General features: G+C 45.7%; 4 protein-coding genes across 4 annotated transcripts in view; 1 reads left to right on the top strand and 3 right to left on the bottom strand.

Annotated features, from left to right (window-relative positions):
* Nucleotides 1–2515, bottom strand: part of LOC127303536 (uncharacterized) — a 3574-nt gene extending 1059 nt beyond the window's left edge. Inside the window, exons 1-4 of the mRNA XM_051334257.1 lie at nt 1612–2515; nt 1509–1524; nt 172–295; nt 11–67 (exon numbers count right to left, since the gene is read on the bottom strand). Of these exons, the coding sequence (XP_051190217.1) occupies nt 11–67; nt 172–295; nt 1509–1524; nt 1612–2515 (1101 nt within the window). The remainder of the gene's footprint in view (nt 1–10; nt 68–171; nt 296–1508; nt 1525–1611) is intronic.
* A 17776-nt stretch (nt 2516–20291) lies between these two features.
* On the bottom strand, nt 20292–24977 carry LOC127299766 (uncharacterized). The gene is made up of 3 exons (XM_051329812.2): nt 23667–24977; nt 20992–21070; nt 20292–20591 (listed from the first exon to the last, which is right to left on the bottom strand). Exons 1-2 carry the CDS (start codon nt 24874–24876, stop codon nt 21021–21023), a joined length of 1260 nt encoding a protein of 419 aa, XP_051185772.1. The 5' UTR covers nt 24877–24977; the 3' UTR covers nt 20292–20591; nt 20992–21020.
* A 31195-nt stretch (nt 24978–56172) lies between these two features.
* Nucleotides 56173–59629, top strand: LOC127299764 (uncharacterized). Its single transcript, XM_051329810.2, has 3 exons — nt 56173–57492; nt 58859–58957; nt 59343–59629. The coding sequence occupies exons 1-2, from the start codon at nt 56271–56273 to the stop codon at nt 58921–58923; spliced, it is 1287 nt and encodes a 428-aa protein (XP_051185770.1). The 5' UTR covers nt 56173–56270; the 3' UTR covers nt 58924–58957; nt 59343–59629.
* Nucleotides 59630–61926: 2297 nt separating this feature from the next.
* Nucleotides 61927–64620, bottom strand: LOC127299765 (uncharacterized). The gene is made up of 3 exons (XM_051329811.1): nt 63292–64620; nt 62547–62623; nt 61927–62184 (listed from the first exon to the last, which is right to left on the bottom strand). Exons 1-2 carry the CDS (start codon nt 64511–64513, stop codon nt 62574–62576), a joined length of 1272 nt encoding a protein of 423 aa, XP_051185771.1. The 5' UTR covers nt 64514–64620; the 3' UTR covers nt 61927–62184; nt 62547–62573.
* Between the last annotated feature and the right edge of the window lie 7121 nt (nt 64621–71741).

Here is a 71741-nt window from a genome sequence, read left to right as displayed (position 1 = left end):
TTCCCCAAACCTTGATGGCGAACATGGCGAGCGTGGATCCATTAGCGAGGGCGTGGCACGAGATGTACTGCAAGCGCATCAGCAAGGGGGTGATGGCGGCGCAAGATGCGGCAGCGCCATGGCAGCATTGACACCATCGAGCCACATGCCTGAGTCGGCGTACATGCTGACATCGGCATCGACGATCATGGCTGCGCCGGCTCCCATGCCTCCACCGACGTCCACTGACGAGGTGCCATAGGTGATCTCCGACGAGGAGGACGTCGTCGAGGTGCAGCCGCCATTGACGCCCTTCCTGTGATCATTTGGCCTTGAAGCCCAAAATGTTTTTGGGCAGCCGGACTAGGATGACTAACGGCGATTTAGTGGCCGAATGTTGGAATAGACTTGTATTCGAAAACCTTAAATTATAATTTCTATCCATGTATGTGAGTTTTATTTATTTTTTGTTCAAAAATTTCTATTGGGGCTGCTGGTGTGGGGAACGCTTCCCCAAATGGTAGAAGGCGTGCCGGCATCCCCCATACGCGAGTGTCGGTGTAGCTACCGGCACCTATTTCGGGACCGCCGATGGAGATGTTCTTAGAGCAAGTACAATAAATCCTAATCAACTGGCTATAAGAATTAAAATGATATATTATTGCTTAATTGGAGGAGAGAAGAGGAGTGGTCTCTAATGCAGGAGTCAGCTCTAGCATGTGATCCTAATCATTTTGTGAGAGTGAAAGGTGGACCATGCATTGATAAAGTAGGACAATTTTATAGCTCACTATTATATATGTTGGATCTAGGTTGACTATAGATGACATGGCCCTTGGCTTATAGCCAATAGTCGGCTCTACTATTGAACTTGCTCTTAGAGAAACTCTAGCAGACCCTCATCCTGCCATACCGCAAAACGCGGATGGAGTTAACCGCATTGGCTTTTTTCGCCGAGAAATCTTCCGCGACAGAACATACCTCGCATAATTGTACCGCATATATATTCTGCGGTACAGTTACCGATCACAATTAAGCCGTGTTCATCCAAGATATGCGAAATTAAGTTACAAATAGTTCGAAATAATAGTAATATTGACATTAAGACCATAGTCACAAATAGGTAGTGTTGTGGGTATACTATTAAGTGAAAACAACATCCTTAAGTATGTTGTGGACCAAACTAAAGAGATGCGGAAATAACATTTAGAACATGTTCTGTAAATTTCAAATTCACGGAAACCGAATATCTGTGTAGTACTTGTTTTAGATATTGCCATGAACTGCAACAGGTCGCCAAAGAATAAGAATACTGATGCTACCTACTTAAGAGATACTACATTACGTCCCACGCAAGATTTAAGTAACATATACATAGAGTTTTATGAACATACAGTACTTGTGCGAGTAAACATTGGAATGTACCATTGTAATCACCTTATCGGAGATGATTTCGCAAATAATTAATGGTAGCAGCATGCTGACAATAGTTTATCTATCACGAGTTTCATCCATTTGCATGTTTTCACATTCCAACAAACAATTCTGTCCAAGGTTCCAAAAACAAGGTAATGCGCCAGCACAACAGAAAGCAAGGAGATTTAGTAGCGGTTAAAGCAAGAAGGTGATTACCTGTTGTAGGGATCCGGCTTGCTCCAAGCCATGGTGGAAGCACACATGGTACCAGAGAAAAGTAGTCGTCTTGAAGCGGAGAGGCCCCAATCACCTTCCCATTGTGCATGTCCACGACGACGACGTGCTCGGCGACCTTGAGATGGACGGCGCCGGCGTTGAGCGGGTCGAGGACGGCGATCTGTGGCGCCGGCGAGTTGTGCTGCAGCTGGTAGCCTCCATCCGCCAAGACCTGCCTGAGCTCCACCTGCTGCTCCAGCTTCCAGGCGCTGGCCTCGTCATCGAGCGCGAACGAGCTGAGCAGAAATGGGCCGCCCGGAGTGATCTCATCATACCGCAGCCTCCCCTGACTGACCCCAACGCGGTGGTACTTGGCCACCTCCAGCATGAACTTGACATTTTCCTCGGCCTTGCTGAAATCTCCACTCTCCGCATGCGCGCGTGCAGGCAGCACGCTTCCGCTGGGCAGCTGGATGCCGCAGATCTCCGGCGGGTCGCCGAACGGGTCGACGGAGACGACGCCCAAGGTCAAGTCGACCCACCACAGGCGGCCGCCGAAGGCAACCGTCTCCTGGTTCACCTGCATCCTGCGCGGGAGAAGCGACCGGCTTGGTACGCTGTTCAACACCGTCTTCCACTCCCCTTCATCCGAGAGAAAGCGCTCGAGAGCGCGGCCATCGAAGACGAGCTCGGCCACGGCGAACCTGCCAGGCGGGCCGTGCCCGCGCCCGCCATCGGCCTGGGTGAGGAGGCCCATGTGGTTCTGCAGAAGGATACTCCTCGAGCCAGCGATGTCCGGCAGGCGGAGCATCTGGCCGCTGACAGGGTTGCAGACGAAGCGGTGGATTTCCATGTCCTCCGATAGATCCCAGGAGGTGCACGGTGCCTCCGCCTGGCCATCCATCGTCTTCGATGGCCGCGCCTTCGAGCGCTTTATCTCGGATGAAGGGGAGTGGAAGACGGTGTTCTTTGTCACGTCGTTTCGATGATGCTGCGCTACAAATTAATAAAGCCCGCCCGCCTCCGTGTAATTACTCGCGCGCCGCGCCCAACCAGGAACACACAACATTTAAATCGCGAGCTCGCTGTTTCGACTGCTCCATACGCACTCATTCATTTCTCTCTCGCTTCGATCGCATCACCACGCCTGAATGGTGCACGCGCGCGCAAATGCAATTAATCAACTCACACCTTTTTTTCCCCACTTTCACCAATTCGCCTACACATTTACCTGATCCTGCCAGCGTCAACACGAATATGGATCATTCATTTTTCGCGTCACCACGAATTCCATACTCAAGTACTAGTACATGCGTCTTCCGTACGCGGTAATCAACCCCCCTTTTTTTTCGCTCTCTTTCTCACAAGTACTTGAGGGTTCAACATACCGTCAAAGAAATGTCATTCCCCCCAGGTTAACAAAACAGATTGATCAGGTCAATTTACGAAATTAATATACACCATTACTATGCATGCATGGATTCGGCGGCAAAGGTGCATGCGCATGCATGCACGTGACTACTAAACCACCCATCACCTTGCACTTATATGCATACGATCGTGTATTTAGATTTTTGTACTCGAATGTGTTTCCATGTCAACATAACAATACAGCTGATACATGAAAAAAAAATTAATTTTAGCAACCCGAAATCATGTACCCCATGCTTAGGGCACGAATATCGAACGGCCAAAAGTGGCCGCGCGTCCGTTTGTGTCACCCCGCGGACATATTTTTACCGCGCATCCGTTTGCGTCTTGGTGTGCTTCCAAGCGAGGTAGCCCATTTTTATTTTTCAATAATATTTTTCATTCACCAAGTAAAGAGCTAATAAAACTAAAGGAGATACAAGCCCTAGGCTACTTGCTTCCTGACGGCCCGGCCCCATCGTTGCGTCCCTCCCTCGTCTGCTTCTCCGTTGCCTGCAGTGTGGCCGCTAGAGCTCGGTGCGCCGACGCGTCCTCTACAGGCTTCCGCAGGATCGTATGCCGCACCTAGAGGGGGGGGGTGAATAGGTGCTAACCAATTTTTAGTTCTTTTTCAATTTAGGCTTAACACAAAAGGTAAATTCTCTAGATATGCAACTAAGTGAATTTACCTATATGACAAGGCTAACAACTAAGCAAGATATAGCTAAGCAATATAAGAGATAGAATAGGATAGAGGTAACCGAGAGTGGAGCACGCGATGACACGGAGATGATTCCCGTAGTTCCATTCCTTTGCAAGAAGGTACGTCTACGTTTGGAGGAGTGTGGTTGCTACGAAAGCCAAACCAACAGCCATGAAGGCTTCACTCAGATCTCCGGTGAGCAACGCCACGAAGGCCTAGCCCACTTCCACTAAGGGATTTCCTCGAGGCGGAAACCGGGCCTTTACAAGGTTCTTGGGGCACACATCCACAACCGAATTGGAGGCTCCCAAATCTGTTACAACACAACAATCAACAACAATACATCAACACAAATCAACTAGGGAACCAAATAGGAACACTAGCAAGGGGGCCCTCAACAAAATGAGGGGGAAATGCAAATTGCTTCGGTGAAGATGTAGATCGGGGTCTTCTCCTTCGATTCTCCAAAGCACAAGGGATTTGGGTGGTTGAGGGAGGAGATCCAATGGATTTGGTGTTCTTGGTGGCTCAACAATGGTGTATGTCTTTTTGGGGAGAAAGTGAGCAACCCTAGCACATTGGAGAAGAAGACTATAAATAGTCGCTGCCGATCCAGTCGTTGGAGCCGTTGGAGAGGGGTGGCCGGTAGTACCGGCCAGGTTGGGCCGGTACTACCGCTCCTAGGCGAGGGGCGCGCCCAACGGGAGGAGGCCACGTGGCCAGGGGAGCTCGGGCCGGGTGGGGAGGACGGAGCCTCCTGCCGGGGTACCGGCCGAGGTACCGCCGGGGCTCCAACCTCCCTGGCTGGTGTACTGAGCCGCCCCGCCCCATCCGGTACCTTGGGCGGTACCAAGGCCGGAGCCTCCGGCCGTGGCCAGGCCGGCGGTACCGCCCGAGCCTCCGGCCCCTCTCTTCTTTTCTTCTTTTCTTTTTCTCTTCTTCTTCTCATTTCTTCCTTTCTTCTTTTCTTTCTTTTCTCTTCCGATATCTTGCATACTCTTCACGCTTTGAGCATCTAGAGAATGTAATAACCTACAAATCTTATAAACCGAAATGTTCATATATTATCATTGTCATCAACACCAAAACTACATATAAAATGAGATATGATCTTTCAATCTCCCCCTTTTTGGTTTCTTGATGACAATCTAAGATTTGCAAAAGATGAGAGTATTTGAGCAGAGAAAATATAAGATTTGCATAAAAAGCTCCCCCTAGACATGTGCATCTAATAGAATTAACATTTGAATAAGAGGCACATAATCTAGGATCAAACTACTCAAGTAAATACGAATCACCAACAAGTGCAAAGATGCTTAGTAAGCAAATAAATTCATCACTTGTATAGAGAAGAGACAACCATATGTGAGTAAAGACAAGTGTTGAGTTTAGAGATCATACCACATGAAGTTCACTTAGTCTTTACCATAGATAGATAGATAGATAATGTCTCATACATAAATAGATAGCCCCTATGACTCACACACATAGATAAGGTTCATAAAGCATAATAAGTAGTTCTCAACAATAGATAACCATAAGTCACAAGCATAAAGAGTCAAAGAAAACGCAAGCTTGTGACTTCCCATGCAAATCCCGAACCTAATAGAACTCTTCTCCCCCTTTGACATCAAGATGCCAAAAAGGTTGAAGAGCGATGCTATCGTCCCTAGCCATCAAGGAAGTCCCCGGCAATATCGGAGTCGACATCATAGGAGGGTCCATCCTCGCCATCGCACCACCGGCTATGAGCGTAAATCCACTGAGGCTTCGGAAGGATATTCTCTTCAGATCCTGGAGGAGACACTTCCACACCAAGCTTTGCCATGATGCTCTTCTGACGGCGTCGAGATTTCTTCTCTGCCACATAGGCGTCATACATACGCTCCTGAATATCCAGCTGGAGGCAGAAGGTCTTCTTTACCTTGATCTTGAGTTTGGTGTACCAAGAGGGCTCGAGCATGGGATCATATGCGGAGTGAGCCGGAGGCCCCCCAAGGGCCATATGAGGAGTAAAGCCATCAATGAGTCTGAGGCCAGCAAACCGGCGATCAGTGGAAGGATCTGCAGGACTGCTTTGAAGGAGCCGCCGAGGCGAAGGAGCCGCCGAGGCGAATGAGCCGCCGAGGCGTGGCGAGCTGCAGAGGCTGAGGTAGGAGCTGGGAGCCCATGATCTTTGATAGGAATGTTCTTGCGACGATGCTCAATGAGGGGTGAGTATGGTTCCAGAATAGCGCCCTCAAATTTCTGACGCCACACCTCAGAAATAAGCTTCATGATGAAAGGAGCAAAGGAAGGAGACCTCTTCTCCACCATACGCCCGAACATCTGGTTCCAGAGGCAATCCATGACATCCATTTTCTTACCTTTGCCCTTCCGGAGATGAGTTTGAAGCATCAAGTCAATGACAAAAGAATGGATCTCATCAACATTACCAACTCTGACGGCAACGGTCTCACGGTAGATGCGAAGCATAATATCATATACGGGTTGGAGACCGGAAGTGAATCCAAGCTTGCATCGACCGGGCATATAGAGCGGCGCAAGAACATCCTTGGTGCTTGCATTAGACTCCTCGTGAAACCTCCAACCACTAGAACGGTCATCTTCACAATTTTCCGGAATAGGATAACCAAGAATCCGTCCAAAGTTGCTCCAAGTGGTAGTGAGTACCTCATCTCGAGTCATCCAAGTAATGGAGCGAGCTTTATCCTCATGAAAATAGACTGTGGCAAAGAACTGAGTCACAAGGTACGGATCATAGTTGCATTGGAAAGTCATGATGGGAAGCAAACCAAACTCCTCGCAAATCCCAAGAGCTTCATGAAAGTAGGCATTCTTCTTCAAATGGTCAATGTTGATATACCGTTGATCAACAACCTTCATCTTGGGAGGATAGACTTCATTGAATATGCGCTCTTGAACCTCGGTGTAGAAGTGGCGGTTGCGAGTGCGAGAAGACCGAGGCCCCAAATATGGGTTAGCAGTGCGAATAGCCATGTATGCATGAAGGCGGACGCTGCCATAGGACTCAATAGCCTTTTTCCCTTTCTTTTTATTTGCCAAAGAAGCACCACGCGCAGTAGTTGCACGGGGTAACACTTCATCTTGTTCAACAAAATCATCCTCAAGGGTCGGATCCCCTCGCCTCTTCCGACTAGCACCTGTGAAATAGACAAACAGAGCCGAGGGAAATATGGGATAAGGGCACAAGCTCATCTCAATTAAACAAAATTTTGACCCAAAATACACATGCATGATAAAAAAAATGGCCACACACAATGGGTAAAAAAAATGCTACATCGTAGAGGTTAAGGGTGCTACATACTAGAGGACATAGATCAGCAATAGATACAACCTCTTAGTGTAAGATTTAGCCAAAAATCTAAGCATGTAGAACCGACAACCAACAAACATGTAAGCCAAAAATATGAGCAAAATACACGGAGGGAGAGGCTAATACCGGGAGCCATGGAGGAGGAGGGGTGGGGGAAGGCTCCCACGGAGCCGATCCGGCCGGAGGGGGCCGGAGAGTGGCCGGGGGAGCGGGGGAGGCGGCAGGGCGGCAGAGGCGGCTGGGCAGCAGGGGCGGTTTGGAGAGGAGGGGCGTTTGGGGAAGAGGAGATGGGGAGCCAGGGGCTCGACCCGACCTCACTTGGAGGTACCGGCCCGAGGCCGGCGGTAGTACCGGCCAGGCCCCAGGCGGTACTACCGGCCTGGTCAGGCCCGGGTCGGCCAGCCTCCTCCCCTTTTTTTTTTAAACACAATTTGGTCAATGATAAATATGAGTTTTGGTATGCAAATTTTTTTTTGTTTGAAACGAGCTTGTGCAAGATATAGAAAGTTTTTAGAGATGAGAGAATGGCATAGGATGGACACAAAGAGGGGTATGGTACTATGAACTCAAGTTTGCAAGGATCAACACAAGAGAAAGCCAAACATTGAGCCAATTCCCATAAGAACAAGGAGATGTCAATAAAATCCAATAAAATCCAAATTACTCCAACTCTTCACAAAGAAGAGTGTGGTGGCCTAGGCCACCATATATGAGTGTTAAGGTATGGCACCGCGAAGATATATCTTGGGTCCAAACCAATACTCATCATTTAAGCTCACATATCAACATATGATATAACGAGAATGAAATCTTTAATGTTGGCATTATGGGGGGAGGGATAGCTCAATAATTTAAACCGCACTCCCCCTATTTCCATGCCCACATCTAAACCAAATAAAGTTTTGAGACGAAGGTGTGTTTGCAAGATGGTCAAGCTATACTCCTTGAATCAATGATATTTAGCTCATTCCTCAAATAAGTGAACCTTGCTTCATCAAGAGGCTTCGTGAATATATCGGCAAGTTGATCTTTGGTAGGAACATATATAAGCTCAATATCACCATGGGGAACATGATCCCTAATGAAATGATTCCGGATCTCAATATGCTTCGTTCTTGAATGTTGCACCGGATTATAGGCAATCTTGATAGCACTTTCATTGTCACATAATAGAGGCACTTTGTCACAAATGACACCGTATTCCTTTAAAGTTTGCCTCATCCATAACAATTGAGTGCATCCACTTGCGGCGGCAACATATTCGGCTTCGGCGGTGGAGAGAGATTTACAATTTTGCTTCTTAGATGACCAACACACCAAGGACCTACCAAGAAATTGGCAAGCCCCGGAGGTTGATTTCCTATCATCCTTGTCTCCCGCCCAATCCGCATCGGTGTATCCATTGAAAATAAAACTTGAGCCTTTGGGGTACCAAATACCATATCTTGGGGTATCAACCAAATATCGAAAGATTCTCCTGAGAGCTATCATGTGGCTCTCCTTAGGAGAAGCTTGATACCTTGCACACACACCAACACTCAACACTATGTCCGGTCTAGATGCACAAAGGTAAAGCAAGGATCCAATCATGGAGCGATATACCTTTTGATCCACCTCTTTACCATTGGGATCAAGTGCAAGATGACATTTGGTAACCATAGGAGTGGCAACACCTTTCATCTCGGTCATCTTGAACCTCTTGAGCATGTCTTGGAGATATTTTGCTTGGTTGATGAAGGTTCCTCCTCTCAATTGCTTGATCTCAAAACCAAGGAAGAACTTCATCTCTCCCATCATAGACATCTCAAACCTATCGGTCATAAGTTTTGAGAATTCATCATTGAAAGCTTTGTTAGTAGAGCCAAAGATAATATCATCAACATATAATTGGCAAACGAAAAGCTCCCCATTGACCCTCTTAGTAAAAAGAGTGGGATCGATTAGCCCAATATCAAACCCACGGTCTACCAATAATTCCTTAAGGTGCTCATACCAAGCTCTAGGAGCTTGTTTGAGACCATAAAGAGCTTTATCGAGCTTGTAGACATGGTTAGGGAAGTTGAGATCCTCGAACCCCGGGGGTTGCTTAACATAAACCTCTTCATGCAAAGGACCATTAAGAAATGCACTTTTCACATCCATTTGTTGTAACTTAAAGTTATGATGCGATGCATAAGCAAGAAGGATACGGATGGACTCAAGGCGAGCCACGGGAGCATAGGTTTCTCCAAAGTCAATTCCCTCAACTTGAGAGAACCCTTGAGCCACCAATCTTGCCTTGTTCCTCACAACATTTCCAAACTCATCTTGCTTGTTCTTGAATATCCATTTAGTGCCAATAACATTGCGGCACCCCTTTGGCTTCTCTACTAAGGTCCACACTTTGTTGCGCTTGAAGTTGTTGAGTTCTTCGTGCATAGCTTCCAACCAATCCGAATCTTCAAGGGCTTCAAATACTTTCTTGGGTTCCACTAAGGAGATATAAGCATGATGATTGCTAAAGTTAGCCAATTGCCTTCTTGTGGAAACTTTTGCCCTTATATCACCAAGGACCTTGTCATGTGTGTGTTCACGAATTTCAAGGTTCATTTCTCTTCTTGCTAGACGACGGGCCTCGATCTCCTCCTTGGTTCTTCTTGGCCTTGGAGGTGTCACTTGATCAACTTGATCATTTGGGTCCCCGTCTTGACCTTCAACTTGAGAAACTACAATTTCTTGTGGGTGCTCAACATCATGTGCTTGATCTTGGACATCATTTGGTGCGGAGCAAATATCAAATGGATACTCGTCGAAACCATCATGAATTCTTGGTTGATCTTGACCTTGATCTTGTCCTTGATCTTGTCCTTGATCTTGCCCTTGATCTTGTCCTTGATCTTGCACACTAGAGGGAGGGTTTTGTTCTTGTTCTTGGGTTGGTGCATCATTTGCTTCAATTGATGGGGTTTGTTGATGTTGAGAAGATGAGGGCTTCACCGTGGTAGAGCATAGTCCTTCCCGAGACGCCACACCGTGTCCCTCAACGGCGCGGAAAAATCCCACACCCATTCTTACTATGGCATCTTGAGGTATTTCATCACCTGCACATACATCAACTTGCCCCACTTGGGAGCCATCATTTTCTTCGAACCTCACACTACAAGATTCAATGATAATCCCGGAGGCTATATCAAAGATTCTATAAGTGTGAGACTCGGCACCGTAACCAACAAATATACCCTCCAAAGCTTTAGGAGTGAATTTAGATAAATGAACCCCTTTGATTTTGTACAAACACTTACACCCGAACACCTTGAAGTATGAGATATTAGGCTTGTTCCCGGTGAGTATTTCATATGGAGTCTTGTTCAAGCCCTTGCGGAGATAGAGCCGGTTGGAGGAGTGACAAGCGGTGGAGATGGCTTCGGCCCAAAAGTTATAGCGGGATTTATACTCCGCCATCATAGACCTTGCCATATCCATAAGAGTCCGGTTCTTCCTCTCCGCAACACCATTTTGTTGAGGGGTGTAAGCAGCGGAATATTGATGACGAATCCCCTCATCACTAAGAAAATCATTGAGTGTGTAGTTCTTGAACTCGGAGCCGTTGTCACTTCTTATTGCCATAATGAGGAGGTTGTGTTGGCGTTGCACCTCGGCAGCAAAGTCAATGAATATTTGTTGAGTCTCATCTTTCGTCTTGAGAAAGTAGACCCAAGTGTATCTTGAGTAGTCATCGACAATCACCAAGCAATGTTTCTTCGCACCAAGACTTGCATGAGTAACGGGACCAAAGAGATCCACATGAAGGAGCTCCAAGATCCTCTTGGAAGAGATGATGGTCTTGCTTGGGTGCGGAGAGTCATGCATTTTGCCTTCAACACAAGCCCTACAAACACGATCTTTGGCAAAAGACACATTTTCCATTAGTCCCACAATATGGTTCCCCTTGTGAATACTTTGCAAAGTTCTCATGTTGACATGGGCTAGGCGGCGATGCCACAACCAACCCACGTCCGCCTTTCCGAATAGGCACATCGCACTTGTCGTGGTGGTCCCCGAAAAGTCCACCACATACAAGTTGTGTTCACGATACCCAACGAATGCGACTTTTAGAGTCTTGCTCCACAAGAGGACCACAATATCATTATCAATAAAGACGGCGAAACCCATCTTGCCAAGGGCGGAAACGGAAAGCAAATTGTAACCAAGGGTTTTGACAAGCATGACATCCACAAGAGTAATGTTGTGTGCAACCACAACCTTGCCAAAACCCAATACCTCGGATGTAGAATTATCGCCAAAGGAGACGGTGATATGATTTATGTTGGGCCTCAACTCCTTGACGAGGTTCTTGCCGCCGGACATATGACTTGTACATCCACTATCAAGTACCCATTTTGAACCTCCGGCGGTATAGTCCTACATGAGATCAATTCTTGGATTTAGGTACCCATTTTTCAATGGGTCCTCTTTTGTTAGCAACAAGGGTCTTTGGAACCCAAATAGACCAAGCAACATAACAATCATATGGACCAACATATTTAGCATAAACATCACCATAATAATCTTTAAAGAGAACATAGTGAGGGTTATCTATTCCCGCACCATCATCATTAATGGTTTTGTCCTTTCGGGTTTCACCATTAGCTTTCTCATGTGCGGGCTTGGTCTTTTTCTTGTTTGCCTTTTTAGCCTTGGTATTATAACCAAGTCCCACCTTCCCATTGTTTGACCGTTGCTTACTCAAAAGATCATCCAAGGAAAGTTTACTTTGGGGAGAGGAGGCCTTAGCAAGTTCATCCTTTAACCTAGCATTTTCCTCAATAATATTTGCATGATCACATGAAGGAGTAGAGGTACTAGGTATGTCATATGAAGCAAGCCTAATTTGAAGTTGCTCATAAGACTCGGAGAGGAGAGAGTATTCACTCTTCAAGGCTTTGTGAGCCTTATCTAGTTCATCTAGATCCTTCACAAGTTTCTCATGATCAACACCAAATTTGGCCTTTTCTTTTATAAGCACTTTAGTCTTAGCTCTAGCAAGATCTCTAGCTTTAGTGAGCTTGTTAAGTTTATCTTGAGGTTCTTCAAGATTTTCTAGCTTCTCTTCAAGAGATGCCATAGTTTCTTGACATTCCTCAAGAGCATTTTTAAGAGCATGTATTTCTAGAGAGTCTTCTCTCTCTATTTGGCACTTTTTCTCAAGAGTATCATTTAGTTGAGCCATGTGTACCATGAGACTTGAAACATGCTTCTTAGTGTTACCTTGTAGGTTATTAATGAAATCATCAAACTCTAGCATTTCTTGTTTCACTTTTAGACTAGCGGGGTCAACCCCTAGATCATTAGAAATGTTAGGCATAGAGGGGTTAGGAGATGATACCTCGGAAGACTTAGCCATGAGGCAACTTTCTTCCTCCACATGAATGACCTCATTGGAAGATTCACTTGTTGATGAAGAGTTAGTAGAGAGGGAGGCAAGGGCAACCAATCCATTTGAGGTTGCATCTTCTTCATCATCAACATGTTCATCTCCGGAGGTATACTCTTCTTGAGTTGATAGCACAATAGATGTGTCCAAGGTGGACCTTGCCATGAAGCAATGTGCATTCTTGCGTTGAGGGTTCTCATTGGGTGAATCAAAGAGAGAGGAAGAGGGAATGTTGGTGGTGACAATGGCCGCCACTTCTCTTGAGCTTTCCTCTTCATCATCACTAGCACTTGCAATCTCATCGGAAGAGTATTCTTCATTAGCCACTAGCACAATCCTTGAGGGCCTCTTGCCCTTCTTGTTCTTGTTATAGAATTTCTTGTTGGGGGGCTTTGAATATTTGCCCTTTGAGTCTTTCTTTGCTCTTGTCCTTGGGGATGAGCCTTCCACCATGAGTCTCCCTATTCTCATAGGGACACTCGGCAATGAAATGGCACTTGTCATTGCAATTGTAGCAAGATCTTGTTCTTGGGCCCGAGCTTGAGGGACCCCTTGAGTTGTTTCTCTTGATGTTGTCCTCCTTGGCCTTGGAAGGATCAATCCAAAAGGTGTTTGCATGGAATGCCATGTGGTCATGGTAGTGGTGTTCCAAGTCTTCCGGATAGGTCATGCTCCAAGATGCCCTATAAGATTCTTGAGGAATCACTTCTTGCACGGGGTTGACCACCAAGGCAAGGTTGGACCCTTTTTTCATCCCAATGGCACGATTGCGGGAATCATGAGAGTTTTGCTCAAGCACCTTGAGAGCTTGCATCTCGTGCACGGCTTGTTGAGAGGTGAGAGAGGCATAGCATTCTCTTCCGACAAGAGTCTTGACATCAATAGGCTCGAACGGCATCATGCACTCAATGTACTTCTCCTTGATCCAAGAGTCATTAATGTGAGTGGCTCCAACAATCCGGAAGGCGTCGGCAACGGTGAGAAGTCTTCCATACATGTCTTCATGATCTTCATCCGGAAGCCTCATGAATCCTTCGGCTTTATTCCGAAGAGCATTATACTTGTTCCTTCTTGTGCTCTCACTTCCAATGCAACCCGCGGCCAAAGCATCCCAAGCATCCTTGGCGGTGGTGAAATGCCGAACACGAGACAACTCCTTTGTCCCCACGGCTGTTTGAATCATGTGCAAGGCGGTGTTGTTGAGTTGACTATCAACCGCTTCTCTTCTAGTCAACTTCTTGGGGTTGTAAGGATTGAAGCCTTCCTCGATGATTCTCCAAAGTTCATTGGAGGCACTGCGAACATGAGAGCTAAACTCAAATTGCCAAGTATTGTAATCATTAACGGAAAACTTAGGTGGGTCGCCCCGGATGTTTATATGAGGATGGGGAACCGGTATATCGGGTGATTGGAAAGGTGGAGGTACTCGATTGTAGCTCTCACTTCCACTAGTTCCCTTGGGAGATGCAATGGGGGGTTTGATAGTGTTTAAGTTATCACCATCCATGGGTGTGGTAGCGGAAGGTAATACCGAAGTATCACCCTCTACAACCGCATCCGTGATATTAACCTCTATGGTGGGAGCTACGGGACGGGGAGGGGCCAAAAGCTCGGAAATCATTTTTCTCATGCTTTACATTTGAGCATCCATGGATGACTTCAACGAATTGATATCATCCATGGTGACCGGCCTAGTCTCCCCATCCGAAGGTCCATCGTCCGGCATACTCTTAGGCGGTTAAGCCCGAAATAAGAGCCGAGGCTCTGATACCAATTGAAAGGATCGTATGCCGCACCTAGAGGGGGGGGGGGGTGAATAGGTGCTAACCAATTTTTAGTTCTTTTTCAATTTAGGCTTGACACAAAAGGTAAATTCTCTAGATATGCAACTAAGTGAATTTACCTATATGACAAGGCTAACAACTAAGCAAGATATAGCTAAGCAATATAAGAGATAGAATAGGATAGAGGTAACCGAGAGTGGAGCACGCGATGACACGGAGATGATTCCCGTAGTTCCCTTCCTTTGCAAGAAGGTATGTCTACGTTTGGAGGAGTATGGTTGCTACGAAAGCCAAACCAACAGCCACGAAGGCTTCACTCAGATCTCCGGTGAGCAACGCCACGAAGGCCTAGCCCACTTCCACTAAGGGATTTCCTCGAGGCGGAAACCGGGCCTTTACAAGGTTCTTGGGGCACACATCCACAACCGAATTGGAGGCTCCCAAATCTGTTACAACACAACAATCAACAACAATACATCAACACAAATCAACTAGGGAACCAAATAGGAACACTAGCAAGGGGGCCCTCAACAAAATGAGGGGGAAATGCAAATTGCTTCGGTGAAGATGTAGATCGGGGTCTTCTCCTGCGATTCTCCAAAGCACAAGGGATTTGGGTGGTTGAGGGAGGAGATCCAATGGATTTGGTGTTCTTGGTGGCTCAACAATGGTGTATGTCTTTTTGGGGAGAAAGTGAGCAACCCTAGCACATTGGAGAAGAAGACTATAAATAGTAGCTGCCGATCCAGTCATTGGAGCCGTTGGAGAGGGGTGGCCGGTAGTACCGGCCAGGTTGGGCCGGTACTACCGCTCCTAGGCGAGGGGCGCGCCCAACGGGAGGAGGCCACGTGGCCAGGGGAGCTCGGGCCGGGTGGGGAGGACGGAGCCTCCTGCCGGGGTACCGGCCGAGGTACCGCCGGGGCTCCAACCTCCCTGGCTGGTGTACTGAGCCGCCCCGCCCCATCCGGTACCTTGGGCGGTACCAAGGCCGGAGCCTCCGGCCGTGGCCAGGCCGGCGGTACCGCCCGAGCCTCCGGCCCCTCTCTTCTTTTCTTCTTTTCTTTTTCTCTTCTTCTTCTCATTTCTTCCTTTCTTCTTTTCTTTCTTTTCTCTTCCGATATCTTGCATACTCTTCACGCTTTGAGCATCTAGAGAATGTAATAACCTACAAATCTTATAAACCGAAATGTTCATATATTATCATTGTCATCAACACCAAAACTACATATAAAATGAGATATGATCTTTCAAGCGTCTCGTTCACCGCATCCTCGGCTTTTTTTAGCGTCTCGAAGGAGTCGACTAACACCCTCTACTCCACCGCCCTCTCCTCTGGGGTAGGCTCAACAGGGCCATCAGATGACCACGAGATGTCGGAGGAGTCGTCCTCTGCAGCGGCGTTCCATCTCGGCGTCGAACGCCGCGTGGGCCGCTCGCTCCTCCTCTGCTTCCTGCTCCACGTCAGCCATGAACTTTGCGTCCGGCTGCTTTCGTTGTCCTCCAACTCCTCGTCGGAGCTCTCGACCTGGCGAGGTGGAACGGAGGTGGAGGCGCGGTAGCCTGGCCGGGGCCGACTCTGCTCTTGGCAAAGGTGGAGGTTGTGCGGCGGTGGAGCTACGGTGGAGGTTGTGCGGCGGCTAGGGTTTTGTGTGGGAGGAGATGAGATGTGCGCGCTCCTGTTTATATAGGCCGGAGGCAGGCGACGGTCGCGGCATGCGTGGCATTGCCATTACTTCGTGCGCAGAGGTAGGTGACGGCTACTCGGCACGCGAGGCATCGCCATTAACGTGGTCGCAGACTGCCGGAATGATACCTCGTGGCGTGCCTAAGAAGACGCATGATACGTCTCAAACGTATCTATAATTTCTTATGTTCCATGCTAGTTTTATGACAATACCTACATGTTTTACTCATTTTTTATATCATTTTTATGCATTTTCCGGGACTAACCTATAAACAAGATGCCGAAGCGCCAGTTCCTGTTTTCTGCTGTTTTTTGGTTTCAGAAATCCTACACAGGAAATATTCTCGAAATTGGACCCCACGAAAACAGAAGTCAATATTTTGCCGAGACGGACCCAGAGAGCCAGAGAAGGGCCAGAGGAGGGCCAAGGGCCCCCACACCATAGGGGGGCGCGGGCCCACCCCTAGCCGCGCCACCAGGTGGGGAGGGCACCCTGGGGCCCCTCCGAGGCCGCCCTTCCGCCTATATATTCTCCCAGATGCGAAAACCCTAAGGAGATCGGTCTTCCTCCACGAAAAGTTACGTAGCCGCCGCCATCGCGAAGATAAGTTTCGGGGGACAGAATCTCTGTTCCGGCACGCTGCTGGGACGGGGAATTGCCCCCGGAGTCATCTCCATCGACACCACCGCCATCTTCATCTCCGTTGCTGTCTCCCATGATGAGGAGGGAGTAGTTCTCCCCCGAGGTTGAGGGCTCTACCGGTAGCTATGTGGTTCATCTCTCTCTCACATGGTGTGATCTTTATGTGATCATGAGCTTTGTAATCTAGTTGAATATGTAGATGTAGCTCTTGTCTATTATGCACTCTAGAGGTTAATTTAATATGAACTCCGGAGTCACTCTCCACGGTGTGATGGTGATAGTGTGCGCATCGTGTGTGATTCCTTTATGACGTTGTGGAGCTTGTTTACTCCGGCTTGAGGTGTGCTTTTGCAGCCCTACACAATGAATGGTGTTTGTTATCCAACAAGAGTGTGTTTGAGAGTAGTATTTATTTATTCAGTTATGTGATCAATGTTGAGAGTGTCCACTAGTGAAAGTATGATCCCTAGGCCTTGTTTCTAAGCATTGAAACACCGTTTCCAACAAGTTATGCTACATGTTCGCTTGCTGCCATTTTTATTTCAGATTGCAATTACTACTTATAATCATCCATATTACTTGTATTTCACTATCTCTTCGCTGAACTAGTGCACCTATACACCTGACAAGTGTATTAGGTGTGTTGGGGACACAAGAGACTTCTTGTATCTTAATTGCAGGGTTGCTTGAGAGGGATATCTTTGACCTCTACCTCTCTGAGTTCGATAAACATTGGGTGATTCACTTAAGGGAAACTTGCTGCTATTCTACAAACCTCTGCTCTTGGAGGCCCAACACTGTCTACAGGAATAGAAGTGTGCGTAGACATCAAGCTATTTTCTGGCACCGTTGTCGGGGAGGTAAGGTAAAAGGTATTCACGTCCTCCGACTACTAAGCTATTTCCTAGCACTATTGCCGGTGTGTGAGTACTCGAAGCTATTTCCTTTAGATTCTGCAATTATATCTTTTTATTTCTTGTTTTTTATTTCACTAGTTAGGCTTAATGGAAAATAACAAAAAAAATAGAGATCTTTATGAAATTTATATTGAAACTCAACTCTGTTTGATCTAAGATATCTTTAAATAAAGAAAAATAAGTAAGTTAATTGGAGATCATCAGCATATAAATGCTTAATCTCCAGAAATAAGGAAGTTAATTGGAGATTTGAATCTGCTTTCCGGTTTCTTGCAAACTACATTTTATTGTCCCGGACATATATCTAGATTCATTTGCTCAACTAAATAGGGCATGTCTTGCCATCATTTATTTGATATGATGTAAACAATATATATGCCCACCAAGTTTTACTTCAACATTAGAAATTTGGAATTTTCCTTTGCGATTGGTCATGACTGCTCCAGTTCTTTTTTTTATGTCTTAGTCAGCAATAAATCTAGCTTCCTCCCCTGTCGGTCATTCCGGCCATCGCTGGTGGCTCTTAGCGTCTCCACCTACCGATATTTTAGGTACAACTCTCAGGATGATTCAGAATCCATGGCCTTAATAATTATAATCCATTGTCTTTATGTTCTCATGATGTAGCCTTAGTGATATGTTCTCTAATATTTTCTAAAGGTATTTTTTATTTACCCTATAAATCAGCTCGTAACTAAGATAAGACAAGTATGTTTTTCTCTCCTAAAATTCAACACTCATCCTACCTGACATTGAATACGCGAGACTATGATTAAAGCGGAGCGGTGCATCCACTCTTCCATGCAACAAATAAAACAAGCAATGGTATACTAATAAGAAAATTGATGCATGTGGCACACGAGATGCAAATCTCTCGATATCAGCCCTCGACCAAAATGAACCAAACAAGAATGGGATGATCATTTCAGTCTTCGATAAAAACATTATTTTTTTCTATCTATGTACAAATATAATTGATATAACAAGAAAAGCTAAAATACAATGTTCACCGCAACTAGGGTAGAAAATTTGAAGTGCATAAAAATATAGCTTTTGTGAAACAAGTCATTTCTATATAAGGACAACATGAAAGCGCACATGGAACAAAACATTGATACTAGTACAACAATATTTCAGGGAAGTGAAACAAATTATAGTGCTAGAAGAGCACATGTAGACTGGTGAATAATAAGATTGTAATATTGTGCCGCATACTCTTCGATTTACCATGGAAATCAAAAGAATACACATGAATAATTGCGACAACGTGGAACAAATTTATAGTAAGGGGAAGATAATTTTAGTGTTAGTTGAATAAATCTCGACAGTTTTGGAGTAACACGAACCAAGAATAATGTATGACTACGGTGGAACGAGATTTTAAGTAATGGCAAATGTTAATGCTAGTGTAACAATTCACGACTATTCCGAGAGCAAACTTATAAAAAGTATAACGAGATGAAAATGCTTGTAGAACAAAGTTTCAAATAGGAAAAGCAAGCTTTCAAATAAGAGGAACAATTCATGACTAATGGTGTATCAAATTCCAAGATCACCAAAATGTTAATGGTCGTGGAACAAAAGGAACAAAATGTTAAGGATCATATAACAATTCTTGCATACGACCAAAAGGGACAAAGAGACATCTCTCATCGATGCCGACAACAGGTCAGGCGGGACAACTCCCACCTAAGAACCCAAATTGAACACGGTCAGGAAACGACGGGCTCGCCGGATTGACTCCACAACCACATTAGGCTGCACCTCCCCAAGGCATGATTTGAAGGGTATATATTCTCATTTCTTATTTGCAATTTTTTTTTTGTTTGAGAGTACCTTATCACGTGTACCACGCGATCTTATTCGCAACATCATGGAGTCATATAGAACACAGACATAAGATGTGGCCGTACGTTTTATGATTTAGAGAGTGTGTGTCATCCAAAATCCTCATAAGGTGAGAAACAGCCTGAGGTTGGGTGGTTAGGAGGGTGGTTGTACCCCCAGCCCACCAGAGTTTAAACCCCAGGTTTGACATATGTGTGTCTCATAAAGGCGAAATATTCATTCAGTGGGAGGCGATGTTCACGTCGACAGCGAGGCGCGTGTGGTGACTTCGTCAATTTCAAGATCCAATCCACCGACTAAGTATTCCGGAGGTGCTAATAGGGGTAGGGTGTGCTTGTGTGTTCATAGGGGTGAGTGTATGCGCGCATATGTGAGCGTCTGCGTTTATACTGTGTTTCTCAAAAAAAAAAAAAACTCCATAAGGTATTAGAACACAGTAGAATTTCTATGAATGTCTCCTACTGGCTTTCAGAGGACTAACTGGATTGCATACATATACTGTACAATAACAATACTGAATCAGCAATGACCAAGTAATCAAGTATACAAGTCAAACACAAATGCTACACATGATGTACTCGTAGATCTGGTTGTAAAAAAGACGATCTCGTTTCTTAAGTAAGTTAACTGCTGGACGGTCGGGCGGGCGGGGCAAAGGACACCCAGGCAATCTTGCAGCGGATGAAACCTGTCGCTGCTAAGGCATCAAATGTGCACAACTCGCACTCGAACTGTTCACGAACTCACAGAATGATGAGGATGAGGGACTGAAGGAAAGAAAGCAAAAGCAGATCAACGGGGAGCAGCAGCAATGGAGGCAGAGTACGAGACAGGCTCCACAAGAATCAGCGCAGGAATATCAAACAGCCAAACTAATAAACTGCCGCGAATTGCCTCTAGGATTAACAGTATCAAAAGGTGCACCTAATTTAGCAAATATATACAGGATAACATGCAACCTTGTTTAGCATATTGTTTTCGAACTTGAAGAAAAAAGATGAGCTCATTGTCATGCAAATAAGCATAGCATCCATATTGTTATGGGGTAGTCGTTACATGCTGGTTTAATTTAGTTCTACTGAAATGTCACAATGTGACTGATGAAACGACTGCCAGATTTCGCCCAAAACGAGATAAATCATAGACAAACTACAATAAACTGAACCTTCTCCAGATTTTCTCCAAAATGAGAGTTCGACAAACTACCGCCTGCTGCCCTGCAACTATTAGTTCCAGGAATCCTGAACCATAAAGAAAAAAAATTAGGGAAGTTCGAGTCAGCACGGAAAAGAATGACTCATGTAGAAAACAAAACAAAAATGAGTAAACAGTAGGGCTATTACACTCCATCTATCTCACCACCAAAAGTGAAACAGAAAGTGAGTTGGGCAACATGTTTACTTAGAGCACAAAATTACATCATTATAATTTGTTTGAAAATAACAAGCTTCAGCTTTAGACTATCGATTGCTGATAATATTTGATAAACAAGAAAAGAGAGTTCATCATTACCACCAGGAAACATAAAACATCCTGACACTGACGATGAAAATTGATGACTAATAGTGGATCAACAAAGAACCATCAGAGATAAGAGAGTTTGAGATAGGGTCCTATGAAATAGTACACAGAGATACATACGCTGTTAGCTTGATATTCATTCACCACTTCTAGAGGCAAATAACCAGATCATCTGGCGCTTCCATGTCATCCTTCTTGCCTGAAACAAAAAACAAGTTTTTCTCCGTCAAGCTACAAGAACGTGAATAACAAAGAGAATTCTAACCCACAACAATTTGTAACTGTACAAACTATGTTTTGCTTATATGAAATGTGCCAGCGGACAAGACTGATAGGCAGAGCAGGTTATCAGAATTCAGCACAGCTCACTGGTCACATAGCTTAGCACTGATCAGAGCAACTGGGTTTATTTAGAAGCCCAAATTTGGGTGATTAGTTGAATTAACAAGTATACAAGAGCCATTAAGTATACAGGGTGAGTTCCTGCATCACCCTGGCCGCCTCTACTAGGACTTCCGCGAAATCCGACGCGAAATCCAGGTCCCCATCGCCTCCTCGTAATATGTCATCTCCATAGACGAGTTGGGTTGGCTAAGCTCTGGAACGGGGACCCGATGGTAGCTAGAATTTTTTGGGCTATGCGGTTAAGTTCCTTCCAACCTCAGTACTCGGTGCATAATAGAAACATACACTCTCCTAGTTCTTTTGGAGAGTTAATGCACTACCTCTGTGTGCTGGAACTAGATTCATTATTGGGATTACATGGATGGTGACAGTTTTGTTGCGTTACATGCGGATTTCTGATTCATGTAATTCAAAATGTGATAAACATAACAGAAAACATAAAGGTCACCTTAGAAGTGAGGACCTATAATTAAAAGTTGTTCTGGTACATAACTTAAAAGTTAAAACATGGAAATATCTGTTACTCAAATGATGAACTAAGGAATTGAGAGTTCTGAGTAGTATTTATGTCAGTCTGATTAGAGTGAAGAATGTGTTATATATGATGGTTCTGTCAAAGAAAGAAATCAGGTTTCATTTTGGTAGATGTTATTTTACAGAAGAGGTACTGTTGTTCTACTTTTATTAAGAGACAAGTCATCACTTGATTTCCTGTTATGCTAGTATTGCTAGTGATGCATCTGTTCTGCATCAGGCTACAACTAGGAAGGAGAACGTTGGACCAGTCGTTCAAACAAGGGAGGAGGAGCAGACCTAGAAGAGCAGCAGGGCAAATAGAAGTACCAGGAGCTCAAGTCAAATCGACTAAACCAACCAAGTTTTCTTGTCCTCTCACTAATGTAAGGTAAAATCGATCAACAAAGCAATCTGTAGGATATATATACGTCTGTGCTTTGCTGAATGTGAACTAGTAGTGAATAAAAGAGGAACGTCTCAGCTTACCTTAATGCCAACATAAGATTTTTACTAGACAACCATGTATTCTGATGTTGCTTTAAATACTTGGTTTATTTTCTTTTAAGTAAAGGCAATCTTGTTGTTTTAGAATCAGTAATAAGTGTTACCTCTAACTATTCCATAGAGAAAAATCTGTACCGCGGTACCACAATTTAGATTGGACTTGACTATAGTTTCAGAGAAGCAATCTTCAGTAGCATGTCTTCAGGTTCAACCAAAAAACTTGGTCGCAGGAAACCAACATCCTAGCAGATGTGTGAAGTTGGTTACTGCACCCCTGTGTTTAGTCTGCCAGTTGTACATGCATGAGGCTTATTCTAATTCCTGGCAGAGTTTAGATGACCAAGTTAAACCAAATACTAGTCCTCACCAGTCCAGTGTGTGACAGATGATTTGAATTAATAAGACCAATAGAGCAACTTTAGTGTTTCTCTTGCTCACCTATTTCCATAGAAGGAACCAATCAAGTAAATCTCAAATTTAGCTCTGTTTTGTACATGACTGAGATATCATTAAATAAAGAAAAATAAGTAAATTAATTGGAGATCATCAGCATATAAATGATTAATCTGCAGAAATAAGAAAGTTAATTGGAGATCTGAATTTGCTTTCCAGTTTCTTGCAAACCACTTTTTACTGTCCAGAACATATATCTAGATTTATTTGCTCAGCGAAATAGGACATTTCTTTCCATCATTTATTTGATATGATCTACACAATCTATATGCTCAGCAAGTTTTACTTCAACATTGTAAATTTGGCACATAAGATTTAGATAACATATACATAGAGTTTTATGAACATAGTACTTGAGCGAGTAAACGTTATTTCATCTCCAGAGAAATGTATCATTGTAATGATGAACTAAGAAGTGGACATAGAGCAATTAAGTGAAAACTACATCCCTAAGTATCTTCCGAACAAAATTAAAGAGATGCAGAAATAATATTTAGAGCATGTGGTGTAAATTTCAAATTCACAGAAAACAAATAGCTGTATACTTGTTTCAGATATTGCCATCAACTGCGACAGCTCACCAAAGAATACGAATACTGATGCCTACTTAAGAGCTACATCACGTCCCACACAAGATTTAAGTAACGTATACATAGAGTTTTATGAGCATATAGTACTTATGTGAGCAAACATCATTTCATCTCCAGATAAATGTACTATTGTAATCACCTAATCGGAGATTATTTGGCAAATAATGGTAGCATGCTCACAAGATTTTACCTATCACAAATTTCATCCATTTGCACATTACAACAAACAATTCTGTCCAAGGTTCCGATCGAGAACAACATAATGCAGCAGCCCAACTGAAAGCAAGGAGTTTTTAGTAGTAACGGTTAAAGCAAGAAGGTGATTACCTGTTGTAGGGATCCGGCTTGCTCCAAGCCACGGCGGAAGCACACATGGTACAAGAGAAGAGTAGTCATCTTGCAGCCGAGATGCCCCGATCACCTTCCCCTTGTGGATGTCCACGACGACGACGTGGTCGCCGACCTTGAGATGCACGGCGCAGGCGTTAAGAGGGTCGAGGACGGCGATCTGTGGCGCCGCCGAGTTGTGCCGCACGGGATAGCCTCCATCCGCCAAGACCTTTCTGAGCTCCACCTGCTGCTCCAGCGTCCAGGCGCGGCCCTCGTCGTCGAGCGCAAACGAGCTGAGCAGAAATGGCCCGCCCGGAGTGAGCTCGGCGTACCTCAGCCTCCCCTCGCTGACCCCAACGCGCCGGTACTTGGCCACCTCCCTCATGTACTTGGCAGTTTCCTCGTCCTTGCTGAAATCTGCAGTCTCCGTGGGTGCGCGTGCAGGCAGCACGCTGCGGCTGGGCAGCAGGGTGCAGAAGATCTCCGGCGTGTCGCGGAACGGGTCGAGGGAGATGACGCCCAAGGTCAGGTCGACCCACCACAGCCGGCCGCCGAAGGCAACCGTCTCTTGGTTTAGCGACATATTGCGCGGCGGCATTGATCGGCGCCGTATGCCCATCACCACCGTGTTCCACTTCCCTTCATCCGAGAGAAACCGCAGAAGGGTGCCGCCTCGGCTGACGAGCTCGGCTACGGCGAACCTGTCAGGCGGCCCGCGCCCGTGCCGGCGCCCGCCACCGGCCTGGGTGAGGATCCCCATGTGGTTGTCCAGAAGGGTCGTCCTGGAGCCTCCGATGTCCGGCAGCCTGAGCATCTGGCCGCTGAGAGGGTTGCAGACAAAGTGCTGGATTTCCATGTCCATGCATAGATCCCAGGAGGTGCAGGGCGCCTCCGCTCGGAGATCGCGGTAGTTGAGGAGAAGGTGGCCGTCGCCGCTTGCGGCGCGAACCTCGCCGCCAAGGAGCTGGACGAAGTTGCTGCCAGGGGCGGGGCGTTCCCTGGGGTTGAGGAGGTGCGCCGGGGAGGAGATGGTTGAGACGCCCGGAGGCTCGAGGGGGCGGAAGCATGGGGTCGGCGCCGACGATGATTGGTCGACGCGCGACGTGTAGTCAATCATGGCCCATGGTGGGTGCGAGGAGGTGGCGGTGGAGAGGGAGCGTCGGAGGTTGGCGGAGACGGCGGCGGAGAGGAGTCGCCGGAGCGACATGGCGGTCAGGCGGTGGTCGGGTGGCGTGGTGTCCCGGTCTTGTCTTGTTTGGCTGTAGACTCCTTTTTGTTCTGGCAAAGGCTAGGCTCCTGTCCTGTCACAACTCACAACTCACAAGCTGTGCAGCGGCTACTGTAGACGCAGGTCTGCCTGACAGAGTCGAGAGGTCGCGTGCCTTGGTGCGCATACACAAAACTAGATTTGAGATTTTCAAAAAAAACTAGATTTGAATTTAAACCCCTCCCCGAATTCGAAAATAGGCTATAAACTTTGTTTGCCAAAAAAGGCTGTAAATCTTAAATCCTGGATTGTGAACCTTTGGTACAGATATTTTAGAGCATGTTCACAGAGCATCTCCACGAGCGGCTCCGATAGCATTTCGAGGGCTGGCTCAACGGTTAGTCCACTATAAAATATATCATGTAAATCATGCTTTTCCAAATCATGTCCATGTCGAACTCTGATAAGAGAGCAAAATCTTGCCCATGCTTCAGACAATTTCTCTCCATCTTTCTAGTCAAAGCTATAAATTTTCTGCAAAGCAATATGTTGAGCACTAGCAGGAAAGTATTTCCGAAAGAAAAACATCAAGCAAATCACTTGGACTATCAATAGAACCAGGAGGCAAACTATTATACCAAGTTTTAGCATCATCCTTTAATGAGAAAGGAAAAAAATTGCAACAAAATAAGTACGCATCTTGACATCATCAGAAAATAAGCTACTCAAAATAGAAAGTTCATTCATGTGTTCTACAGCACTTTCTTTTTCAGTACCACAAAAGGGTGTTTTCTCAACAATAGCTATATGAGATAGAACAAGAGAAAAATCATAATCTTTATCCTTAATATTTATAGGAGATATGGCAAATTTAGGATCAGGAGATAGCTTATATCTAACAGTATGTTGTGCAAGAAATTTTTAATTTTTCTTGCATCAGCAGTAGCATTGCATCTATCAATAAAATAATCATCAAGTTCCACATAATCCTCATCAGGATCATCACTAGAATATTCAACAGACTCAGGTGAATTAACAGGTGTAGCAGCATTTTCATTAGGAGTTTCAGTATTTTCAATTTGTCTAGACCTAGCAATTGTAGCATCTAGAAAAGATCCCAATGAACCACTATCATCAAGCACAGCAGAAACATTATCAATATTATAAGAATTTTTAGATTCAGCAGAAGTTCCAGCAAGTGAAGCTTGCGGCGGTGAAACAAGTTGACTTATCACAAATGGTGAATCAAGAGCAGCAGAGGTACTCAGAGTTGTACCTTTTCTTGTAGTGGATGGTAATATGGCGACTTTAGGATCGCGAGATTTACCCATGATGGAGAATTTGCAGCGAACAATATCAATCCAAGTGAATTTCCAAATAAAGCTATGCTCCCCGGCAACGGCGCCAGAAAATAGTCTTGATGACCCACAAGTATAGGGGATCGCAACAGTCTTCGTGGGAAGTAAAACCCAATTTATTGATTCGACACAAGGGGAGACAAAGAATACTTGAAGCCTTAACAGCGTTGTTGTCAATTCAGCTGCACCTGAAAACAGACTTGCTTGCAAGAGTTTATCAGTAGTAACAGTTTTATAGCAGTAGCAGTAGTGAAATATCAGCAGCGGAGTAACAAAGACAGCAGTAGTGATTATAGTAAACAGCAGAATTAAAATACTGTAGGCACAAGGATGGATGACGGGCGTTGCATGGATGAGAGAAACTCATGTAACAATCAAAGCAGGGCATTTGCAGATAATAATAAAACGGTGTCCAAGTACTAAATAATCCATAGGCATGTGTTCCATATATAGTCGTACGTGCTCGCAATGAGAAACTTGCACAACATCTTTTGTCCTACCAGCCGGTGGCAGCCGGGCCTCTAGGGAATCTACTGGAAATTAAGATACTCCTTTTAATAAAGTACCGGAGCAAAGCATTAACACTCCGTGAACACATGTGATCCTCACATCACCGCCTTCCCCTCCGGTTGTCCCAATTTCTGTCACTTTGGGGCCTCGGGTTCCGTACAACGACATGTGTATACAACTTGCAGGTAAGATCATAAAACAATGCATATCATCGTGAAACAATAACATGTTCAGATCTGAGATCATGGCACTCGGGCCCTAGTGACAAGCATTAAGCATAACAAGTTGCAACAATATCATCAAAGTACCAATTACGGACACTAGGCACTATGCCCTAACAATCTTATGCTATTACATGACCAATCTCATCCAATCCCTACCATCCCCTTCAACCTACATCGGGGGAATTACTCACACATGGATGGGAGAAACATGGCTGGTCGATGGAGAGGCGTCGGTGGTGATGATGGCGATGATCTCCTCCAATTCCCCGTCCCGGCGGAGTGCCAGAACGGAGTTTCTGGTCCCGAGACGGAGTTTCGCGATGGTGGCGGCGTACTGGATGGTTTCTGGCAACTTCGACTTCCCGTCTCGCGTTTTTAGATCGAAACCCTTAAATAGTCCAGAGGGGGGCGTCAGAGGCTGGCCGAGGCGGCCACATAGTAGGGCGGCGCGCCCCCCCTCCAGGCCGCGTCGGCCTAGTGTGTGGAGGCCCTGGGCCTCCCCCAGGCCTGCCCTTCTGGCTCCATGAATCTTCTGGAAAAATAAGCCCTTCGACATAAATTCCGGGGATTTTCCTGAAAGTTGAATTTCTGCACAAAAACGAGACACCAGGGCAATTCTGCTGAAAACAGCGTTAGTCCATGTTAGTTGTATCCAAAATACACAAATTAGAGGCAAAACAATAGCAAAAGTGTTCGGGAAAGTAGATACGTTTTGGACGTATCAACATGTCATCTATCCATGTTGCATATGTACTTGGTTTGTAAAAACTAGGGGAAGTGATGTCTCTAGAACATGTGTATTTGTATTCAAATACATATTCATGATATGCACATGTGTAGAGGGAGCTCCGTCGAGTTTTTGCAAATCTGAGTATCTCATCATAATATCATATGTTATTGTAAAGTCTTGTGTTGTCATCAAACACCAAAAAGGGGGAGATTGTAAGAGCAAAGTTTACACCCCAAGTTTTGTGTGTTTGATGACAACACTTGAGTAATCTCACCGTGTGCCTTGAGTATCATTGTTAGATTTGCAAGTGCACGGTGACCTCGCTGGACACGTCAAGATCGGAAGACTGAAGCGTAGTTGATAGGTTTTCTGGTTTTGTGTGTGTATCGCGAGGTGACATGGCTGGAGAGAAAAAGGGGAGAAAACCAGTTTTAACCAGGCCGGTACTACCGGTACCTGTAGCGGTAGTACCGCTACCCCTATAGGTACCGCCCCACGGTATCTGAGTTCTGCGCTGAAATCGACCCACAGTACGAGTTACGGTACCTCTGCAGTACCTGGAGCGGTAGTACCGCCCACGGTACCGCCCAGGTACCGTAAACTAGTTACGGCTGTACCGCTCTGGTACCGCCTCGGTACCGCTTCGAGTCCAGTAAGGTTTGGACCCTGTTGCGGTACCTCGAGCGGTAGTACCGCTCTGCGTCCACATGGACCAGATCTGGGGGAATTCGAACTCAGAGCGGTAGTACCGCTTCCCATAAGCGGTAGTACCGCTTAGGCAAAAACTGGACATAACGGTTGGATTTGGAGGAGCCTACTTAAGGGCTACTTCTTCCCCAACACGATTTTATCTCTTCTCTCTCTCTCTCCTCCATTGTTGCTGAGGTTAATCCTTGGGGATCTCCCTCACCATCCAACCAATCTTGCCCAAACTTTGAGGAGTGGTGGAGGAGACCCCGATCTATAGTTCTACCAAGAGAGATTTCACCAATACTAGCTATTCCTTAGTGGATCTTGGTGGTAGGGTTCCTATTGTGGAGCATTGGAGAAGGGTTCCTATTGTGGAGCATTGGAGAAGGGTTCCTATGGTGGAGCATTGGAGAAGGGTTCCTATGGTGGAGCATTGGAGATGTGCAGCTATGGAGTCTAGCTTGGTGATGTACTAGCTCCATAGGGTGTTGGGAGCATCCTTGTGTGTGGAGCTCGCCCCAACCTTGTGAAGGAATCACCGCCTCGACCGGTGCCTTAGTGGAAGAGGGAGAGCACCTTCGTGGAGCTCTCTCGAGGAAGAATGTGAGGCCTTCCTTCGTGGTGTGGCCGTCTAGTCTCTTGTGTGAGACTAGCACCTCCTCAACGCAGACGTACTTCCTATTGTGGAAGGAACTGCGGGAAACAAACCTCGCCTCGCCTCCGCGCCCCCGGTTGTCTCGCTCCTTACTCTCGTTATCTCGCTGATTCCTTTACTTGTTGCACTTGTCCGAGAATCATTGTAGGATCACCCCTATCGCTAAAGTTCTCACCTTTACCTTCCGTTGCATAAAATTGAAAAAGACTAAAACTTGCCGTAGCGCCATTCACCCCCCCTCTTGTTCGCTACAATCCATTCACTAGCGGTACAAGAAGGCCAATGCTGCCGGACCGCAACTCCACTTAGTCTCCATATTGGTTAACGCCTTAATGTTTCACTGCTGTCGGGAAAGAGAGACCTAGTGATAACATACCACACGTACACATGGGCATACAACTTAATAAGATCCTCGTCGACATCCTCCGGGCATGTCTTGAAGTTCAGTGAGATCCAAGTGAAAGTAGCCCCGACAAAGACCCTTAATGTTTCACCCTTCTTGTTTATAGTATCCCGGGGGAACATTACCAATAAGGTCAAACATCTGCCTGTGTTAGTCTTCACTAGATGTGTCAATACACAAAGGCTTGCCCTCAATGGGGAGTGGAAGGATCATCAACATGTCCTGAAGAGTCACGGTCATCTCCCTGGTCAGGAGGTAACACTACGCGTCTCCGGCCTCCAATGATCGACAAGTGCGGTGATCGCGGAAGGGGTCATGTTCGGCGTCGACCAGGTAACTAACAGCTCCAAATTTTGATGCTTTTTACTGCGCATCCTTCACCATCTATCACTTGGTTTTATTGGGTTTTCATTAGATTTTGTGTTTCAACTAACGTTAATATCGCAGTACAGGCGAAACATTATTTTGAATTATGTATTTCACGAAACCATCACTTATGGAGGATCCCAGGGCATTTTTGAGCCGATTGCAACGAAACAACGTAGCAGGGTGTTTAGAGGGCACCCGTATGGGCGGGGCCAACAGTACCGTCCGCCTGTACTGTGCGCCGCCTCTTTCCTCATATCAATACAAGCCTATTTCGTGAAGGGACACACAGAAGAAACAGAATGCAACAGCCACAATTCGCACCAGAACAGAGGAGGTCAGATGTGAAGAAGGATGAGACCATCATCGACTCCCACGGAGATCTACCTCCTCAAGAGCCCGGTAACATGATCTCAAGAACTCATAGACATGAACTTGTTTGCTAGTGAATTGGTGACCTCCGAGTGACACGGCCGATATCAAAGAGGATCTAGCAATACACGAGGAATCACAAGGAACCACCAAGCTTAAAGCTGTGATATGGTTTAACCACCTTAATAGATGCACTGACCATGGCTTTGGTAACAGGCAGAAGGATCATTGGAGAAAGATGAAATCTGCCAAGATGAGTCTTTTTCTCTTTTGGGTTGCTTGCCTTCTCAAATATAAATAGAAATAATCATATTCATTTATCCCATTTATTCCACCAGCTGACACATTCACTATCACCATGAACTGAATCTTCTCGCTCCTACCTTTTCCATATGTAGAAACTCGTTCTACTTCTTTATAGTTGTTTACTTTTATGCACTTTACTTTCTTGCACTTTCAATACTCAAAATTCCCTTATCCGTATTCACCATTTTCCATTTCAATCCTTGCAGTCAATTCACCAAAGACTTATGACACCTTGGGTGTGACAGAAATACCGCAGATAAACATCCTCCTACGCTCCTCGTTGGGATATGATATAAAAACTGAAAATAATACTTTCACGAAAACATGCACGAATTACCATGTGTTCTTGCAGGCCATCAGTAACCATATGGATGACTGGTGTCGTTGCCTAATCGACGGTACCTCGGAGGAGGGATCCTCACGAGGGGGAGAAGAAGTAGGGGCCATAGGGCGGAGATTCCTTGGGACGGTGGTACGCGATTTACCCAGCTTCGGAACACCCGCTCGAAGACAGGGCCTATTGTTGCTTGTCTGGAGTTATCTGGCCGCTTTTGCGTTGTTACAATGAGTTGTGGTTGTGCCGCTAGGGCTCCCAGGATCCGGCTTATAAAGGCGCACAGATCTAGGGTTTACATTGGAGAGTCCTAGCCGGAATACAAATTACCTAACTACGTTACAATATCTTGCCGTGTACGTCAAGGATCCGCCTTCTAACAAGGTCGTACTGGATCCGGATACTTCATGGGCCTTCACGGATCCGGCCTCCTTCGTAGGTCGGTTGAGATTCAGCTCCTTGCTCCCGGGCTGGACTTCATCCATCGTGATCTACAACAACTGGGCCGCCCGATGGGCCACATGCCACATCACCATCTGTGGGCCACTCGGGCTTGCCGGATCTAGGCCATGCCGTTGATATACCCATAAAGTATACCCACAACAGTAGCCCCCGAAGTTCTCCGAGATTCATCATTCCTCTGACTTCATTCAACTCGGATCTGAATAGAATCTTGAAGAGCTTCCAAAACGTTCTTGTTTCCGACTTCATCCAACCGGAAATCACTGTTCTTCTATAACGATATCTTCAGCGGATCTTTCGCGCGCGTTGAACTGAACTTCCTTTTTTCCGCGCTAAATTTTCGGAGATGCAAATCTTCTGCCGGAAATTTCGGAGCTTGCCCAGTTCTAGTTACCGCTGCCTCGATTTCACTGTTTTAACCTAAGACATGTGGCGGTCATCCAACGGTGTGGCCATTCCGTTTCCGCCGTTGGATCCGGCTCACGAATCTCCACGCGTGGCCTATAAATACACGCCGCGTCGGTAACTTCTCATTCGTTTCACCATAGTTTCACATCGTCTTCTTCCTCCACACTGCGCCGCCCCTCAAATCTGAACTCCGGCGAGCTCGATCTCGGGAAGCTTCACCCACCGCCGCTCCAATGTCGCCCTCGACCCGAGCTGCACACGTTTGACCGAGAAATCGTCTCCACCGTCGATCCGTGGTCATCTGGAGCCCAGCGCTCCAAGTCCGATGACCTCATCTTCGCCGGCACGACGGGGAACCGCCACGCCATTGAAGGTACGTTCACCGGACCCGTAGAAAAGGAAGTAGCGTAGATTAGCTTAGTTTTCGGCTACTCAAACAGTTTCATCACATGCATGCAGCCGGAAACATGTCCACTAGTCCACCTAGATATACTAATAGTTCACCATATAGTCCGGACTCAAGCTCAAAAGAACCAAGTTTCCCGGAACCATTAGCGTTCCTACCACCGCATGTTTCCGACACACGCTTAGGTCAACCTTTCTCCACATCTTCCAGCAACGCACTAGGCCGGATCCCCACCCTCAAAGAGATCCAAGAAGAAATTGAGGGCCAAGCAAGGATGGCAGCCAAAGTGAAGGAAGCGGAAACGAAGAAGGCTTCAAGGCCCGGATCCGAGAGGGCAATAAAGAACAGTGGTGGCCTTGCGAGACCAAGGATTCGGAACTCAGGGACCTCCAAAGCGAGGGCATGATATCTCCGCAATGGAGTTTGATGCGAGACTCCGTCACCCCCAAGCCAGACGGGGACGAACGAGTCCTGACAAAAGCCTAGGTAGAGCGCGGTCTATCGCTCCCCTGCTCGGAAATTTTCCTCTCCATCCTTTCCACCTATGGACTTCAACCTCACAACATCTGTCCGAACTCATACTTGCTCCTCTCGAACTTCGTGACGCTCTGCGAAGGGCATCTCGGAATTCGTCCAGATGTCCGCTTATGGCAGTTTTTCTTCCGAGTAAAGAAGGAAACAAAAGACAAATCCATGATGAACTGCGGGAGCATGACCTTCATGCTCTGCCCTGGCCGGATGTATCCACCTCACTCCTCCCACGAGTCCGTCCAGTACTGGAACGCCGGATGGTTCTACTTGAAGAACATCACAGTTCCTGGTGTCCACAAAGGGCTACCCAAATTCATCAACAAGCCTCCAGAAGAACGTGACAGCTGGAGCTTCGTCCCTACCCTCGCCCACTTCCCAATCTTGGAGAAGGCCGCGCGAAGGATTTCTTGGTTAGTCCACGACGGGCTAACCGGAACTGAGCTCACATTGAGCTGGTTTTCTCGCCGGATCCAGCCGCTGCGGTATAATGCGCGCTTAATCTACACGTAAACCGGGGCGGACGAGACACTTGTGAAGATTGGCCGGGGCCAGCCGGTCCCGGAATTTGTGAAGGATATAAAGATCAACGACCAGTGCCCTCCGGTAAGCATTTGTACTTTTGCTATTTTTAACTTCTCATGTCGTGAAGTGTTCTAACTTTTTCTTGTTTTCCTCTCCAGCTCGATTCTTTGGCGGAGGAGGATTTCCGCACCATACTCTGAGTCCCCGTCAGCGGCGAAGCGGCGGAGGAGGATCCGGAGGACGATGATGAGGAAGAGGAGCAAGCACCCAAGAAGGCTGCCCCTCGACCCACCAAGCGTCCCCGCGCCAGGCTTTCCGGGTCCGAAGCCGGAGCCAGTGGCGAGGCCTCCGGCAAAAAATCCAAGACCAAGCCCCCTCCACTCGACTCCAGGAAGGCAGAGTGCGAGCGCCTTAAACTGTTGTCCACAACAAGGAAAAGGTCGTGTCCGATCATTCCCGGCGCTGCGTAATTTTTCGAGCTTGATGCTTCTTTTTTAACTTGTACAACTTGTTACTTATTTCCTTCACTTGCTTATATTAACCTGACTGCCACCACCACGCGGACCGACGTCCAAAAATCTATCACCAAATACATGCAAAAGTCTCCAGCTGTTGGTCCTCCTACGCCAGATCTGCCAAGCACTTCACACGCAACTCCCCAACCGTCTCCGCCCAAGCTGATCCTTCTCCCCCTCCTGCTACCAAAACTCGAGTGGAAATAATTCCAGTGAGTAGCGAAAAAGTGGGCGGAGAGAGCTCCAGAACAAAGCGACCTACTCCTGAAGATGCTCAGGTACAGGGCCAGGAAGAGGCAGAAGTTAACTCTTCCGGAAAGGCTGAAGCTGCGGCTAGTGATGCCGTCGATTTTCCGAAGAACTTCGGTGATCCGACCGACCTTACCTCCACCCCCAAGGCTTACACAACCAAGTTTTTCAACAAGCTTACTGCGGCGGAAAAGTGGGATCTGGAACAAGATCTACTCAACGCCATGCTGAGCAATGCCTGGGGGAAGCCTGATGCTGACTCCTCGTCGGAGATTCAGAACTTCAAAAAGGAGGTCGGCCAATTCTGCGACCATCTCCGATGCAAGCAGAAGGTACTTCCCAGTAGCCCCCAAGTATGTAGGCGGAAACTAGTCAATAGTTATCACCTAAATACTTAGAAAAACTCAAACTGAAGAAGATTTTGAAATGTCGTAGTAGCCCCCAAGCGTTATGGCGGAAAATTTTCCGACAATAATGCTTCGAAAGGATCCACTGTTGTATAACGTAACCGGAATTTACTCCTGCTCTGTTTCTATTTACAGGAACAGCAGGCGCTGCACTATGAGCTGCACAAGAGCATTGCCCTGTAACGCCGCGTCACACTAAGCCAGGCGGAGAAAATCCAAGCTGCTAAGGAAGAGAACGCAGAACTGAAGAAACAGCTGGCAGAAGCTCAAGGTTGGTTTCTGACCACTCTTACCATTAATTCAAGTTCCGACTGTCAAATTGATTTTAACTTAACTTTGAATAGGTGCATCTTCTTCCCTCGCCACAACTTTGTCTCAACTCAAGAACCTGCGCTCCTCTTATCAAGCTCTAGAGACGAAGCTTGCAGAGGCGGAACAAAAATGGGAGCAGGCGGAAAAGCAACTGGCGGAGAAGAACTCTGAACTTATCAAGAAGGAGGGTGAATTCGCCATGAAGAGAAAGGTTGACAGTGACACCATCCAGAAGCAATGGAAAGAAATCAGCGGGCTCCGGAAGTACATGGACGTTGCGGAGAAACATTGGGACTTACTCAACGCAGATGTCATGGGTACGTATCCAGAGCTTACCAAATAGAACTTATCCGTTGAAATCAATCTTATGCTTATCTCCGATTGTCTCATGCAGAGCCGCTCGGATATAACGAAGAGTGTCAGAGCCAGTTTCCTCGTGATGATCTTCTCCAGCTTGCCGGAGATGACTGCAAGGATCTTATCTCCACCTGCCAGAAGATTTACCATAATCTGGCGATTAAGAAGAGCCATACTTGCGATGTCTGCAAGCTTATTCAGAGAATGGACATTCTTCCAGAGCTGGTTGTAGATCTTCAAGCTTCATCAGCTCGAGGCGCTGCTGCGATGTCCCTGGCCATGTGCCTAGCTCACCACCCGGATCTAGATATTGATAGGGTTACCTCCGGTGTACCTCCAGCTTCGGATGTCAACGCACTGCTGAATGCAGTAAGTGGCTATGACACCCGTATCGCCCGAAGGATCCTCCATGAAGAATTTTATGACAAGGTGATACATCTTGCTGACGAGCCTCTTGAAGCGGAGCTTCATAAGGAACGCGAAGCGGAGATGCGCCCTACCGGATCCAGCGAGGGAAGCCAGTACACCTGGACTAGCTCCAAGGAGGCCAGGAAGGGCAAGTCAAAAGACAGCGCGACTTCTCTGAGTGAAGAGGATGAAGAGAGTGATGACGATGACGCATCTTTTCAGCCTCAAACTGAAGAAAAGAACGAAACTGAACCAGATGTTCAGGGCGATTCCCCTCCGGCCAAGGGCCATTGAAAAACTTATTCCTGTGGCAAGAAAAAACAATGCATTATTTTGGCCCCATCGAGGGTTTGTAATATAACTTAAGTATTCTTAAGTAGCTAGGGACGAAACAACTGCATGTGGGCGGAAAACTTATCCTGCGATCATTTTTATTATATGAATGCATGTTTTGTTTGTTGAAAAAGCAAGTGCTAGTTTCTAAGTTTTCCGGCTTGCTCACTTGACCTTCTACGACCCGGAAGACCTTTAGCCGGAAACACTCGCCTGCGGCGACGAAGCCCAATTGGAATCCGTCAATAACCGCGGAAACAAGCCCCCAACTAAGTTGCCGGAAGTCGCTACCAGGAATCCATGAGTTCGCAACGAAAAATTTATCCACCAAAAAACTTAAGCTTACGTCCTAAAGGACGATTTTGAAAATCACAACTTTCATACACGCCTAGGAGGAAATATCCAGCTCTGCGGTTTTAGTCGGAAAACATACACGATCTAAAAATAAACAAGTAAAGGAGGTAAAAGATTCAAAGAGTGAACCATATGCTTTATTTAATTGATCATGTATAACTATTACAGAGTATTTAATTCGAAAAAATTGCCAAGTGCGGAAAGGACGTAGCTGTGCTATATTCCAGGGACGATCTGTCTCATCATAGATGTCATCCGGATCCTCTCGTTTTCGTTTTCGGTACCAATTTGCAGGTATATCCTTTTTCTTGCGGAAATCAATGAGGTAGTATGATCCGTTGTGTAGCGCTTTGCTGATGGCAAAGGGTCCTTCCCATGGAGATTGCAACTTATGCTCTTTCACCTGTCGAATGCGGAGGACTAGGTCACCTACCCTAAACGAGCGATTCCAAACTCGATGGTTGTGGTAGCGTCGGAGTTTTTGCTGGTAAATGGTGGAGCGCTGGTCAGCTAAATTCCGAGCTTCTTCGATCAGGTCCATAAATAGATGTCTGGCCTCGTCAGCGGTATCTTCGATGTAGGCGGAAACTCGCGGTGTGTCGTGGATGATGTCAGAGGGAAGCACTGCTTCAGATCCGTATACTAGCTAGGAAGAAAGGGGTAAACCCCGTTGATCTGTTAGGGGTAGTTCGTAAACTCCACAAAACAACATCTAACTCTTCTGCCCAAGCTCCGGCTGCGCAACGCAGCGATTCTTCAAGGCGAGGCTTGACTCCGGCTAGTATGAGGCCATTGGCTCGCTCGACCTGCCCATTGGACTGCGGACGCGCCACAGATGCTAGGTCAAGCCGGATCCCTACGTCATGACAGTAATCCTTCAGTTCTCCTTGAGCAAAGTTTGTGCCATTGTCTGTGATTATGCTGTGTGGGATGTCGTATCTCAGTACGAGGTTGCATACGAATTTTAGTGTCGTAGCACCATCGGCCTTTCTCACTGGCTTTGCCTCGATCCACTTACTGAACTTATCAACAGCGACCAAAAGGTACTCAAAACCACCAGGAGATGATTTTTTCAACTTCCCAACCATATAAAGCCCCTAGACCATGTGTGAGGTCCCACACTTCAGTGAGCAAAAGTCAGGTGCGGTAGGTAGGAAAACTCCCAGCCATCTTGTTTGTCAAGAGAAGACGCATCAATACTCCCTCTCTCTCTCTCCCTCTTTCTCTGTTATCCACCTTCCCTGGCTGCCGGTTTTGGCAGGGCGTTTCTAGCTCAGCTCGAAGGCCATGGTGTGCAGGCTCTGTAGCCATGGCGATTTGGTCGCGGCAAGTGGTTCGTCCCCGGCTGCGACGAGGATCAATCTGGGCGGTGGATGGTCTTGAGATCCTGAGCTGGAGCATTTGGTTGAGTAGTGTAATACTGACAACCTCGGCAAGTTTTCACTAATTTCTCAGCATCTTCTTTAGCTGTGAGCCAGTAAAACCCTTGTGGAAAAGCTTTTGCAACGAGGGATGTGGGAACGGCATGGTGCCCGCAATCACTAGCATGGATTTCGATGCCATCTTGATTTGAGACGCATTTCATAAATACCCCGTTTGCACTTCGTTTGTAAAGCTGTCCATCAACTATTGTGTAGGATCTTGCTCGTCTGACGACCTGTTGCGCGAGGACCTTGTCCTCTGGCAACTTATTGCGGTCCAAAAGGTAATCTAGGAAAGGCTTAGTCCAAGCCGAAGTGATTACCATTACCTCCTTAGCCGGAGATACTGCCACATTTGGGTTTTCCGGGTTAGCGCCCTTTACCGAGGGTATCCGTAGGTGCTCAAGGAAAATTCCGGGAGGACTGAGTTTCCTGCCGGATCCGAGCTTGGATAGCATATCAGCCACTGTGTTATCATCTCTCCGGACGTACTTGACTTCGTATTCGAGGAAGCATTTGGCGATCTCATCAACTTCGTCTCTGTAGGCCGCCATAACGGAGTTTCTGGCATTCCAGGTTCCGGCTACTTGTTGTGCCACCAGGTCGGAATCTCCACAGCATATGATGTGCTTGATCCCAATTTCCTTAGCGATGTGCATACCGTGTAGTAGAGCCTCGTATTCCGCCATGTTGTTTGTAGCTTCGAAGTGAATCTGCAGAATGTATTGCAGTTCTTCTCCGGTTGGGGACTTCAGGGTGACTCCAGCTCCTGAGCCTTGATGCTGCTTGGATCCGTCAAAGTGCATGACCCAAGTTTCAGGTTCTGGCTCCAGTTCGGCATCCGGAGCTTCTATCCAATCCGCAACGAAATCCGCCAGAATCTGGGACTTGATCGCAGTCCTGGCTTTGTAATTGATGTTGAAGGCATCTAATTCTAGGCCCCACTTTGCTGTGCGTCCTATTGTGCCAGCGTTGTTAAGAATCGTTGACAGTGGAGCCTTGCTCACGACTATCATGGGGTGCTCTTGAAAGTAGTGTCTCAGCGTCCTGCTACCTAGGAATACGCCGTAGGCTAGCTTCTGAAAGTGGGGATATCTTTGTTTGGATTCCGTCAGTACCTCACTAATGTAATAGACTGGCATCTGGACTCCATATTCATGACCTTCTTCCTTTTGCTCCACCATGATAACAAGACTGATAACTTTGTTGGAAGCTGCCACGTAGAGGAGCATAGGCTCTAACTCTTCTGGAGCTGCTAGAATAGGTGGGGAGACGAGTATTCCCTTCAATCCCTGAAGTGCTGCGTCTGCTGCGTTGTCCCAGACGAATTTGTCTATTTTCTTCAACAGTTTGTATAAAGGTAGTGCCTTCTCGCCAAGACGGCTAACAAACCTACTCATTGCTGCAACACAACCAGTTAGTCGTTGCACATCTTTGAGACAAGTTGGCCTTTTGATGCACAGGATTTCCTTGATTTTTCCGGGTTAACTTCAATGCCTCTATGAGAGACGATGAAGCCAAGGAGTTTTCCGGCTGGCACGCCAAAGATGCACTTCAGCGGATTTAACATCATCTTGTACCGTCGGAGGTTCTCAAAGGTTTCTGTGAGGTCACTGATCAAGTCGGATCCTTTCCGGGTCATGACCGCGATGTCGTTGACGTAAGCGTGTACGTTCCGGCCAATTTGGTCCTTCAAACACCGCTGCATCGTACGCTGGTAGGTGGCACCTGCATTTTTCAAACCAAAAGGCATGGTGACATAGCAGTAAGTGCCGAACAGGGTGATGAACGAGGTCGCCTTTTGGTCGGACTTCTTCATTCGGATCTGGTGATACCCGGAATATGCGTCAAGAAAACACAGAAGTTTCGCCCCTGCCCTCGAATAAATGACTTGGTCAATGCGCGGCAAGGGGAACGGATCTTTCGGACAATGCTTATTCAAGCCGGAGTAATCGATGCACATTCTTAGTATTTCAGAATTCTTTTTGGGTACAAGGATGGGGTTTGCGACCCAATCAGTATGGATAACTTCTACTACAAAACATGCCTCTAGTAACTTTGCTAGTTCCATCCCTATGGCGCGGGGCTTCTTATCTCCAAAGCGTCGCATTGCTTGTTTCACCGGTTTAGCCTCAGGATTTATGTTGAGGTAGTGCTCGGCGAGTTCCCTTGGAACTCCAGATATGTCATTGCCATGCGAAGATGTCCATGTTAGCGCGGAGGAACTCGACGAGCGTGTCTTCCTATTTGGGGTCCATGCTGGCTCCGACCGACACCTGCTTAGAGCTATCTCCTACCTTGAGATCGATCTTCTTGGTGTCTATCGCAGCCTTGAACGAAGTTTTCTGTTCGGAGATCTGCTTCTTGGTGGTATGCATCTCTTTTGGATCCACCGCGGCTCTGTAGCCTTGTAGCTTCTCTCCAGATATCACATATTCTGCGAAGGCGGCTTCGCCTAACACACACTCGTGTGCTTTCTTGTAGTCTCCGAATATGGTGATCATACCATTGGGACCCGGAATCTTGAGCTTGTTGTAGATGTAGCACGCTCTTGCGTGAAACTTGTGGTAGGTGGGCATGCCGAAGATGACTGGTAGGAGCTCTTGAAGGGCATGACCTCAAACGTGATCATTTCTTCGCGGAAATTATTAACATCGCCGAAGGCCACGGGAAGTCTGATGCTACCCAGGGAGTTTGCTTTCTTAACCGGAACCACGCCGTGGAACTCGGTGTTGCTGTGCTTGAGTTGTTCCTTGGTAAGCTGCATTCTCTCCAGAGTCTCCAGGTACATGATGTTCAAGCTGGCTCCGCCGTCCATGAGGCACTTGGATAAATCATACCTCTCGATACGGGGACTTACAACCAAGGCGTAGCACTCTTTTGGAAAGATGGTGGGGTGATCCGACCTATCAAACGTACACGGAGTTTCCGACCACCCGACATACTGCGGCACAGCCGGAACTGTGGCGTTCACGATCCGGAGCGCTGACTTGCTGGCGCGGAATGTCGGGGTTCCGAGAAAGGTGTGGTAAGCACCAGCACTCGTTTTGATGAACGGGTTAGATTTGTTAGCCGCGGAACCCTCCTTGGGATCCGGCGAAGCGTCATCCTCGTCCATCGCCTCGGAACTGTCCTCGTCCTTTTCCTTGTTCTTGCCCTTGCCTCCTTTGCCGCGTGGGCGGTGCTTCCGGGCTCGCTTGTAGCCTACTTCCGGGTCGACCTTCAGGTCATTGAACCACTTGCAGTTGCGGTTGGTGTGTGAGGATTTACCGGTAGCCGTATCCATGTGGGCCAGGCACGACATGTCCCTGTATTCTTCGTAAGTTTGGGGAGCGCGAAACCCAGCAGCTGTGACCTCGTTAGCGCGCTGCTGGCCCCTGTCGGCTCTGCCCCCACGTCCGCGGTCTCTTCCGCCTCCTTGACCTCCGCGTTGGAACGCTACGGCGACCATGTTGGATCCACCGCTCCTCTGGTCATCGGGGGGATTTTTCCGCTTGTTGCTGTTGCTGGTGCCGCTGTTATCGCGGTTTTTCTTCTGCTGATGAAGGGGTAATGCTGTAGCGGCAAGTTCTCCACCTGCGTCATCGTCAGCGCTGGTGTGATTACTTGCGATGCCGATCATGTCATCCAACATAAGATTGTTTCCATTGATCAGACAAGTGAGCTTGTGCCGGAGCAATCCTCCTCTCTGCAGTCCACCGATGAAGGCGTGCATAGCTGTGTGATTATCCATGTTTTCGCACTCATTCCTGGTTGCCAACCATCGTGTGAGGAAGTTTCGCGATGTTTCACATTTCTTCTGAATACATGCTTGCAAGTCGCTTGTTGTGGCAGGCCTCTTGTAGGTACCCCTGAAGTGCTTCTCGAAGGCAATCTTCAAGTCGAACCAGCAAAAGATGGTGTTCTCCAGGAGGTCACCCAGCCAGGTACGAGCTGGACCAATAAGGTACAGCTGAAGCATGCGGAAGGCTATCCTTTGATTCCCTCCGGCGAAATTTACTGCATTGAATTAATCCTCGATCCAGGTGTCGGGTCTTTCACTGCCATCATAGTGCTTCAAATTTCAAGGTAGCATAAGGTTCAAGCCCTTTGGATAAGGCTCTTCCCGGATCATCCTGCCAAAGCATTTTGGGCCAATGTATTTAGATTTGTACTCATTGAGACGTTCCCTTGCATCGCGTGAGCCATTGCAAGGGGATTTCGAGCGGGAGCGGGATCTCCGGCCTTCGCCTCCGGCTCCACCTCCTCCACTAGGTGGTGGGGAGGGAGATCTGCGAGGGGGCCTGTTAGACCTCTTGCTTCCTGATACGTCCAATTTGCATCACTATTTTATATCATAATTTGCTGTTATTCATTGATATATTTCATATTGGGACACAATACTTATGTTATTTCATCTATTTTGCATGTTTCATCATTATTGGAGGATCAAGCACCGGAGCCAGGATTCTGCTGGAAAAAGCACCGTCAGAACGCAATATTTCGGAAGATCAACTGTGGAAGCAAATTATACCAAAAATCCTATTTTTCAAGATGACGAAGGAAGCCAGAAGGAGGAGCCAGGAGGACCCAGGGTGGGCCCACACCATAGGGCGGCGCGGCCCATGGCCTGGCCGCGCCACCATGTGGTGTGGGGGGCCCACAGCCCCTTTCGCCTCCTTTTCTTCGCAAGATCGTTCGTCCCGAAAACCTAAGCCACAGAGGGTACCTCGCGAAGAGTTACAGCCGCCTCTGCGGGGCGGAGAACACCAGAGAGAAAAGAGCTCTCCGGCGGGCAGGAATCCGCCGGGGAAATTCCCTCCGGGAGGGGGAAATCGACGCCATCGTCACCGTCATCGAGCTGGACATCATCTCCATCACCATCATCATCATCTCCACCATCATCACCGCCATCTCCACCGCTGGACACCGTCATCGCCGTAGCAATTTGGGTTTGATCTTGATTGTTTGATAGGGGAAACTCTCCCGGTATCGATCCCTACTTGTTGTTGATGCTATTGAGTGAAACCATTGAACCAAGTTTATGTTCAGATTGTTATTCATCATCATATCACCTCTGATCATGTTCCATATGATGTCTCGTGAGTAGTTCGTTTAGTTCTTGAGGACATGGGTGAAGTCTAAATGCTAGTAGTGAACTATGGTTGAGTAATATTCAATGGTATGATATTTAAGTTGTGGTGTTATTCTTCTAGTGGTGTCATGTGAACGTCGACTACATGACACTTCACCATTTATGGGCCTAGGGGAATGCATCTTGTATTCGTTTGCCAATTGCGGGGTTGCCGGAGTGACAGAAACCTAAACCCCCGTTGGTATATCGATGCGGGGAGGGATAGCAGGATCTCGAGTTTAAGTTTGTGGTTAGATTTATCTTAATTACTTTCTTGTAGTTGCGGATGCTTGCAAGGGGTATAATCACAAGTATGTATTAGTCCTAGGAAGGGCGGTACATTAGCATAGGTTCACCCACACAACACTTATCATAACAATGAAGATTATTTAGCCGTATGTAGCGAAAGCACTAGACTAAAATCCCGTGTGTCCTCGAGAACGTTTGGTTATTATAAGTAAACAAACCGGCTTGTCCTTTGTGCTAAAAAGGATTGGGCCACTCGCTGCAATTGTTACTCTCGCACTTTACTTACTCGTACTTTATTCAACTGTTACATCAAAACCCCCTGAATACTTGTCTGTGAGCATTTACAGTGAATCCTTCATCGAAACTGCTTGTCAACACCTTCTCCTCCTCGTTGGGATCGACATTCTTACTTATCGAAAATACTACGATACACCCCCTATACTTGTGGGTCATCAAGACTATTTTCTGGCGCCGTTGCCGGGGAGTGAAGCGCTATTGGTAAGTGGAATTGGTAAGGAAAACCTTTATTGTTTGTGCTGATTTTATTTCTGCCTGCTGCTATAAGTCATTATGGAGAGATCTTCTCTTCAATTTTTATTTGGGAAATCTACTACTACTGCAACGGTAGTGGATGAGGCGCCAGGTGAGGAAGTGATACCATATAAAATACCTATGAAAATTATTGAACGTGTTATGGATAACCGCTATGAAGGGGATGGAACTGTCCACCCTGGAGATCATTTATTGTTCTTACATGAATTATGCGGTTTATTCAAGTGTGCAGGTATTGCTATGGATGAAGTGAGGAAGAAACTATTCTCTTTATCGATGTCTGGTAAAGCGGCGCATTGGTATAAATTACTGGATAATGGGGATTCTCTTGAATGGAATGATATTGTGCCCCGGTTTTATTCTAAGTTCTATCCTCCAAGTGAAATTCACAAGGATCGGAATCGCATATATAATTTTTGGCCTCATGATGGAGAGAGTATTGCCCAAGCTTGGGGAGATTGAAGTCTTTAATGCTCAAATGCCCCATTCATGAGCTTCCTGGTAATGTTATTATTGATAATTTCTATGCAAGACTTTCTTTTCAAGACAAGACCTTGCTGGATACTTCTTGTTCTGGATCATTTACACGCAACAAAGAAGAGTTTAAAAGGGACCTTCTTGATCGGATCCAAGAAAATCGAAGGTTGGGAGAACGACAAGGACAGAGAATCGGTATAATTTATGATTATAAATGCATTGAAGCTTTTATGGATACTGATAAATTTCGTAATATGAGTGCTACATATGGTCTTGATTCTCAAGTTGCTGCAAATCTTTATAAAGCTTTTGCCTCTCATTATGAATTGCCAAAGAAGAATTTTGATAAGTATCATGAACCGTATAAAGATAAAATTGATTCATCTATTAATAAATGTGTTGTAGTTGAAACTGCTGATCATGTTATTCCTGAAGCTTATATTGAAAAAACTCCTTTCCCTGCTAAAATGAAGGAGTACTCTGTTATAAATAGTGCGGTTCATAAAAGTGAAAAGAAACATGTAGAACCTGAAGAACAAATAAAAGTTGAACCTGCTGTTGCAATAGTTAAAGATCTTGTGACTGAAAATGTAGAGGATGGTCATATTATTTTCTGTGAAGATGCTTCTAATATTGTTTCACATCCTAATAAACCCAAACAAGCTAGTGTTCCTATGCTATCTGTTAGAATTGGTGATCATTGCTATTATGGATTATGTGATATTGGTGCAAGTGTTAGTGCTATTCCTTATGAGCTTTACACGGAGATTATGCATGAAATTGATTCTTGTGAACTTGAAGATATTGATGTGGTTATTCAGCTGGCTAATAGAGAAACTATTTCTCCAATTGGTATTGTTCGAGATGTGGAAGTTCTATGCGGTAAGATTAAATATCCTGCTGACTTTTTGGTACTTGGATTCTCGCTGCTAGTGATTATTGTCCTATTATTTTCGGTAGACCTTTTCTAAATACTTGTGGAGCTATTATAGATTGCAAGAAAGAGAAAATTTTGACTAAATTTGCTGGTGAATCTTATGAGTTTAACTTCTCTAAATTTACCAAAACTCCTTATAAAGCTGATTTGCCTAGTGATGATTTTAAAATGGAACAGTGTGCATCTATTGTTCTTGTTCCTAATAATCCTTTGCAGCAACATTTGGAGGATAGCGAGAGTGAAGTTTTTAGGAAAGAAAGAGATGAGCTTGAGGAAATTTTTCTTCGCCAACCTATTCTCAAGCATGATTTACCGGTGGAAGATTTGGGTACAACACCGCCACCAAAGGAAGATCCTATTTTTGAATTAAAGCCTTTGCCTGATAATCTTAAATATGCTCATATTGATGATAAGAAAATATATCCTGTTATTATTAGTTCTAAGCTTTCAGAGATTGAGGAAGAAAGGTTATTGGAAATATTGAAGAAGCACCGAGGAGCTATTGGCTATACTCTTGATGATTTGAAAGGGATTTCTCCTTCTATTTGCCAACATGCTATTAATATGGAAGATGATGCAAAGCCTGTTGTTGAACATCAGCGTCGTCTAATTCCGAAGATGAAGGAAGTGGTAAGGAATGAGGTATTAAGACTTCTTGAAGCTGGTATTATATATCCTATTGCTGATAGTAGATGGGTTAGTCCTGTGCATTGCGTTCCCAAGAAAGGAGGAATGACTGTTGTGCCTAATGATAATGATGAGCTCATCCCTCAAAGAGTAGTTGTAGGGTATAGAATGTGCATTGATTTTCGAAAAGTTAATAAAGTTACTAAGAAAGATCATTACCCTTTACCATTTATTGATCAAATGCTAGAAAGATTGTCTAAAAATACTCATTTTTGTTTTCTTGATGGTTATTCCGGGTTTTCACAAATTGCTGTTAAAGCTAAAGATCAAGAGAAAACCACTTTCACTTGTCCCTATGGAACTTATGCTTATAGACGTATGCCTTTTGGTTTATGTAATGCTCCTGCTACTTTTCAAAGATGCATGTCTGCTATTTTTCATGGTTTTTGTGAGAGTATTGTAGAGGTATTCATGGATGATTTTTCCGTCTATGGGAATTCTTTTGATAGTTGCTTGCGAAACCTTGATAAAGTTTTGCAGAGATGTGAAGAAACTAACCTTGTTCTTAATTGGGAGAAATGCCACTTTATGGTTAATGAAGGAATTGTATTGGGACATAAAATTTCTGAGAGAGGTATTGAAGTTGATAGAGCTAAAGTTGAAGCAATTGAGAAGATGCCCTATCCGAGGGATGTTAAAGGTATTCGTAGTGTTCTTGGTCATCTTGGGTTTTATAGGAGATTTATTAAAGATTTCTCCAAGATTTCAAAACCTCTTACTAATCTTCTTCAAAAAGATGTACCTTTTGTTTTTGATGATGATTGTAAGGAAGCTTTTGAAACTCTTAAGAAAGCCTTAACAAGCTGCTCCTATAGTTGAACCTCGATTGGAACTTACCCTTTGAGATTATGTGTGATGCTAGTGATTTTCTTGTAGGCGCTGTTCTTGGACAGCGAGTAGATAAAAAACTGAATGTTATTCATTATGCTAGTAAAACTCTTGATGCTGCTCAAAGAAATTATGCTACAACTGAAAAAGAATTATTAGCTGTAGTCTTTGCTTGTGATAAATTTAGATCTTATATTGTTGATTCAAAAGTTACTATTCATACTGATCATGCTGCAATTAGATACCTTATGACAAAGAAAGATGCTAAGCCGAGGCTTATTAGATGGGTACTTCTTTTGCAAGAATTTGATTTACATATTGTAGATAGGAAAGGTCTTGATAATCCTGTTCTTGATAATTTGTCTAGATTGGAAAATATTGCTTATGATCCTGTTCTGTTAATGATAGTTTTCCAAATGAACAATTGGCTGTAATAAAGGTGAGCTCGCGAGACAGTCCTTGGTATGCTGATTATGCTAACTTTATTGTTTCCAAGTACTTGCCTCCAACCTTTTCAGCTCAGCAAAGGAGGAAATTCTTTTATAACTTGAGGCATTATTTCTGGGATGACCCACACTTATACAAAGAAGGAGTGGATGGTATTATGCGAAGATGTGTTCCCGAATATGAACAACAGGAGATATTGAGTAAATGTCATGGTAGTGCTTATGGAGGACATCACGCCGGAGAAAGAACCGCGCAAAAGGTTCTACAATCAGGTTTTTATTGGCCAACTCTCTTCAAGGATGCGAGAAAGTTTATTTTATCTTGTGATGAATGCCAAAGGGTTGGTAATATCTCCAGACGTAATGAAATGCCTATGAATTATACTCTTGTTATTGAACCATTTGATTGTTGGGGATTTGACTTCATGGGACCTTTTCCGTCTTCAGAAGGTAACACTCATATACTTGTTGCTGTTGATTATGTTACTAAATGGGTGGAAGCCATACCTACAAAAAGTGCTGATGGTGAGACCTCTTTAAGAATGCTTTTAGATATTATTTTTCCTAGATTTGGAGTGCCTAGATATATTATGACTGATGGAGGTTCTCATTTTATTCATGGAGGTTTTAGAAAAACTCTTGCTAAGTATGGTATTAATCATAGAATTGCTTCCGCTTATCATCCTCAAACTAGTGGTCAAGTAGAATTATCAAATAGAGAGATTAAATCTATTTTGGGAAAGACCGTTAATAAAACTAGAAAGAATTGGGCTAGTAAATTGAAGGATGCACTTTGGGCTTATAGAACTGCTTATAAAAATCCCATGGGAATGTCACCTTATAAAATGGTTTATGGGAAAGCCTGTCATTTACCTTTAGAACTAGAGCACAAAGCTTATTGGGCTGTTAGAGAATTAAATAAAGATCCTAAACTTGCCGGTGATAAGAGGTTGTTGCAATTAAGTTCTCTAGATGAATGGAGAAGTGAAGCTTATGAAAATGCTAAACTCTTTAAAGAGAAAGTTAAAAAATGGCATGATAGAAGGATTATCAAAAGAGAATTTAATATTGGGGATAAAGTCCTATTGTATCGGTCTCGTCTCAGATTCTTTGCAGGGAAATTACTCTCGAAATGGGAAGGACCATATGTTGTCGAGGAGGTGTATCATTCAGGAGCAATTAAAATTAGCTCTCTCCAAGGCAATGCCACGCAAGTGGTGAATGGACAAAGACTCAAGCATTATATCTCGGGTGATTCTTATAATGTTGATGTTGATATTATTCAAGTGGAAACACCGGAGGCTTACATCAAAGGGCAAATTGACAGTCCGCCAGAACTCGACTTTGAATAGGTAACAGTACTGGTAATGAAAAGTACGCAATTTACTTTCCGAACAATATTTTTGCTGTTTTTGGAAAATATGAAAAATTACGAGTTCGAAACGGAGTGGAAAGGACGCACGAGGGGGTGCCACCATAGGCCGGCGCGGCCTGACCTGGGCCCGCGCCGACCTATGGTTTGGCCGCCCCGTCGCCCCTTTCCGACTCTGGTTCGATCTGGTACTTTCCGTTTGTCGTGAAATTTTTTGCTATATAATCCCCCGGACCCCTGGAGGTCCGTATATCGTTTTCTCGATGTGTTTTGTTTCGAGCTGTTTCTGCCAGGATTTGCTTCAGATCTAGAGCCATCATGTCTTCGTCGGAAACTCCGAAGGACAGCTCCTGCAAGGATGTTGGCAACTTGTACATGGAGGAGCTGAGGATGCACCCCAAGGAGTTGCTGCTTGTTGAAGGAGAACTGCGGGTCAAGGATGTCCAGGGTCCTAAAGGAGAAGGAAGCTTGGAAGACAGGATGGAGAAGCTAGAACAAGAGGTTTTCAAATACAAGAAGATGGCTGAGCGTGAGGTGGATATCTTCCACAGGATTGTGTCTGAACTCATTGCTGAACATGAGAAGGAAACTGCAAAGCTTTGGAGCGACATCCTCTCACTTCACGACACCACCAACAAACTCCAAGCACAACTCTATGACGTTCAGAATCAGAACTGTGAGTATGAAAACAGGTTTAAATACATAAGCCGTGCTGCTAGTTTCAGGATTCCCGAGACCAAGATGTCGTTTCTTGATGGAGAGCCTCTTCCTTGGAAGCTTGATGACGGGAGTTCATCACCACCATCTCCGCAGGAGTAATTCATCATCGGTATTGGCATCCCCTTGGTTTGTTCCAAGCTTGGGGGAGTGCCGCGGTATCACATCATCACTACCTTTTACTTTTTATTGTCAAGTAGTGTCATATCATGAGTAGGGAAGTTATCATATAAGATGGGTTGCAGTTTGGAAGTGTCTCTCCTTTAGTTGGTTATCTATGTATTCCTTGGTGTGAGTTATCGTTATGGAATATTAATGAGAAGTCTTATCATTTACATATTGCACATCTTATTTTAGTTTGCAATCTCTATTATATGATTTACCTTGTCATTAGTATTGGTATCACTTTGGGAGCATTGAATAAATCTATTTGGTTTTGGCAAACTTAGCATTGGTCAATAGCAACAACACTTTGAGGTTTAAGTAGAAAAGAGAAATACATGTAGATGTTTCATTGTCTTTCTTTCTTGTTAGCTCATAGCTTATTATTCTGAAGTTAAAATTGTTTGTGCTTACAAGGAAGATGCATGATTGTTTCTATTACATGTATATTTGTTTGTTTCCCTCGACTCTTATGCTTGCTAATTAACCTTGCTAGCCAAAGACCAGTATGCGAGAGGGAATACTTCTCGTGCATCCAAACCTTAACCCAAACCTATGTCATTTGTGTCCACCATACCTACCTACTACATGGTATTTTCTGCCATTCCAAGTAAATACTTCATGTGCTACCTTTAAACAATTCAAAACTTAGTATCTCTTATTTGTGTCAATGTTTCATAGCTCATGAGGAAGTATGTGGTGTTTTATCTTTCAATCTTGTTGGGCAACTTCCACCCATGGACTAGTGGCTTCATCCGCTTATCCAATAATTTTGCAAAAAGAGCTGGCAATGGGATTCCCAGTCCCAAATTAATTAAACTAAATAGACACTCCTCCATGGTATGTGATTGATGGACGGCACCCGAAGGATTCGGTTAGCCATGGCTTGTGTAAGCAAAGGTTGGGGGGAGTGTCAGCATCATAATAAAACTAAAATAAAAAGGCACTCCTTCATGGTATGAGATTGTTGGCAGGCACCCGAGGATTCGGTTAGCCATGGTTTGTGAAAGAAAGGTTGGAAGGAGTGCCACATAAAATGAAAATAATATGGGAGCCGCTCTTTGAAGGTTGTCTGGCAAGGGGGTTAGAGTACCCGCTACCAGTCGTTGACAACAACAAACACCCCTCAAAATGTTACTTTTACCCTCTTTATATGATTGCAAAACTGAAAAAGCTCTAGCACATGATTTAATCCCTGCTTCCCTCTGCGAAGGGACTGTCTTTTACTTTATGTTGAGTCAGTAAACCTATTTCCCTCCATCTCAAGCAAGCATTTGAGTAGTTGTGATCAAACCATTATATTGTGATTTGCTTCATCATGTCTTTTATTCTTCCTTGTTTAGTACAAGTTTTATCTGAATGAATATAGCTTTGCACGTTATCAATGATTATGAAGAGACCATTATGATTGAGTATGCAAGTTGTGCCTTATAAACTTTAACATGAGAGCGCTGCTCAATGAGATAAGTATAATCTGTTAATTGTTCTCTGACCAAGAACGAAATTTGCCATCACCAATTATGATTTCTTATGCACCTTTACTTGTGATTACCTTATACTTGTTTCAAGTTGAGTTATATGAGGAAGTTATTTACTATAATGTCTTATGCGAATGAATATGATGCTTCTTGTCCGTATTTTATTTATCGACTCTTCACTCCATAAACATGTGGTCCTGTTTATCGAGCTCAGTTTCGCTTGGGGACAAGCGAAGTCTAAGCTTGGGGGGAGTTGATACGTCCAATTTGCATCACTATTTTATATCATAATTTGCTGTTATTCATTGATATATTTCATATTGGGACACAATACTTATGTTATTTCATCTATTTTGCATGTTTCATCATTATTGGAGGATCAAGCACCGGAGCCAGGATTCTGCTGGAAAAAGCACCGTCAGAACGCAATATTTCGGAAGATCAACTGTGGAAGCAAATTATACCAAAAATCCTATTTTTCAAGATGACGAAGGAAGTCAGAAGGAGGAGCCAGGAGGACCCAGGGTGGGCCCACACCATAGGGCGGCGCGGCCCATGGCCTGGCCGCGCCACCATGTGGTGTGGGGGGGCCCACAGCCCCTTTCGCCTCCTTTTCTTCGCAAGATCGTTCGTCCCGAAAACCTAAGCCACAGAGGGTACCTCGCGAAGAGTTACAGCCGCCTCTGCGGGGCGGAGAACACCAGAGAGAAAAGAGCTCTCCGGCGGGCAGGAATCCGCCGGGGAAATTCCCTCCGGAGGGGAAATCGACGCCATCGTCACCGTCATCGAGCTGGACATCATCTCCATCACCATCATCATCATCTCCACCATCATCACCGCCGTCTCCACCGCTGGACACCGTCATCGCCGTAGCAATTTGGGTTTGATCTTGATTGTTTGATAGGGGAAACTCTCCCGGTATCGATCCCTACTTGTTGTTGATGCTATTGAGTGAAACCATTGAACCAAGTTTATGTTCAGATTGTTATTCATCATCATATCACCTCTGATCATGTTCCATATGATGTCTCGTGAGTAGTTCGTTTAGTTCTTGAGGACATGGGTGAAGTCTAAATGCTAGTAGTGAACTATGGTTGAGTAATATTCAATGGTATGATATTTAAGTTGTGGTGTTATTCTTCTAGTGGTGTCATGTGAACGTCGACTACATGACACTTCACCATTTATGGGCCTAGAGGAATGCATCTTGTATTCGTTTGCCAATTGCGGGGTTGCCGGAGTGACAGAAACCTAAACCCCCGTTGGTATATCGATGCAGGAGGGATAGCAGGATCTCAGAGTTTAAGGCTGTGGTTAGATTTATCTTAATTACTTTCTTGTAGTTGCGGATGCTTGCAAGGGGTATAATCACAAGTATGTATTAGTCCTAGGAAGGGCGGTACATTAGCATAGGTTCACCCACACAACACTTATCATAACAATGAAGATTATTTAGCCGTATGTAGCGAAAGCACTAGACTAAAATCCCGTGTGTCCTCGAGAACGTTTGGTCATTATAAGTAAACAAACCGGCTTGTCCTTTGTGCTAAAAAGGATTGGGCCACTCGCTGCAATTGTTACTCTCGCACTTTACTTACTCGTACTTTATTCAACTGTTACATCAAAACCCCCTGAATACTTGTCTGTGAGCATTTACAGTGAATCCTTCATCGAAACTGCTTGTCAACACCTTCTGCTCCTCGTTGGGATCGACATTCTTACTTATCGAAAATACTACGATACACCCCCTATACTTGTGGGTCATCACTTCCGCCTTCGGATTCCCCACGACCTTCCCGATGCGGGCTCCGACTTCGATGGCTGCCTTCGCCATGGTGGCGGTCGCCGCCGTCGTTCCGGCTCCTACGGGGTTCCGGCTCGCGCTCTTCGTTCCGACCCCAGCGGGGCTCTGGCGCTCGCTCCGTGTTCCTGTTCCTCTGAGGTGCCACGTCGTCGCGGATGTTGATTCCACCAGGACCATGGGGCCTAGTGTTTCCGACTAGACTACGACGGCGAGGAGGCGGAGGAGGAGGCTGGGGCCGCCGCGGAGGCGACGGGTTCCGTTACTTGTCCCTTCCAGTATACATCGGATCCTTTCACTTCCTTGGGTCCGTCGGAGGTGTCTTCGGGGGAACTAGGATTGGATTTGGATGTTCTCTAGTTTTCCTTCCACGCTCCGAAGATCTGGTGCGCGATTCGTTGTCACGGTGAGCCCTTCCGGAGGCGTCCTTCGGCGCTGTGGATATACACTGTTCCGGGTTGGATTCCAACCGGCGCGAAGTGTCTGCCTTGCTCTGTTGCTTCATTGTTGATGCTACCAGAGTGCAGAGGTGTGCGATATCGACTTCTTCGTCATTTTTCGCCAAGAGTTCCGAAACCTTCTTCATGTTGTCCTTGGGAGTGCCGAGAGGCTGCTGGTTTGAAGGAGTTGCGAAGTTGATCTTTCGAGGGGGAATAGCCTCACGTCGGATTCTATCTGCCTCTTTATCAGCGCTTGCCATCATGGTTTCCCATTGTTCTCAGAGTTTCTTAGCTTCTTCCAAGTATTTAGTGGCTTCACGTTCTCTCTTGAGGAAATTTTCCATTAGTTCGCTTGCTTCTTGCCGTTCCTCCAGCATTGCTGCTGCAGTGTTGGCAATTACTTTGGCGGTGCTTAGCATCTCCTTTCTTGTTTCTTCTAGAGCTTCAGGATCTGCGGCGTCGTCCGGAGTTATTGGCTTGTTGAGGATTTCCGAGTGTGCGATAGCACCTTGACCTGCCTATTCGACGAGCTCTTCTGGAGTTAGGTAGTGATGGCTTCCGGAATCGTTTTCTTCTCCAGAATCCGGCACAGCGCGGCGACGAGGTCGCGCAGGCGGAGTCTCTGAAGTAGATGGTCCCAGGAGCGCTACGCCGGTAGGAGTCTCTTCTGCGTCAGCGTCCTCCCCTAGCCCAGTTATGGTCGCTAGGACCTGCTTAGGCGGAGCGGATTCCGCTTCGGCTTCCTCTTCACCCTCTAACTCCTTCAGAGCTTTGTTGAATTCCTCCGTGTTCACGGTTGAAACATAGTCGGAAGTTGGACTTAGATTACCCAGGATTGATTCTTCTATATCTCCGACATCCTCTTGCTGTTCCGGGGCTTCGCTTTCTCCGGCAACCTCTTGCTGATCCGGGGCGTCGCTGTCTCCGGTAGCTTCAACCTGCATGGGTCCAACTCCCTCCGTAGGAGAGGCAGTCCCTGTGGTATGTGGGAGGAAGTGCGCGAAGTGGTACCTTTACTTCTCTAACACCTGGGAGACCTAGGCGGATCTGCATTGGTCTTCCACCGTAGTTTCCTACTCAGGGGCGGATTGGCTAGGCTTTGAATTTTCCAGATCTAAGGCAGAATCTTCCTTAGGAAGCTCCTGCATCTCAGATCGGATTTTCGCGACATCGTCCTGCTCAGCGGCGGTCGCGTCAGCGTTACTTACCAGGGCGTTTCCGTCGGAATCGATGGTCTCGCCGATGAAGACGTGAATGCCGCCAATTGAGACGATGGCGAGCCTGACGGGGTTGGTCCTAGCCGGAATCCAGCACTCGTCCTGCGGGACGATCGGAAAGTCCCGCCGTAAAGAACACGCCCCACAGCGATGGATTCGTCGTAGCTTCCCATGGCGGAACCCTCCCGGTTCCGGCCTCCTAACGCCGCAGGCCCCACGGTGGGCACCAACTGTCGTTGCCTAATCGACGGTACCTCGGAGGAGGGATCCTCACGAGGGGGAGAAGAAGTAGGGGCCATAGAGCGGAGAGTCCTCGGGACGGTGGTACGCGATTTACCCAGCTTCGGAACACCTGCTCGAAGACAGGGCCTACTGCTGCTTGTCTGGAATTATCTGGACGCTTTTGCGTTGTTACAATGAGTTGTGGTTGTGCCGCTAGGGCTCCCAGGATCCGGATTATAAAGGCGCACGGATCTAGGGTTTACATTGGAGAGTCCTAGCCGGAATACAAGTTACCTAACTACGGAACAATATCTTGCCGTGTACGTCAAGGATCCGCCTTCTAACAAGGCCGTACTGGATCTGGATACTTCATGGGCCTTCACGGATCCGGCCTCCTTCGTAGGTCGGTTGAGATCCGGCTCCTTGCTCCTGGGCTGGACTTCATCCATCGTGATCTACAACAACTGGGCCGCCTGATGGGCCATATGACACATCACCATCTGTGGGCCACCCGGGCTTGCCGGATCTACGCCTGCCGTTGATATACCCATAAAGTATACCCACAACAACTGGGAGGAGTCCTAGCTTTTGGATGTGCTCTGTGTATCGCTCATCGTATGTCATCTTCGTTGAGGAGGCGACGAGGGGTCCAAAGACCTACACACATACAACCTTCATTATTCCATATGCATTTTAGAATTGCAAAACCACATGAAATACTTTGGTCATTTCTATTACCTACTTCTTCTCAAACATCAAGTAGGAATGGTGTTTATCATCCTAGTGAGTATCGAGAAGCGTCATCCTACACATCTGACCATGTAAAAACGACTAGTGTGAGCAAATGTGACAATATAAGAACTAATATGTGAGCATGTGACCTTCGTTATAGTACTACAAAATCTAGATTACACAAATCACACAAGTTCTATTCATATACTACAAGATCAAAATTGCATATACAAGAGCAAAAATGCATACCCAAATTCTTCCTGAACTAGAGTTTCACTATAATAGAAAAAAATCCACTTCACATAAGACACAAACATAGTCACACTAGTTCTATTCACATGCTAGAACATCAAATTGGATATGATTTTCGATTTTTTTATGAACTAGGGTTTCTCTAAAATGGCAAAATTTGAGCAAATGTGATAGAAATTTTGGATTAATTTGAGGGGATTGATGGAGTACCCGAGGGAAGAGGTTGGCATCAAAATCCCAGAGAAACCCTAAGGTTTCTGAGTTTTGGGTGGGAGGATTAGAGAAGGAAGGAGAGAGGACCGTCGCGCCGCCTCCCTGGAGGAACCCTAGCCACGTGCAGGAGAGAAGAGCAACTGGCCCGGCCTGGGCCAGCTTGGGCCGAGAAAAACACTTTGATGTGCCACACCCATGTCCACGGCGCGGCACAACACTCTGCAAAGCCGCTCGGAAGGGCGCCGCACTTCCGCACGTGGGTCACGCCATGCCACACTGGCTCTTGCTCGGCGTAGCGCTTCTCGCCGCAACAGAGATGCATGCAGCGCCCTTGACACCGATATGTCACAAAACGGTTACTTTGGTGAAATAGTTTAGCCCAAGGTTCATTTTTCAAATTTCTTGAAGTTATAGGTTATTTTTATCGATTTGGCCGAAATGGTCTTATAAGAGGGGGAGTACAGATACGAAGAGAGCCGGATGCCCATCACCTGCACAACAGAAGTTCGGTGCCATAATATTTTTACAACAAGAACAACAAAATGTACAGTACAAAGTTCTCACGACCACGCATCGACAGTTCGATACACAACAATCCATCCACGCATCTACAGTATACGTTTTGAAACTGGAAATGAAGGTCGGATTTATCTTTTTTGTTGTTGTTGTGAATTACGGGTTTTGGATTCAATCATTCAAATTCACAAGTCATGGTGAACGGCACAGTCAATAAGCACGCAACCTTTGCGTCTACAGCTGAGTCTACAGTGGCTTTGCCAGAACAAAAAGCAGTCTGCACTCTACAGTCTACACAACCAAACAAAGAGTCCATCGATTCCCAACGGACCACACCACCGTCCACCGCCATGCTCCGGCGCCTCCTAGGCTCTCCCGCCGCCGTATCCGGCCACCTCCACCGCTCCCTCTCCACACACTGCGTCTCCACCAATCTCCGCCGCTCCCTCTCCACCGCCGCCTCCTCCTCCTCGCACCCACCATGGGCCATCATCGACTACAACACGCTCGTCGACGACTCCCCGTCGTCCTGGGCGCCGGGCGCGTGCTTCGACCCGCTCCAGCCCCCGCGCGTCTCCCGGATCTCCGCCCCGCCGCACCTTCTCCGCCCCAGGGAACGCCCCGGCCCCGGCACCAACCTCGTGCAGCTCCTCACCGGCCACGTCACCGCCGCCAGCGCCGACGGCCACCTCCTCCTCACCTACTACGACATCATAGCTGAGGGTCCCCGCGCCTCCTGGAACCAGACCGCCGACATGGAAGTCGAGCGCTTTATCTGCAACCCTATCAGCGGGCAGCTGCTCCGCCTCCCGTACGTCAGCGGCTCCAGGAAGAGGATTTGCTACCACCGCATGGGCCTCCTCACCCAACCCGGTCCCGGTGGCGCGAGGTTTGCCGTCGCCGACATCGTCAGCCAGCGTGAGCGCGTCATCGATCGGTTCCTCCCGGAGTTGGGCAGGTGGGACATGGTTGTTGGCCTGCCTTGCCAGCCAACGCCCGAGCGGGAGATGGACATGAACCAAGAAACCGTGGCCTTCGGCGGCCGCCTCTGGTGGGTCGACCTCACCTGCGGCACCATCTCCCTCGACCCCTTCAGCTACCGCCCGGAGCTCCGCTTCGTCCACCTGCCCACCGGCAGCACGCTCACCTCGCATATTCACACAAAGAGTGAGAGCGCGGAGGAGCGTGATGAGGTGGCCAAATACCGGCGAGTCGGCGTCAGCGAGGGGAGGCTGCGCTACGTCCAGACGTCTCTTCACGAGCCATTCGTGCTCAGTTCCTACGTGCTCGACGAGGAGGCCAGCAGCTGGGCGCTGGAGCACCAGGTGGAGCTCAAGCAGGTCTTGGCGGATGGAGGCCACGAGTGCAAGAACAGGCCGCCACAGATCGCGGTCCTTGACCCCATGAACGCCCATGTCGTGTACATCACCCTTGGCGAGCAGGAGCACGTCGTCGCCGTCAACATTTACCAAGACAAGGTGATTGGGAGCGCTCCGCTTCAAAACCGATACCACTATCTCTTACCATGTGTGCTTCCACCCTCTCTTGGGTCAAGCCAGTTCCCTGAGACAGGTAATCATTCGCCTTCTTTTGTTTTGATCTCAGTTTTACTGCAATATCATGCATTGTTCGAGTAGTTCTGTCTGCGCCCAGCTAGCTAGAATTTCTTTGCAACCTCCTGGGGTTCCATTTCCTGCTAGGATTGATGCTATGATCTGCTTTACACTGCCTTGTTGTAGATGGACAGTTCTCTGTTTGGTAGTGTGCCATTCATTCACCCAAGCAAGTGCACATCATGTTTCAGTTATTCCTCGGATCATTTTCGATTCTAGACCATCACGGTTGCCCTTTTCTTGTAGTAAGGTAAAATAATTTCTGCGTGTATTAATTTGGGTATCACAAGTCAGATTCGAGCCGTGTGTATTTGGGTAAGTAGCAGCTAGTCTCCTTTGGTGAATCACTGGAACTGAGGAGGACTATCTAGTCTAGAAGCGGATTATTGTATTGTTTGTGAATTTCAAATCAACTATTTTCTACATTATATATCCATGAATTCAATTCTCAGTGAACTTGTTTAGAAGGTACTACCTCAAGAATCTTGTTTTCACTTACCGATCTTGTACAATTATTGATTAAACTGACCACCCAAGTTTTGTCTACTGAATAATTCAGTTCCCGTGATTTGGTCACAAGCTATGTGTACCTTTGCTGAATTCTTCATGTTCTGGTCTATTTTATCACTTTTGTTCACTGTCACAATTATTACCAGCAATTCATATTATACGTAAACTATAAAGCTGTGATGTTTGGCTGATTGGGCCTTTTTTCTAGTAAGGAAAGAGATCTAAACTGAAAGATTTCATCCCACTTCGACAAAACAAAAATCATGTTGATGTGATAATAGTGTACCAAAGTCCCACTTCCGCATAGTTCATAGTATTTAAAGACATTCTGTAGAGAAATTGAGCTTCTGGAATATTTTGATGTTGTGGCATGATGCGTGGTCTGGACATCTTCTATCGGTACTGTTTGTGCAGTTTGTTAGTAAGGAGATAATCAGTCTAAGGTAGCACCCATTCTTCTTTTTTGGTAATTTTGTTAATATACCTAATTGGCAAACATAGCAGAGTTGTAACTTAGACATTTGTTTGTTATTTAACCCCTTTGCTCAACTGAAGTTAGATTGATCCTCTTGTGTATACATCAGTTAGGTAGCAGTAGTCTCCTTTGTTGACGTGGTGCAGCTGAGGACGGTCTAGTATAAAACATGCATACAGTTATTTGGTTTCTCTGAATTTCAAATTTACACTACATGTTTTACTTGTTATTTCAACATCTCTGTAATTTGGTTCAGAAGGCACCTTAAGGAAGCAACCCATATGTTATACTGTGGCTGCTATCAAGTTCTTGTACCTTGACCGAGAAAACACATTTTCAGGCAAGAAGGGTGACATGGAAGCGATAGATGTTCTGGTTAGTTGCGGCAGGCACTACAAAGGATGAATTAGTATCAATCTACCAGCTAATGTATCTCTTGGTACTGTCTTACATTCTGTTGTCTAATTCTCCTTTATTAATTCACTATTAGTTGCATGTCATCCATTCGCATTTGTAGGATGCCTTATGTTTCCATGTCGTCATGATGGCCGCTATTTCTTTTTCATGAAATATTGATCAAGTCTAAAAGTGAACTTGCTATTTCCAAACAAGCCATAATGATGTTGTTTTCTGCTTCAATTAAGACATGGATATAAAGTAAACATGTTGTCCAGATGATAACTCACTATTTATTTCACTTCTGGAAGGGGAGATTGATGGGCTGTAATTGCATTTTTTGCTCGCTTAGATATTTTTTTCCCTATCGATAATTCTTCTCCATATTTAGTCAAATGTCCCTAACTTTTTTCCCTTTTGCTTTTCAGGTTTTTTGGGATTAACATATGCAGATGTTCTATTCAATTGGTAAGCTGATGGTGGTCGTTTGTTGAACTCTCATTTTGGGGAAAATTTGGAAATTTTTGGTTTATTGTAGCTTGTTGATGAACTATCTCGTTTTGGGGAAAATCTGGTGGTTGATTCAGCAGTTTACAGTAAGTAGAACTACTCAATCATATCAGCATATCGACTACTGAAGAAAAACAGGCATGCTATGTTTACGTGCAAGACACCATGCTCATACTTTTGTCGGAAATAAATGGTGCTTCTCTAAGTTTTGGTGCTCTCTGTTTGTGACCTTTTTTATGTGATTGTGTCGATATTATTTCTCAGTCTATTACTCTTGAGGCTATCCATCAAGCTATTATCGTGATTTTACTGTTTGGTATATGCAATTTCTAGTCAATGTATTACATTGATTTGTCTAGTTTCAAGTGTTTATTTCATGACCACTGAATTTTAAATATGATAACTTCAATATTAGAAAAGGGTACACCAGAGATTGCATGTATATTATAAATGTTAATTATGTTCTCTCTTGAATTGTGGCTGCTGATTTAATAGATCAGTATACTAGGAAGTGGCCTAACAAGACACATGTCTCGTCTACAAAGAGCGAGAATTGCATTGTGATAAGTGGGATGTTGTAATGATATTTGGAACAAGAATGAGATGCAGAGTTAAAAATTATGCATAATGGATATGGTTTCTGGAAGCTGGATAGACAGACTGATATTTACAATCAGGCCATGTCTTCTGACTACTGCTTTGTTAATATGAGAACTTAAATATTTGAAAAGGGTACACCTGGGAATGCTATTATCATGATCTGATTATGTTGCCTCTTGACTTGTGGCTGCTTGATTGAATAGATCAGTACATTAGGAAGTTGCCCTCCGAACCAGTGTAGTTTACAGATTGCACAATTGCAGTGTAGATTGTAGAATGAAATGCATAGTTCAGTGCATAATAGACATGGTTTTTGGAAGATGGCCAGATTGATATTGGCGAGCAATCTATGTTTCTTAGGGAAATTTGCCCAGTAAAATTTGAGTTGTTTTCTTAGGGAAACTGACTTTTTTAACTCCACTGTAGGCTCACCATATCCATTGGACATGTTGCAAATTGAGTTGCTGATGATGCTAGAGTTATAGTGCTTAGATTGGAGAGTGACTCTTTTTGTCTTAATAAATTTGCAAGTAGTTCATTGAGCAATGGAATAGTAGGATTAGTTATTATGAATAATTGAATATACCCTTATTTAACTAATCTGGTAAAAGGAAAGTTACCTGTGAACACATAAAGATCAACTTAACCATGGGCTGGTTCAGCCGACTCCGCACTGAATGTGTTTGTGATCATCTCGTCCTATTCTTCACTGAACTTCATAAGGTAACATAACCTTTTCTATTATTGGAAATAATGCATAACTTTTGGAAAGGTATTGTGGCTTTTTTTCAAGCGTGTACTGTGGTATACTGCATCACGGGTTTATGATGTGGTGCAAAATTCTGCAATATTTCTCTTGGTTGTGTTTGATGTCCTTGGACCTAGGACGTTGGTGCTTTGCTTTGATTACCTGTAGACATGTCCACATCGAACTTGGAAACCACCCTAGCAGTAGGCACGGCGTCTGCTGACTCAAGAGTTTGAACAAGCATGGCGTCCACAAGAGTAATGTCGTGTGCAACCAAAACCTTACCAAAACTCAATACCTCGGATTTTGAATTATCGCCAAAGGGATACGGTTATATTATGGACATTAGGTCCCAAATCCTTGACGAGATGCTTGCCGCCGGTCATATGACTTGTGCATCCACTATCAAGCACCCATTTTGATCCTCCGGCAGCATAGTCCTGCATAAGAACAAGTCATTGATTTAGGTACCCATTTTTCAACGGATCCTCTTTTGTTAGAAACAAGGGTCTTTAGAACCCAAATAGACCAAGAAATGTAACCATCATAAGGGCTAACATATTTTGCATAAATATCACCATAATAATCTTTGAATAAAATATAGTGAGGGTTAGCAATTTCTGCATGATCATCAATAGTGGCTTGGCCCTTTGAGGCATCACCACCATCAATAACCTTCTTCTTTTCTTGGGAGGGCTTGCCCTTCTTCTTGTTCTTCTTATTTGACTTAGTCACATAGTCAATTGCATCAAAAGCAAGTACTTGTTACGGTGTATGGCACATGGTGTCCCTCATAAATTTACTGCCTGCTTTTTCTGAGAGATGAAAAGATAAGATCATATCTGACAGAAAAACATAGAAATAGAACTAGTCTAACGTGTGTCTTCTTTGAATGTTATAGGCTTGCCATATTGGTCTGACAGCAGTTTCCACCCTTCAATTTTTACGGTTAGATGAGAGTGTCAGCTGGAGTTGTGTGTTTTTTACGTGTTAGCACTAAAGTGGTGGTTTGTTAAAACTCCAACGCAAAGTGGTGGTTTTTTGAAGCTAGCCGCAATTGTGATGGTTTTTTTGTAATTTTCTCCCCAAACACAATATATATGTATCACAAAGAGAATGTCAAAAGAAGTAAGTTCTTGTTTTCTAGACCAACATCTTGAAATGCCCATAGGATTGTCTCGCAAATAAGCATAGCACCCATGCCGTTCTGTGCTAGCCGTTACATGTCGGTTTAATCTAGTTCTAATGCAATGTCCTGATGTGCCTGCAAAACGACTGCCAAATTTCCCTCTAAAGGAGATAAATTTTCAACAAAGTACAATAAACACAATAGGAACTTCTCCAGAATTTCTCCAAAATGAGAATTTGACAAAATGCCGCCGGCTGCCCCGCATCAATTGCTTCCAGGAATCCTGAAAAAAATACAGAGAAAAATGTTAGGGACGTTTGACTAAATCATGTAAAAGAATGACTCATATAGCAAACCTAAAAATAGAAGCCCATCTATCTCACGTCTAAGAGTGAAATAGAAAGTGAGTTGACAACATGCTCACTTTACAACACAAAATTATATTATTATCATTTGTATGAAAATACAAGCTTGAGTTTTAAACTATCACTTGTTGATAATAATATTTGATGAACAAGAGAAGAGAGATCATCATTACCACCAGGAAAGATAAAGCATCCTGAAGTGGTGAATGGATGATTAATAGTGGATCAACAAAGAAGCATTAGGTAAGAGAATATGAGATAGGTTTCTAGGAAATAGTACCTAGAGAAACTTAAGCTGGTACGCATTCTAGAGGTAGATAACCAGATCATCTGTCGCTTCCATGTCATCCTTCTTGCCTGAAAAAAAGAGGTTTCATTGGCGAAGATACGATAAACTTGAATAACAAACACAATGGTAATCCTCAACAGTTTGTAACAGTATAAACTATGTGTTGCTTACAAGAAACATGCCAGTGGACAATACTATTACATAAAACAGGTTATCAAAAATATAGCAGACTGTATAAACTATGTGTTGTTGCTAATAACTTGAATAACAAACACAGTGATAATCCTAACAAATTTGTAACTGTATAAACTATGAGTTGATTATAAGAAACGTGCCAGCCGAAGACTGATACATAAAACAGTTTATGAAGAATTCAGCACAGCTCACATAGCTTGACACTGATCAGGGGAACAAAATTTATCTACTAGAAGCCAAAAATTGGGTGATCGGTTGAAATAAACATATGTGTAGTTTTCTGAGCACTGTACTTAATTGAATAGACATCATTATACATTTTCAGAGAAATGTACCAACGCGGCCACCCAACCGGAGATGATTCGACAAATAATGGGAGCCGATAAAGATATTCATCCATTTGTATTTCTCTACATATACATTATAATGAGCAAACCACAAAATTCCGTCCAAGGCTCCAAACACAAAATAACTCTGAAAGCAAGGAGTTTAAATTTGTAGCAGTTATTAAAACAAGCAGGTGGATGAATGATTGATTTACCTGTTGTAGGGATCCGGCTTGCTCCAAGCCACGGTGGAAGCACACATGACGCACAAGAAAAGCAGTCGGCTTGACTCTCAGGAAGCGGCGGAGAGGCCCCGATCACCTTCCCATTGCGCACGTCCACGACGACGACGTGGTTGCCAACCTTGAGATGCACGGCGCTGGCGTTGAGCGGGTCGAGGACGGCAATCTGTGGCCCCGGCGAGTTGTGCTGCAGCTGGTAGCCTCCATCCGCCAAGACCTGGCTGAGCTCCACCTGATGCTCCAGCGTCCAGCCGCTGGCCTCGTCATGGAGCGCAAACGAGCAGAGCAGGAGCGGCCCGCCAGGAGTGAGCTCGGCGTACCGCAGCCTCCCGTCGCTCACCCCAACGCGCCGGTACTTGGCCAGCTCCCGCATGAACCTCACGGTTTCCTGGGCCTTGCTGATATCCCCGTCTATGGGTGCACGTGCAGGCACGACGCTGCCGCTGGGCAGCTCGATGCAGCAGACCTCCGGCCGGTGGGAGAATGGGTCCACGGAGATGACGCCGAAGGTCAAGTCGACCCACCACAGCCGGCCGCCCAAGGCAACCGTCTCTTGGAATATCAACAACTCGCGCGGGGGGAGAGATCGGCATGGCATGCTCACCACCGTCTCCCACTCTCCTTCATCTGACAGAAACCGCTGAAGGCCAGTGCCATTGAAGACGAGCTCGGCTACGGCGAATCTGTCAGGCGGCCCGTGCCCGCGCCCGCCATCGGCCTGGGTGAGGAGGCCCATGTGGTTGTGGACAAGGATCCTCTTGGAGCCACCGATGTCCGGCAGGCGGAGCATCTGGCCGCTGAGAGGGTTGCAGACGAAGCGGTGGGTTTCGACGTCCTCGGTCATTTCCCAGGAGGTCCAGGGAACCCCCCCCCCCGCTTGGAGATCGTGGTAGTTGAGGAGGAGATGGCCGTCGCCGCTGGCTGCGCGGACATCGCCGGCGAGAAGTTGGAAGATGTCAGAGGCGGGGCGTTCCCTGGGGCTAATGAGGTGCGCCGGGGCGGTGATATCAGAGACGCCCGGAGGATCGACGGCGCGGAAGCACACGCCCGGGTCCGACAATGATCTGTCCACCATCGTTGTATCCCCGATGATGACCCATGGTGGGTGCGAGTAGGTGGCGGTGGAGAGGGAGCGGCGGAGGTTGCCGGAGATGGCGGCGGAGAGGCCTAGGAGGCCTAGGCGCAGGAGCGACATGTCTGTGGTGTTCTCGCGATTGGCGGATGGACTACTGATATTGTTTGGCTGCTAGTGTAGACTCCTGGCGCAAGCTGTACAGCACGCAGCTGATGCTACAGTGCTACTGTAGACGCAGTCCTGCCTGACAAAGGCAAAGAGGTTGCGTATGCAACTACTGTATGCATAGACTAAAGTAAATTTGAATTGAAAAATCTCCTTACTACTCCGTATTAGAATTTGGAAAACAGATACTACGGATGCGTTTACCTTTTCCGTAAGATTTGCCCTGCCAAATTAAGAGAACGGGACAATAGCCAAAATACCACACATGGAAACCGAAAATGCTAAAATACCACATTTGAAAATTACAGTGCCAAATTAACACTTTTTCAGTTTTGATACCAAAATAGCACTACCGTCAATTGTCAAAGGAACTCCATTAGTCAAACTGTGAGGTTTTTGCAACTTACTAAAACTACCCCTTTGGGGAAAAAGGAAAAAAAAGTTCAATCGCTAGCTATTCCTGTCCACTTCCCCAACATCCCGTGCCCTATGTTCTGCGAGCAGAGGCATGACAGCGCCAGCACCGACGCCTCACTCTTGCCCTATATTCAATCGCTAGGGAGCCTTCAATCCCCGTTCCTGGCCACCACTCTGACGTCTCAGTCCACCAGCCCCCTCCCTCCCCCCTCTCCTGCCGCTAACCCTGGCGGCCACCACCGCTCTCTACTCGCCCATGCTCATGTGATGCAAGGAGAGGAATAAGGGCATCTCCAACCGGCTGACCCAAACGGACGCGCTGGACCGTCCGTTTTGGGCCGTTTGCGTGGTCGGCCGGACACGCGGACAGCGTCCCGCGTCCGCGTGTCCGTTTGGGTCGCACGCTGCGCCCAACGCAGCGGCCACCTATTTGGCCATTTGGCCTATTTCTTTTGAAAATAGGCCATCTGGCCATACATACTTATAAACAGTATGTAACAAATATAGAAATAATATCTAACAATTATAGAATAATATCAAATAGCATAAAACAATATCAAATAAAATGTTGCATGATGAAGAAATAAAATGTGCCATAGTTCGAACAAATATAAAAATTACAAATTGAGATTGTCAACTCAATTTGGACGCTCTAGGATCTCCTTCTGCCTCTTCTCGAACCAAGCTCTCTTCGCCTCGCTCATGTTGGTCAAGCCGGCGTTCATGATCAGGTTGTCCTCGGCTTGGCGTTTGAGCTCAACTTTCTTCGCCTTCAACTCCACCTCTTGGGCCCTTGCCAGTGCTGTGAGCTCAATTTCTCTCTCTTTGAGCTCAATTTCTCTAGCTTTGGTCTTGGCCTTGACCTCTTCTATCTCAAGCTTCTTCTTTTGGACATCGAAGTAGTTCTTCCTGTCCTCCTCTTTCTCCCGGCGCCTTCTCTCATCCCTCTTGTCCGTGGACACCTCTCTATCGGCATGCAGCTCCTTCAAAGTGCCAAACAATAACATGGACGAGGCATCACGCTTCAAGTCGGCTTTGGTTGCCTTGTGGCCGCGAGGACGACTTGCACGAGAAGCGGAGCTACCGCAAGGCTGGCCACCATCAAGGTCAATGACCGTCGCATCTTTGGCGGTCTTGTTGCCAGTCAAGGTCGCCATGTACCCGTCTGTGGTGACCCTGCATACCACTGCATGTTGTAGTATGCCAGTCGTTGATATAACATTCACGAAGTACCATTCCGCAAATATTACATCCCTCAGAGTAGTACAACAGAACATAGCAGGTCCATAACTCATTCATTTATTATTACAAATATCATACAGATATCGTCTCGGAGTTCCTCTTGGGTCCTAAGAGGAGTACTCCTGGGTTAGAGGCGAACCCAACTTAGCTTACAATATAGATATCTCATTAAGTTGTACATTTATTCTCTCGAGCAGCTAAATCCTAAGAGTTCGGGCTGCTCGGCTACTACTACTACTTGATGTTCTAGGCTTGATCTCCTCCGGAAGCCTCCCCGGTTCTGTAGACTATGAGATAGTCTACGCCTTCAACACCTCCAGAGAGGTCTGGTTCTTCATAGCCGATGATCTCGGCTCCTTCAGTGTGGTCGTAGTCCTCCTCCAGACGATTCAGACAATCTAAGCAAGGGATTTAAGATTGGGATGAGTACGAGCGTACTCAACAAGTTCATTATAGAGAAGAGGTGTTTAATGCACTAGCTACGATATTAGACCAGAAAGTCTAATACCAATGCAAGTTTTGATAAACATTTCTTCAAGAGATTGCTTCTATTTCCAAGAGCTATGTCCGTCAGCCTTCACCGGTTTACTAGAACTTCATGGAGCTCCTTTCCGGCCGCGTTCGCAGTTCCTTATCCCGGAACAGGGAGTGACAGGTCACGGTTCTTTACACTCTGCAGAGGTGTGTTGCTTTACCCATAAGAGATCTTAACCTTGGTGCCAACCGGGCAGCTTTCCCGTCCACACTTCCTTCGGTGTGAGGCCCGATATAAGGTCTAGCCAATCATGTTCCTTCGCTACCTCGAACACCCACCCTTTGTTGCATGCCCCGACCCTGGGTCCACGCCGGTCCCATTATTCCTGTAGATTTCAAGGTGGACCCCGACCACGGCAGCGATCTTTGGGCTCTACCATACACTCCTACGCCGGTAGCTGCAACCCATCATAGACCGCAATACCGTGGGGACTTAGGACTCCCCAACCTCACCGCTTGCTCCTTCGGGCGACAAGTGTACTACGGACTATGCCGTGGGGACTTAGGACTCCCCAGCCTCACCGCTTGCCCCCTTGGATTACAAGTGTACTACGGTAAAGCGCATCCGTTGATGAACGAGAGGTGGAAACACTTTTGACTATTCCGTCCCACTCCGGATCTTATGGTTAACACGGGTATTACGGCACAAGAATCACTGGCGACATTTGTTGTTTAATCCTAGATGGATATAAACCCTTGCAATGGAACCTCCACCATATCAACACAATCCATGGTTCCATTGCCCACCACATAGTCATATTCATAGTTATGAAAGTAGTGGTTTTGGTTTTTATGCAATAGTGATAATAATAGTACTTTGCAAGTAATTTGATAGAAATACTCAAATGACATGAGCAAGTGATGAACTTGCCTGAACACTGCAAAGTTTTGCAGTTGGATGGTGTGGACTGACCCTTGTCCTCTGTCTCTGAAAAATAGCATCATTGTCCGATAAGGGCAATGGTTAAAGAAGCAATTATGCATGCTTTCCATTTTTAGGGTTTGTTTCCCCCCTTTCCGATGTCTTATCATTTTATGTGAGAGGTATTTACTAAGAATAATTTGGAGGTTCTCTATTTAGGGTAAATACAACCTTGAAATATTGTCAAGGTGTTTTTATAGTCCAATTACATTAATGGACTTATTTTCTTTATTGAAAATAATATGTGTGATTTAAATCATTATTTAATTCATCAAATTAAGACTTATTCTTAATTATCTTCAAAAATTCTCTTTGATTTTTTATTTAGATAGAGAATTTTATGCTGATTGATTTTCATATTTTTAATTATTTTTTTAGAGCCATATTCTATTTTCTAAAATTCTTTGAAATACTCACTTAAATGGTATTTTGGAAAATGCCCAAATTGCCCTCGGGCCCACCTGTCAGGGTGAACCCGAGTGGGTTGGGCTCAACCCAGTTGGCCTGGTCCGGCCCACTCGGTCGCCCTCACTTCCCCTCTCTCTCCCTCACGAACCCTAATCCTTGGGCTCTGGCGAAGCGCGCGTCGCCGCTCCTTCGCCGAATTTTTCCGGCCGACTCCGGCCATCGCCGCCGGCGAGATGGGGTGCGTCTGTACCACCGTTCTACGGTGCTTCAGATCCACCGCGCCGATTTGCTCTTCGTCGCCTCTTCGTGTCGCCCCCAACCATTCTGCTCGTCTGGCCGTGGAGATCCACGGCGATCTCGTCGCCGCCGACGTTCCTGAAGCCGTGGCGCCGCCGTGGCTTCGCCATCGTGTGCGCGAGCTGCCGCGGCACCGCCATGGCCTGGCTTGGCCTGGCGCCGTCGTGCTTCGGCGCGTGCCGCCGTGGCCTCCATGGTTGCCCGCTTGCTCGACCCTGGTACGTTCGCCATCACTCCCTCTCTCTTGTGTGCTTGTTCTTCTTCCTCCTTAGCTCTGGTCACAGCTTCTCCTCCTCGTGGAGAGGATAGCCGTGCTCATGCTGCTCTGTGGCCGTGCTTACTGCTGCTGCTTTCTTTGTCTTCTTGTCTTGCTTATGCCGATATCTGCTTGTCTTTGTGCAAGATTGCTAAGCTATGTGCCTGTGAAAGCTTGCTTTACTTGCTAGAATTCTTCCCTGTGCCTCTGTTCTTGTTTCTATGCTTGCCTGACACTCATGTGTATTCATATATGCTTCAATGGCTTAATTGCAGTATGCAATTCTTGCAAATTTGCAAGTGCCTGAGCTTCTGTGGCTAGTTCTTGTGCTCAAATTCATGAGCATGCTCATCTGAGCATTACTGTTGGCTTATTGTTATGATTTAGTGATGAGCACTAAGTGCTTTACTTGTTTATCATGATCCATTGGTACATCATGTATTTGATGTGCTTCTGGATACAATTATAAGTTATCCATTTGATTATCTGTGAAGCAATTGTTGGTTATGTGTAGCTATTCAATTATCTGGTTCATGCTCTGCTGCTCAGTGATGCTCTAACATGTATTGGCATGCTATAGCAAGCCCTGATGATCATATGATCATTTCTTATGTGTGAATTAGTGGGTGCCCCTCTCTGTGACTCACTGGTGCTCATTCAGTGCTATATGTGCTTCCTACAAACTTAGTCTGGGTGTGTTGGTGCTTGTCCAAGCCTCAGTGACTGTGTGCAATGATCCTTTGGATCATCTGCAAGACCCTGTGCATCAGTAGCTTATCTGTTTCATTTATCTGCTTAATTTGCTTTGTTATTTGGATAAATGATGTGAACTGTAACACAGTGATGATCATATCAATTGATTTACTTGGGCTAGAGGGATGCCAACAATTGTTGGGGACCCTAGCCCATTCTGAACCCACTTGGGTGATGATGCATGTGTAAGGCTTAACTGTTTGGATTGGTTGTGTGGTTGAGGTAACCCTGACAGTAGGTTCTTGCTGTTAGGGTGGCTCCCACCAGTGTTGGCTTTCTTTGATGAATAAGTGCTCACTGACTATTCACTTGGTGATTTATCAGTGGTTTTGGTGTTGATAAACAAGATAGGAACATGTTGCCTATCAGTCTGATGGTTTAGCTAGACTGTTAGGTGCTTGGTGAATCTGGATGGCTACATAGGATTAAATCCATGCTGGATTTCTCTGGTTGTGACCTTTGTGTTGTCACAACCAGTGTTCCCTGGTTTGATTTCCTTCTAGCCTTAGTTGTATTTGCTGGCACCAATTGGTTTAGCAACCAAGTGATGATACATCCAGGGTTTCATACCCTTTTTGCTTCTGTGATGCATGAGTATGCTTAATTATGAGCAAAACCATGGTTTGCTCATGATGCTTGGTATACCTCACTCCAGCTCCTAGAATTTGGTGTTGGTGTAGAGGGTTTGCTTCTGTGTTGATCTTATGGTTGATTTGCTTGCCCTGCTCCTCCTGGTGAGCTTGATGCTTGATTTAATTCAGTGGTGTGATGGAGCAGGTTGAACAGTGAAGCTGTTCTTCCTGTTCTAGCTGTTCTTGGTGTTCTTGGTGGCTTACCAGTGCAGTTCTGTCGATGGCAATGGTTAGGGTTTACTGTGGAGACTTTATATGATCTCCACCTCCATCTCTGGTCGACAACAAGGCCTGGCAGCCTGTTGTGACTCACCAGCTGTGTGTGTGTGGTGTGCTGCATGCACACTGCTGTGTGAGCAGCCTAGCTGTGTGTGTGTGCTAGTGCTGTGCACTTGGACTTGGTTCTGTCTGTGGCATGGATCTGCTCGGCAGAGACTTGATCATATCCTCTTCATTTCAATTGTTTGCTAACCTGCCAAGTGGCTTTGCCACTTGGCTTAATACTTTGATTGTTGTGTATGTGTGCAGGAATCAAGAAGATGCTCAAGATGGACTCAAGATCATCTTGATCAAAGAATTCATGAAGATCACAATGTAGTTTAGGACATTTAAATAACTTGTAATTTTCCTTTTTCAATTTCTATTTCATCAATTCTTGTAATGTGTTGTAAATTTCTTTATCTATTCAGGATATTGTAATGACAATGTAATATGTGTGTGATTATCAATAAAGCTCAAGTTTTCCTTAATGAGCTTAATGTATTTGTTGTATTACTTATATTCTGGCTTAATGATAATTGTTTGTTAAATTATCTCAAATTTGAATTATGTGATAACCATTTGATGTTTGAATTTGAAATTCAAATTCAAATTTGGTTTGAATTCATTCAAACAACTTAACTTGTAATTCAATCCTGCAACTTATGATTTCAATGCAATTTCACTTCTCTCTTCTCAAAACCCTAATTTAGACAAGTAGGAACAAGTTCTTCGCACTCTCGGAACCCTAACCCTGTAGGATGTCGAGAGAGAGAAACCTGTCCCCCTTCAATGCAATTTTGTTTAAAACGCGCAAAATTTCCCCGGAATTTACCATGCAATGCACATCCCTTTCTAAAATCTACCCCTCGATCGCCTCTAAACCTGGGACATTACAGCCTTTCCCCCTTAAAGAAAACTTCGTCCCGAAGTTGTGGTTGTAATACCTGAAAAGTTCGGGGTATGTTTTCCTCAGGTCTTCCTCCTTTTCCCAGGTGGCTTTCCTCTCGGGATGATGCTTCCATTGAATTTTGCAGTACTTTATAGCTCTATTCCTGAGTTGTTTCCAGTTTTCCTCGAGAATCTTCGCTGGCTTCTCGATGTAAGTCAAATCTGGTTGCAACTCAAACTCTTCATATGATACTGGTTCATCTGGGGTCTTCAAACATTTTCCGAGTTGCGACACATGGAATACGTTGTGAACCTGAGATAACCTTCCCGGTAGTTCCAATTCAAAGGCTAACCCTCGGTTTTGACTCAGAATCTTGAAAGGTCCGATGTACCTAGGGCTTAGCTTTCCTTTTACTCCAAACCTCTGAAGTCCTTTCATCGGGCTCACCTTAAGATATACCATGTCTCCAACTTGTGGCTCCCATGTTCTCCTCTTTTGATCGGCATAACTCTTCTGTCGGCTCTGGGCTATCTTGAGCCTATCCCTGATAATGTCAATGATTTGTTGCTTTT

This window comes from Lolium perenne, chromosome 5 (genome assembly GCF_019359855.2).
Source record: "Lolium perenne isolate Kyuss_39 chromosome 5, Kyuss_2.0, whole genome shotgun sequence".
Taxonomy (NCBI): Eukaryota; Viridiplantae; Streptophyta; class Magnoliopsida; order Poales; family Poaceae; genus Lolium; species Lolium perenne.
The sequence above is the reverse complement of the archived record's forward strand: the minus strand, read 5'-3'. Positions and strand labels throughout refer to the sequence as shown.

Coding starts and splice junctions, on each gene's coding strand:
- LOC127299766 (XM_051329812.2), bottom strand. CDS start 24,876: ATGTCGCTCCGGCGACTCCTCTCCGCCGCCGTCTCCGCCAACCTCCGA. Junction 21,071..23,666: donor AAGCCGGATCCCTACAACAG/GTAATCACCTTC, acceptor TTTTTGTTTCAG/GCAAGAAGGATGACATGGAA.
- LOC127299764 (XM_051329810.2), top strand. CDS start 56,271: ATGCTCCGGCGCCTCCTAGGCTCTCCCGCCGCCGTATCCGGCCACCTC. Junction 57,493..58,858: donor AAGCCAGTTCCCTGAGACAG/GTAATCATTCGC, acceptor ACACATTTTCAG/GCAAGAAGGGTGACATGGAA.
- LOC127299765 (XM_051329811.1), bottom strand. CDS start 64,513: ATGTCGCTCCTGCGCCTAGGCCTCCTAGGCCTCTCCGCCGCCATCTCC. Junction 62,624..63,291: donor AAGCCGGATCCCTACAACAG/GTAAATCAATCA, acceptor TCTTTTTTTCAG/GCAAGAAGGATGACATGGAA.